Raw genomic sequence first — 72,089 nt, forward strand, 5'->3', positions numbered from 1 at the left:
AGATGCAATTCAAGTCAGCAACAAAAGAAGCTCACATCAAGAATGGAAGTCAACAATCCGAGATGATCAATGGAAGTTAGTCACAATCCAGAATAAAAAAAAAGAAAGGCAAGAAGTGAATCCAAATGCAGAAGTTGATGAAAGATGTGAGCTTCTCAAGACATGACTGAAGTCACAAGCATGGTATGTCCGCTTTTGATCCGAAAAGCTGAAGAAGAATAAACTAGCATCTGCAACTAGCAAGCGTCAAGGTTCAAATCCAAAGTCTGCATGAAGGACCATTCAAGACTCAAGATCAAGCTTCCGAAGACTTATAGATAGGAATCTTGTAACTCATAGTTGACAAGCTTAGTTAGTCTTTATCATTTTTTGATTTTGATGTAATACAGGACCGCGGACCGGAACCTCGACATAACGGCACCTCGACCAGCTCTCCACCTCGGTATACTCTATCATCTCACTCACTTCTGAATTACACGTGGCCAGATTCCTTTATAGCCAAGGATATATAGGTAGCTCAGATGCCAAGGCTCAGTCACATCCTCCTTTCTTTTAGTTTTTGGTCTCTCTAAATAAGGGTCGGGTCGAAAACCCTGCCTAGTCGTTCTTTGTCTGAAATACTTCGTGTTTCCAGTCAAAGAGGGGCAGCTGTAGACATGTGATTTTTTACCCTCCCCAAGATTTTACATATTTTGTTATTTAAATATTTAGTTTTAGGTCTAATATAGTTATTTTAACTAGTTTTGACCCTTTTACTTTATTTTATCACAAAATGAAAATTACAAAAAATATTTCTTGTTTTTAGTTGCTTTTAGTTTATATAACTTTCGTTAAAACTAAAAAAAATACAAAAATAGCACCTTATTTTTATTTTTATATAATCTTGAAAACACAAAAATAGTTTCATGTTTTAATAAAATTTAAGTTTAATTAATTAAAATTAGTTTTATATTTTATATCATAAATTGTATATTTAGAAGGAAGAGTTAGTTTTGGGTTGGTTTATTCCATTTTAATCTTGTAGTCCATTTTTTTAGTTTTTGGCCCAATTTTAAGGCCCAATAATACCAAACCCATACCCCTTAACCTAAAAACTCTTTCTATATAACCAAAAAAGAAGCCTAATTTCCGAGACTTTAAGACTCTAGACCTAACGCCTAAAACTATACGCACAAGGACAATCAGTCGTTTCCATGGAGACTTGACTAAACCTAAATCCCAAAAAATCAGCTAACCTAAAAAAGGAAGGAGCGCCGTTTTCAACCTAAAAAAACCCCTCCACTACCGTTCTACTTCTTCTTGAACCAAACCACAGACCCCCCCCCTATCGTAAAATCTCTCACGCTGCTATCCTCTATATAGCCGGCGAAATTCCATACCCTCACGCCAACCACACAAACCACCAGCCACCATCGACCTCGCCTGAACCAAAACAACAACAGAAAATTGGTGGGGGAATGGAGAAGGGAAATGCAAGAAGCTGGAAATGAGAGGATGGAGGGGAACGACAAAATAGGGGAAAGGGATTTCTGATTTGTCTTTGGATATCTACACACACACACAAGAACACACACACTTTGAGATTTCCCTGATGTAAAACTCACAAGGAAACTATAAAATAGAGCACATAAAATTTTTTGTTTCATCTCCCTAGTTTCAGAATTTTGGCTTCTCTAGAACGGAGTTTGTTTGAGTGGTTTGAGTTCACGACGAGGCCCGTTGTTGAGTTTTGTCGTGGTTCCGGCGAGTCTCGAGTTTTCCGATTGAGTCTAGACGACTGTTTCTATTGGTTTTTGGTCGAAGCTTGTTCGAGGTTGTCGCGTCGAGGTTTTTGTTCCCAAACATTTTCAGATTCAAGAGCTGTTTGCTCTCAAGGTGCACATCACAAATCTGTACCGTTCTTTGTTTTGCAAGAAATGTTGGTTATTTTGTCTAAATTCATTTAGCATGATTGACTGATTCTGTTTAATTGAAAGCTTGCTCACAAAGGTCCATTTCATTTCTCTTAAGCTCTAAATCTTTATTTTACATATGATTTTGTGTTGGATCATGATTCAATTAAATTAAATGTGATAATGTTGATTACTCTATGTATTGTATATTGATTTGTTTCTTGTTTAAATCACAGTATCTCTATATTTTTAAAAATAAATAATGAATCTCCTTTAAATTTGGTTACTCTTCCTTCCGTAGGATTTTACTTTATTTCAAGCTTAATTAGTTCAAAATTAAAGAGTGAAAACTGTTTGCTGTAAATCCAGTTGATGGGGAAGTCATGATAATTGAAATGAATCCTAGAGGTTTGAGGTCTTCAGCTTTAGCCTCAAAAGCTACTGGCTTTCCAATAGCTAAGATGGTTGCTAAGCTATCAGTTGGATACTCTCTGGATCAGATTCCTAACGATATCACAAAGAAGACTCCAGCTAGTTTTGAGCCATCCATAATTAAATCACCTATGGCCCTCGCATTAATATTATGACTTAGGTATCAAGAATGAATATTTGTAGCTTGCTTTAGGTGCGACTTAGTTTATTATTGTGATTATGTATATGTTAACGTAACATAATTATGATTTTTTTTTCTAAAAAATAAAAACAGAGTATGCGTTCGCACAACTTCGACTAAACATTCTTAATAATAATAAAGCGTTATTAAGTGTGGACACGTTCGCATGACATAATTTTTGATGCACCAAACAAATGGGTACACGTACGCGTGACTCGTGTTTTTAGTATAATTTCTTAATTAAAAGAGGTAAAAGCACATAGGTTCTAAAAAGGGTAATTAGAAAATTTGATTAAGCCAAGTATGATCAAAGCGACCGTGCTAGGACCATGGAGCCCAAGAATGCCCAACACCTTCTCCTGGGTTAACAGAATTCCTTACTCAGATTTTTGTATTTGCAGACCATAAATAGAGTCAAATTTCCTCGATTCGAGATTTTAAACCGGCGACTTGGGAAAACATAAATACCCAAGTGGCGACTTTGAATTTAAATAAATAATCCTGTTTCGATTGTCACTTAAATTAGAGAAAAATCCCTTACCCCTTCCGGAGGTAGAAAAAGGAGGTGTGACAACACACACTACCAGATCATCTCTGTTTTGTTCAGCTTCCCCTAGTTCTAAGGTCAAGGCATCCTTATCCTCCACAAGACTATGATAGACATCAATAAATATATTAGCTAAAGACATAAGTTTCTTAGGAGAGTAGGATTTCAGAATTTTCTGAACATCCCTGAATTTACCTCACTGTTGTCATCGTCTTCATCATCATCTGATTGGGCCATCAAAGCAAAAGTTGTATCATATTCATTTTCCTCACTTTCAACTGCCATCATGGAGCTATCACCAACATCAGTTTCATCTTCAACTCACTAGAGGAGTCTCCCCATGCTGCAAGAGCCTGTTTCACCACATTATCAGCAGATCTCTTCCTTTTAAAGTCCTTGTTAGGAATCAAGTTCAACTTAGATACTTTTTCAGGGTTGTACTTGGAGAAATCTTGCTTCAGGAGAGGACAGTCTTTGATGAAGTGCCCAGGCTTTCCACACTTATGATAGAGATCATAGTTCTTTGGTCTGCTAGAGCTGCCCCTTTTTAGTATTCCTCCATTTCTTCTGACCATCTTCTGAAATATTTTGGTTAAGTAATCCATGTCACTATCATCCTCACTTGAGTCATTGCTATCAACTTTGAGTACCGAGTTCTTTTCTTTCTTTGGTTCTCTTCTTTCACTGTCTATCTTCCTCTTCATCTCGCAGGTCTTCATATTTCCAACTAGCTCATCTATGGTCAGCTCCTGCAGGTCCTTTGCTTCAGTAATAACATTCACCTTGCTTTCCCAAGAACTAGGCAGAATACTAAGGATTTTCCTCACTAGCTTGTTCCTAGGAATGGTTTCACCAAGTGAGTATAACTCATTTATGATGGAAGTAAATCTTGTGTGCATATCTTGAATAGATTCATCATCCTTCATCCTAAAGAGTTCATACTCGGTAGTGAGCATATCAATCTTGCATTGTTTTACTTGAGTGGTTCCATCATGAGCTGTTTGCAAAGCTTCCCATATCTCCTTAGTAGTTTCAAAAGCAGAATCTTCTTGGCACGAAAATTATTCTCCACATCTTTCCTGTTTGCGTCGATGTATTCTTTTCTGGTTTTTGGCATTGAGAATGGAAGTTCTTCAAGTACCTTTGTTGGGATGTAAGGACCGTCACATATGACATCCCATAACACAGAATCCTCAGCCAAGATAAAATCATGCATTCTTGTCTTCTACCACCCATAGTATTGCCCACTGAACCTGGGTGGTTTGTATGTAGATTGACCTTCTTCAAAATTTGGTAGAGCAGCCATATGGATCCTTCCTAGGTGTTAGCCTAATAGGAGGAACCCACTCTGATACCAATTGTTAGTTTATATGAGTCCACCAAACTATAGAGTACCTAGTCCTTTATGAGTTTTTACTAAGAATTCTAATGAAACAGTAAGAAAATAAGACACGAGATTTTTACGTGAAAAAAATCCCAACTCAAGGGGACAAAAACCACGACCTACACTTATAGTCTTTCACTTCACTAACTTGTAAACACACTATTACAAGCCACTTTGTAATGACTCCATTACAAAGACTTCAACTCAACTAACTTATGATACTCTTACCACAAGCCACTTGTCACTCACTAGTTACAAAGACTTTAACTTATGACTAACTCTAGTCACAACATAAACTCAGAGAGTTTATGGTTTTTCAAAGGGGTTCCTATTCAACGCGTCTAGCTAAGCAATTTAGGAATTACAATAAGAACAATCATAAAGTTACAACTCAACTAAGGACAACAAAATGCTAGATTTAGGAATTGGTCCATAGTAGCGTTTAACTTTGTTCTTCAAGCTCTTGAGAATTAAGTTCACTATTTTGCAGAAGGCTTGAATGCTTGAAGTGAATCACCAAGTGTTCAAGTGATGTTTTGTTATAATGCTTTTGTTAATACACCTTGATGACATCACTTGAATGATGTAAGCATTTGGTTGGTCAAAGGACAAGTGACCGCTAGAAACAGTGCAGTGCAGGCAGAACAATGCAGGAAGTCGCATTGCTTTCCAGCTGTGCCCAATTGACTTCGTACTTTTGTGAGGAAACTACAAGGGTATCAGGTCCCTTTTTTGGGTCTCTATTTCCTGAAGCTATAGCAGTTTACATTTAGCTGGAGTTCGTTTATTTGCAATGTAGACCAAGTGTGTCAGGTTCCCTATCTAGTTCTTGAGAGTAAGTTTGTTAGATCATCAAAACATAAGACTAAAACATTGAAAATCCATAAATTTTGATGTTGTTCGATACGCCCAAAGGACATTAGGAAATATTTCTCTCCATTTTCCTTTAGTTTCGTTCAATTTTTTCTTTAGATTTTGGATGATGGTCTTGTTTAGTTATTCGGTCTGTCCGTTCCCACTAGGATGGTATGATGTTGATAGGATCCTTTTTTTTTGTGGTCTTCGAAAAACTTTGTCACTTTGTTGCAGACGAATTGCTTTCCATTATCGCATACGATCTCTATAGGCATTCTGAATCGGCATATAATGTGTTCCCAGATGAAGTCTATGACTTCTTTTTCTCTGACTTTCTCGAAGGCCTATACTTCAACCCACTTAGAGAAATAGTCAGTCATAAACAAAATGAATTTAGCTTTACCTGTGGCTGATGGTATAGGGCCGATGATATCCATCCCCTATTTCATAAACGACCATGGGGATAGGACTGAGTGGAGTTGCTCTCCGGGCTGGTGGATCATTGAGGCATACCTTTGACATTTGTCACACTTTCGAACAAATTCTTTAGTACCCTTTTCCATATCAGCCCAATAGTATCCTCCTCTGATAACTTTGTGAACCAATGACTCGGCACCGGAATGATCTCAGCAAGTACCCTCGTGAATTTTCCGTAGAACATAGTCGCTGTCTCCTGGTCCTAAACATTCCGCTTACTGTCTATCGAACATTCTCCTATAAAGTGTTCGATCCTTGGCCACTGTGAACCATACGACCTTCGTGCATAGGGTCTTCGATTCTTTAGGATTCGCTGGAAGCTTACGGTTCTTTAGGTAATCGATGTACTTATTCCTCCAATCCCAGGTTAAACTTGGGGAGTTTATTTCGGCATGTCCTTATTCAATTACTGACCTTGAAAGTTGTACGACAATCCCCAAGCTAAGTTCAACGTCTTCGATCGACAACCCCAAATTTAAAAGAGCATTGGCCTCGCTATTTTGTTCTCGAGGTACGTGTTGTAGTGCCCATTCTTTGAATCGATATAGAGACACTTGCAGTTTGTCTAAGTACCTCTGCATTCGATATTCTCGAACCTCGAAAGTTCTGTTGACTTGATTTACCACAAGCGGGAGTCATACTTGGCTTCGATAACCTTCACTCCCAAGCTCTTAGCTAGCTCGAGGCCTGCAATCATGGCCTCATAATCAGTGTCATTGTTAGTCAATTTCAATGTTTTGATAGATTATCTAATTGTATTACCCGTAGATGGCTTCAAAATGATGCCTAGCCCAGATCCCTTCATGTTCAAAGTGCCGTCTGTGAAGAGGGTCCACATCCCCGATGATGTACTCTATTTAATAATAGTTCCTTTTCAACCTCAGGTACGAGGGCTGGCATAAAGTCAGCCACAAAGTCTGCCAAGATTTAAGACTTGATGGTCGTTCGGGGTTGATACTCGATATTGTACCCGCTGATCTCGACTGCCCATTTGGCCAATCGACCCTAGAGTTCTGGCTTGTGCAAAATGTTGCGAAGGGGATAGGTGGATACACCACAAATTGGGTGACATTGAAAATAAGGTTTTAATTTCCTAGAGGCGCTTATTAAAGCAAGCGCTAATTTTTTTTAAAGTGTGGGTATCGGGTCTCGGTTTGCCTAGGGCCTGGCAAACATAGTAAACAGGAAATTGCGTACCTTTCTCTTCTCGAACTAAGACCCCACTTACCGCTATCTCCGAGACCTCTAAGTATAAGTAAAGTTTCTCTTCCGCTTTCGAGGTGTGAAGCAGTGGCGGGCTCAACAGGTATCGTTTGAGTTCCTCCAAGGCCTATTTACATTCCAGGGTCCTTGCGAAGTTGCTCTTCTTCTTAAGCAGTGAGAAGAACCGGTGGCTCCTATCTAAGGACATTGAAATAAATCAACCTAGGGCGGTTATGTGCCCTATCAACCTTTTTTACAGCATTGACATTATCAACAACTGTGATATCTTCGATTGACTTGATTTTATCTGGTTTGATTTCGATCCCCAGATTCGATACCATAAAACCGAGGAACTTGCCCGAACCAACCTCGAATGCACATTTCCCCAGGTTGAGCTCCATGCTGTACTTTCTTAGTATGTCGAATGTCTCATGCAAATATTTTAAATGGTCCCCTACTTGCAGGGAATTGACTAACATATCATCAATATAAACCTCTATTGATTTACCTATTTGTTCTTCGAGCATTCGATTCACTAGGCATTGATAAGTAGCACTGATATTTTTTTAGTCCAAACGCATTATGTTATAGAAATAGGTACCATATTTAGTAATATAGAGGTCTTTTCCTGATCCTATGGGTTCATTTGTATTTCATTGTACCCGGAGTAGGCATCGAGAAAACTAAGGATCTCGTGGCCGGCCGTGGCATCGATCATACGATTGATGTTCGGCAAAAGAAAAGAATCTTTAGGGCATGCCTTGTCTAAATCCTTATAGTCTACGTACATTCTAATTTTGTTTCCCTTTTAGGGACTACAACTACGTTTGCTAACCATTCAGGATATTTTACCTCCCGAATGGACCCTATATTGAGAAGTTTTGTTATCACGTCCTTGATGAATGCATGCTTAACTTCAAACTGGGGCCTTCTCTTTCGCTTTATTGGTCAGAACTTTAGGTCCAAGCTCAATCGATGGGTAGTGATCTCCGGTAGGATCCCTATCATATCTAGGTGGAACCAAGCAAAACAATCTATGTAATTTAAAAGGAATTTAACTGGTTTTTTCCTGAGCTCGGGGGTTAACCCCATGCCCAGTATACCTTTCGATTAGGCAGGTGCTCGATCAATACGATATGTTCCAGCTCTTTGACTGTTGACTTTGTTGCATTAGAATCATCGGGGATTATGAAGGTTCGAGGTATCATATAATCACCATCTTCAAAAATTTCCTGCTCCTCCGATCGGGCCGAGGTTAGTGACTGTGGTTGCTATTTGACCTTCTTGCTTTACCTTCGACTCCAATCCCTTTGCTGATGAAAGCGCCGACACTGGTTCTACCGCATCGATTGAAAACATTTCATTGGCAGCGGGTTGTTCACCCTACACCGTTTTGATTCCTTCTGGTGTTGTGAACTTTAGGACTTGATGAAGCATCGAGGGTCCAAGGCCTCCCAAGCAGTGTGTTGTATCTCATGTCGCCTTCAATCACATGGAACTTTATTTCTTGGATGGTCCCGACCATATTTACTGGCAAAATGATTTCTCCTTTGGTGGTTTCACTTGCCATGTTGAAACTGTTAAGTACCCGAGCTGCATACACGATTTGATCTTAGAGGCCGAGTTGCTCTACGACCCTTGATCAACTAATATTTGCGAAGCTACCTAGATCAGTCGACACATTTAACTTGAATTTTACTCATAAGGATAGATATTGCTAGTGTGTCGTTTTGAGATTGTTCGATCCCTTTTGCATCCTCGTTATTGAAAGACAAGGATTGTTTTGGTAAGTAGTCCTGAGTTCGCTTCTCCCTTATGATTGTCACCTTGGTGCGTTTAAATACCGATCCTTGTAGAATATTGACCCCACCAATAATCATGTGAATTACATGTTGTGTCTCTTCTGGATAGTTCTATCTGTTTGAATCTCTGTTTTTGAAGTGGTTCTTGGCTCGATCACTTAAGAATTCACGAAGGTGACCCTCGTTGAATAAATGATCTACCTCGTCCCTCGACTGTCTGCAATCTTTGGTTTTGTGACCATGGGTACCATGATATTTGCACATTTGATTAGGGTTCTTTTGAATTGGGCCGGTCTGTAGGGGCCTGGGCTATCTATTGTCACACCTCCTTTTTCCTACACCCGAAGGTATATAAGGGAGTTTTTCCAATTAAAGTGACATTATTCGAAATGAGATTCGTTTATTTAAAGATTCAGAGTCGCCACTTGGGATAATTTATGGTGTCCCAAGTCACCCGTTCGAATCCCAAATCGAGGAAAAGATTGACTCTGTATTGTAGCCTGCGAACCAGAAATCCAAGTAAGGAATTCTGTTAACTTGGGAGAAGGTGTTAGGAACTCCCGAATTCCGTGGTTCTAGCACGGTTGCTTAACCATTTATACTTGGCTTAAATTATTTAATTATGTGTTTAGAAACTACATGCATTTTTACCTTTACTGCTTTTAATTACGTGATTTACTCGTACTTAAAGAATTATCGAGTTACGCATACGTATAATCATGTGGTTTGGCGTGTCAAGAGTCATGTCACGCGTACGTGTACACAATTCACAACACTTAATTTATTAAGAAAAAAAAAACTTAGTCAAAGTCGCGCGGACGCGAACCTTAATTTATTTTTGAAAATTCGTAATTATGCCACGCGAACATGTCCACAATCACGATAATATTTTAAACGGCCCTAAAGGTTTCTCTAGGAATATTTATTATTTTACCTCTACATTATGAAAGTAACACAAGAGCCATTTGTTACTAAGTGTCTAACTATGGCTTGCCTCAAATTTCCATTTTTTAAGACCCTAATTATTTAACACTAAAGTACTTGAGAAGTCCCTTCCAAACAACAAGGCTTTATTAAACCATTTTATTAGCGGAAGGGCCTGAATATTTTGGCAACGCCGGCTGCAAGCAAGGACTTCAGGATCGAATCCCTGAAGCCATACCTACCAGTGATCTCTCATAATCTTTTTAACCGTTGAGGAGGGGAGAAAAACGAGTCGGGGCATGAATAAGAACTTTATATATATCAATCAACAATAATCCCCTTTTAAACTAAGGCATAAACTATATGGAAACATCAATTGGTTACAGTTAAGACCAGACAATCTATACATACATAGCCAAAATTTTAGCAGAAGCTATTGTTGTATACAATCTATACCTTGAGCATAGTTGGACAACTTAACACATGAATCATAACAAGAAAACAAAAGTATAAACAACAGAAGCTAATAGAATTTAACATTCAAACAAGACTCTTATTCAAATTCCAATTCGAACATCCAAATCTGTATACAAATTCAATCTGGTTCCAACTTGTGGCACTTCATTTGTTAGCAAAGGGTATGAAGGAATACCTGGAAATGAAAGTCAAAAGGGGGTGAGATCAGAAGTAAAAACAACAACAATCACCAGCAGCAACAAAACAGTCCCAGTTTTAATCCAGCTATTAACCCCAGATAGTTCAATGAAACAGTATATGGAAGATGGTTTCAGCCAATTCGAAATTGAAAACCAGAAAATAGAAATCAATGAAACAGTAAATTCCAGTTTTTTTCCAGTATTTTCAAAATGTTTTCTTGTCTCCCTCTCTCAGAATCTCTTCAAAGTTTTCTTAGCTCTCTGCCCCTGTATATCCAGTGTATCCAGAGTGTATATCGAGTGTATACCGCTCTCTCCGCCCCCCTCTTTTTTTCTTCTCTAATCTGATTTTCAGCTCCCTTAAATGGGCATTCAATTAGTACATTTTCCACTACCAATTTAACTTTTCATTTCTTTAATCATCCACTTAATTGTTCACTCAATTAGTGCTTTTATTTAATTTGATAATGCAAATACTACCCTAGCACTATTAGGAACTTCTCAATTAGTAAATTGGCCCAACCTAAATTGGCCCAACCAGATTTTCCTCTTCTTATTCTCTTTTCCTTTTCAATTTTCTTTTTCTTTTCAACAATTAAAACTTAAATCCTAATTAATTATAAAACACCAAATTAACTTAAAAATACTAATTAATTCTAACTAATAATTATCACAAATAATTAAATGCCAAATTAAAAGAAAATCACACAATTTGACTAAAATTACACAAATATGTTATTATTATTATTTTTTGAATTTTCATTTTTGTAAAACTCCTAATTATTAATTAATTCCAAAAAATATAAAATCAAATCTTAAATGCCAATGCTATATTTTTGTATTTTTAATGCATTAATAAAATTAAACATGCCCACAAATATATGCAAACAATCAGAACAATCACACAATAATTCCTTAAAATAACAAATAATTAAAGAAAAGACCTAATTTTGGGAATTCTTTTGGAGTAATTTGTGTGAGGCAAAAATCACGTGCTCACAGCTGCCCCTCTTTGTCCGAAAACATGAAGAGTTTTCGTGCAAAGATAAAGTGAGCGGATACGAGCGATTTTTGCCTGTTTGAATACTCCGTGGGGAAGCATTTTTGAAAGATTTGACCGAACCTCTGCTTCAAAGGTTTCCTACATATCCTTGGCTATAAAGGAATCAGGTCAATGTAGTTCGGGAAGTTTTGGTAGCTGGGACTACCATGAAGCTGCGGTTTTTCTGTTACTGCTGCTGCTGATACTGCCTACTGACCTCCTTATTACACCATGACAAAAATGAAGAAGCTAGACTAAGCTATAATTTATGCTTTACAAAGATTTATTTCCAAACTTGATCTTGTGACTGATGTTGCCTTGTCGATTTGTGCTTCCTCCACTGTTTCTTTACTTCTGGCTCGACTTGTGGTCTTCCTTCTGATTTCTGCTGGGGATTTTTGTTGTAACCCTCCGCTTTACTGACTTCAAACTTCAATGTATTCCTCTGTTATATGGGCGGGCTCCCAACTTCAAAACTTGAAAAATGTAAAGACTGAAATGTATTCCCTGCTCTCCAGGCGGGCTCCTGACTGCTAAACTTGAACTGCTTCTCCCTGTTCTCCAAGCGGGTACCTGATTGCTAGACTTGAAATGTATTCCTTGCTCTCCAGGCGGGCTCCTGACTACTAATTTGAAATGTATTCCCTGCTCTTCAGGCGAGCTCCTGAATTCAACCAAAATAGACGAAAACAAAGGAAATTTTTCTGCCCTAGTTTGGGTATCTGGGAACATATGTAAGTGTAAAATGAATCACATTACTAAATATCAATAAGAACTTGAAAATTAAAACTTGAATTGTACTCCCTTGTTCTCCAAGCGGGCTCCTGACTGCTGAACTTGAATGTATTCCCTGCTCTCCAGGCGGGCTCCTGACTGCTAACTTGAACTGTTACTCCTTGTTCTCCAGGTGGATGCCTGATTGCCAAAACTTGAATTGTATTCCCTTGCTCTCCAGGTAGACGCCTGATTGCTGAAAATTGACTTGCTTCTCCCTGTTCTCCAAGCGGGTCCCTGATTTCAACAAAAATAGACAAAACAAAGAAAATTTTCTGCCCCAGTTTGGTAGCTGGGCACATATGTGAGTGTTAAACTGAATCATATTACCAAATATTACTAAGAATTTTAAAGCTATGTCCCATTATCGAGGGGGTCCGGACAACTCTTAACTAAACGACAATTTTAAATCTAAGCTATATCTTTTAAAGGTATGACTTCCGCTAAATCTTGTTATCTAAGAGGGTCTTAAACTACTCCCCATTATCCAGGAGGGTCCTGACAACTCCTAATTACATCATATCTTAGACATGCAAACTTTGAAACCAACTTATATTCCCTAGGGTATATTCATGCTACTTATGATTGTTTTGATTTTTTTTTAAAACTAGGTCCCACTTTATAGGAGGGTCCTGAAAATTTCCGACTAAATTTGGAAAAGGCGGAAAAAGATGGCGTTTCTGCTTGGGGAAAATGTTGAGGAAACAGAAAATCATAATCATTAATCTGGGAAAGAAGAGAAGTCAGAATCTTTGTTCTCATGGGGTAATGTCCAAAGTGTATCTCAAACATACAAACTTCAAAGTTCCACTTATAATCTTCTAGGGTGCACTCATGCCAAATTCCGCTACTCATGATTATTTTGAATTTTAAACTAAGTCCTATTTTCCAGGAGGGTCCTGAGAATTTCCGCGATCAATTATGCCTGGTACTTACTCTTCCTACGAATGATTTCCCAAAACAAATGCCATTTTTGCCCCTGTTTCAAATCAAAGAAAATTTCGTCAGTTTAAAACGTGGTGGTTCATCGTGGCATTCTTGCTAGAGGTGGTTTTCTCTTTGCCATTCTTTGCTTCGTCCAACTGCCTTGAACTGATCGAAAAGATTGTTTTGACCTTCTGACTGATCCTTAACTGCAAGATCCCCAACTGCTATTTTCCCCTCCTGACCTTTCTGCCTGAAACCGTACATCTCCCACGACATTACTGAACCATTCCACAGTTTTAACTTTTGCTTACGCCATAGGTCCCATTTTTCATCATATCATCTTTGGCATGTTCTAGCTGCATTTTGCTTTGTGCAATTCTGAAATTGGTAGTAAGCTTTGAAATTCCTTCTTACAAGGCTAAACTTGGTAGAGCTTTAGAGAAGTAAAGTTAACAGCAATGAAATGCAAGGATTTTGAGAATAAAGAAAAGAATCCAAATTTGGATGACTATTGGAGACATGAAAAGAGACTTATCTGAGCGGAATCACCGACACCAATGATCATGGTATGCATTTGGATTAATCAGCCCAGTCTATTTAACTAATCTCCTTTCCAATTGTTTTACTTTGTTCTCCAAAATTTCCACAACCCAATTTTACTTTCTGCCAACTTACGGACCTCGTTCGACTTGCAGTGCCCTGAAGGGTTTTCACCGACAAACCTCTCTCATTTGTTGATTCCTCAATTACTTGTCGCCTGATGGTGCCCGGGAAGGTTTTCACCAATAAGACTCTCTCATTTTTATTTTCTCTCAGCTTTCGTCGCCTCATGGTGCCTATGAGGGTTTTCACCAGTAAGACTCTCTCATTTTTTGATTTTTCTTACTTAAACTGGAGTGTTGCCCCTGATATGAATTCTCTGTACATTGCTCGACTTGGCATCTCTCAGAGACTGATCGGAAGGTCTTTCTTTGGACCGTAATATGGGCTTTTGGATGGGGTTAGAAAGAAAGGGTATCAAAGGCTCAAAGCAATTTCGACACGGGTTTAAAATTACAACTCTTGGAATCACATTTCTTATTACAAGTACAACTTCTGCCCCAGTTTCTTGCTTGGGGATCTTTGGATATTTTATTTTACTATGACCGAGCCGGGAAGCTGCCTACGTATCCTTAACAGGAATCAGGTCAAACGTAGTTCACACGTGAATTTCCTTGTTGTTATACTTTTCACTTCTTTTCTCTTCTCTTTTTTCTTTTATTTCTTTTTCTCTCTTTCTCGTTACTGATTCCAAAAGAGGGGTATGAAAGAAATAAATAAGGATCAAAAAGGGGGAACAAAGGGTGAAGTGTTTAGATAGCAGAACAAATTGCCTTCGTCATTCCAATATTCGAAATAATGCCAAATACAAACAATCAACAGTTATAACAAAGAAATCATACATAATATCTTTTTACTGCATCAGAATTGATAGCCATGTCTATGCATTTTCCTTCGATATCTGTTAAACATAGAGCGCCATTGGATAATACTCGGTCACAATGAATGGCCCTTGCCAATTCGGGGCGAACTTGTCTTTTGATTCAACCTGATGTGGAATAATACGTTTCAGCACCTGCTGGCCCGTTTCAAACTTCCTGGGACATACCTTTTTGTTGTATGCTCTTACCATTCTCTTTTGATACAACTGGCCATGACACACTGCTGCTAATCTTTTTTTATCAATCAAATTCAACTGCTCCAAAAGGGTCTTGACCCACTCATTATCATCGATTTCAGCCTCAGCGACAATCCGAAGGGACAGGATTTCAACTTCCGCAGGTATCACTGCTTCAGTTTCATATACCAACAAATAAGGAGTCTCACCTACTGAAGTATGGACAGTAGTGCGATAGCCTAGCAACGCAAACGGTAATTTTTCATGCCATTTCCTGAAACTTTCTACCATTTTCCGAAGTATCTTCTTTATGTTTTTGTTGGCGGCCTCAACTGCTCCATTCGCCTTGGGACGATATGGGGTAGAATTGCAATGTGTAATTTTAAACTGTTGGCATACCTCTTCCATCAATTTACTGTTAAGATTAGCACCATTATCCGTGATGATCACCTTCGGGATGCTGAATCGACAGATGATATTTGAGTGGACAAAATCGACCACTACTTTCTTGGTCACTGATTTGAAAGTTTTGGCCTCAACTCACTTGGTGAAATAATCAATGGCTACCAGAATGAATCTATGCCCATTGGATGTTGCTGGCTCAATTTCTCCAATGATATCCATGCCCCAAGCAACGAAAGGCCATGGTGCCGACATCGTGTGCAATTCTGATGGTGGAGAATGAATCAAATCTCCGTGTATCTGGCATTGATGACATTTGTGCACAAAACTGATACAATCTCGCTCCATGGTGAGCCAATAATAACCTGCTCAGAGAATTTTCTTTGCCAGCACATACCCGCTCATATGTGGTCCGCAAACTCCTGAATGTACTTCGGACATGACAGCCATAGCTTGTCTAGCATCTATGCATCTTAACAATCCAAGGTCTGGTGTTCTTTTATACAAAACTCCTCCACTTAAGAAGAATCCACTTGTCAGCCGTCGAATTGTTCTCTTCTGATCCCCCGTGGCTTGCATTGGTTATGTCCCCATTTTGATGTACTCCTGGATATCATGAAACCCCGGTTCGCCATCAAGTTCTTCTTCAATCATGTTGTAGTAAGCATGCTGATCTCGTACTTGAATATGCAGAGGATCGACATAAGCTTTGTCTGGATGGTGCAACATTGACGCCAGGGTAGCCAAAGCATCGGTGACCTCATTATGGACCCTCGGAATATGCCTGAACTCCACTGATCGGAACCATTGACAAAGATCATGTAAACATTATCGGTACGGTATGAGCTTCAAATCTCGTGTTTCCCATTCTCCTTGAATTTGGTGTACTAGAAGATCCAAGTCTCCCAAGACCAAGACTTCCTGAACATCCATGTCTGCAACTAGCCTTAAACCCAAAATGTATGCTTCATACTCAGCCATATTGTTGGTACAATAGAAATGAAGTTGAGCTGTAACAGGATAGTGATGCCCTGCTTCAGAAATAAGCACGGCTCCTATCCCCACTCCTTTCATGTTAGTAGACCCATCAAAGAAAAGTTTCCAACCTGGTTTTTCGGCCTGTTCTAGTTCATCGACATGCATCACTTCTTCATCAGGAAAATAAGTTCTCAATGGCTCGTAATCTTCATAGACCGGGTTTTCGGCCAAATGATCAGCCAATGCTTGGGCTTTCATCGTGGTCCGAGTCACATAGATGATGTCAAACTCTATGAGCAATATCTGCCACTTCGCAAGTCTCCCTGTCGGCATAGGCTTCAGAAAGATATACTTCAATGGATCCAAGCGCGAAATGAGGTAAGTAGTGTAGGATGACAAATAATGTTTCAATTTCTGTGCCACCCAAGTTAGGGCGCAACATGTCCTTTCTAGGTGAGTGTACTTAACCTCATAAGTCGTGAACTTCTTGCTAAGATAGTAGATGGCCTGTTCTTTCCTGCCGGTGATGTCATGCTGCCCCAGTACACAGCCAAATGAATTTTCCAGGACAGTCAAGTGAAGAATCAAAAGTCTCCCTGGTTCTGGCGGTACCAGCACAAGCGGGTTAGACAAGTATCCCTTTATCTCATTGAATGCTTCTTGACACTTATCAGTCCACTTGATCGCAGCGTCCTTCTTCAGCAACTTGAAAATAGGCTCACAAGTTGTCGTGAGCCAAGCAATAAATCTGCTGATATAGTTCAACCTTCCTAACAAACTCATCACTTCAGTCTTGTTCCTCGGAGGGGGAAATTCTTGTATGGCTTTAATCTTCGATGGGTCCAATTCGATGCTTCGCCGACTGACTATGAATCCCAACAGTTTTCCGGATGGAACACCAAATGCACACTTGGCGGGGTTAAGCTTGAGGTTGTACCTGCGAAGCCTCTGAAAGAATTTCCTCAAATCCTTGACGTGGTCGGCCTGATGCTTTGATTTTATGATCACATCATCTACGTATACCTCAATCTCCTTGTGTATCATATCGTGAAACACAGTAGTCATTGCCCTCATATAAGTTGCCCCAGCATTCTTCAAACCAAATGGCATTACCCGGTAGCAATAAGTTCCCAAGGGTGTGATGAATGCCATTTTTTCTGCATCTTCTTCATCCATTAGAATCTGATGATACCCGGCATAACAATCCACAAAAGATCCAATCTCACGCTTGGCACAATTATCAATAAAAATGTGGATATTGGGTAGTGGGAAGTTATCTTTCGGACTTGCTTTGTTGAGATTGCGGTAATCGATGCATACTCTGATCTTGCTATCTTTCTTCGGTACAGGCACGACATTAGCCAACCAAACAGGATATCGAGTGACCCGAATAACCTTTGCATCCAACTGCTTGGTAACTTCTTCTTTAATCTTCACACTCATATCAGTTTTGAATTTCCTCAACTTTTGTTTGACGGGGGGGAATGCTGGATCAGTGGGCAATTTGTGGACCACTAAATCGGTGCTTAAACCCGGCATGTCGTCATATGACTACGTAAAAACATCTTTGTACTCGATGAGTGTTTTGATTAACTCCTCTCGGATTTTCGGCTCTAGGTGGACACTTATTTTAGTTTCTTGGACATTGTCTGTGTCCCCTAAATTGACGGCTTCTATGTCATTCAGGTTGGGTTTGGATTTTTCTTCGAAGTGAATTAACTCCTTACTAATTTCTTCGAAGGCTTCATCCTCATCATCGTATTCTGATTCGTAATCACAATCTACTTCTTGAACTAACATTTCAGAATTAGATTGATTTTTAAGACTGGGCTGAGGATTCCTTATGCATACCACGTCATTAGAACCAGCGTAAAAAGAACTGTATAGAAAAGAAAGCAAAATAAAAAGGAAAACCATCAGGAATGATGAAGAAAGGGAAATTGTATTTTATTGAATGATAAAAGATAACAAGATTTGCACACTCAAACAGACTAAAAAAAATGAAATTCGGATTACAACCCTGGAATAATCCGTACAAACTTAAAGGAAAATCAAAGCAAACTACCAAGACTCCTTCCGAGTAGGGAGAGGAGTAGCCTTCCAATTATTAAGCTTTGTTGTTGGCCCGACAAATTGCACTTCCGCATTTCTAGAACCTTCTCCAATTTCCACCATGTTCACACTATCGAACAACTTCTCAAATCTTTCCATTAACTCCTTGTCTGGATCAATAAAAGAACTAGGAATTGCTGTCACTGTGCGACTCCTCGTACCGGACTTGACAAATGATCTGGAAAGACGTGGGACCGGCTTTGGAAGGACCCATGTCCTCTATTTCAATTTCCTAGCTCTTTTTATGTCTACGGCTGTGGGCTTGAATCCCAGACCAAATGTTCCCAAGTTTTCAGGAAGAGACACGGGCTGTATGATGCCTTGCAGATCTGACCCCAAACCCTTTCCTGGTACAAAACCATTCTTCAGCATTTCATACGCTACCATGACTGATGCGGCGGTTATCTTCGGATTTGGGATACACTTCCCCTCTGGAACTTTCTCGACTGACATTGTGTCAGAAACTTGGTAGACCCATGGTCCCTTGTCATCTTCCACCTCAATGAATGGCACAATGGTGTTCTTGTGAGCGCACAAATTATCTCCCCCGTGCACAACTATTTCCTGTCTGTCCCATTCGAACTTGACCATCTGATAGAGTGTTGATGGTACTGCTTTAGCGGCGTGGATCCATGGTCGTCCTAATAGCAAATTATAGGAAACAGCTATATCCAGCACTTGGAATTCCATTGTGAATTCTACTGGACCTATAGTCAGCTCCAACATTATGTCCCCGACTGAGTCTTTGCCTCCGCCGTCAAATCCTCGCACACAAATACTGTTCTTATGGATCCTCTCATCTTCTACTTTCAGCTTGCTTAGAGTGGAGAGTGGACAGATGTTCGCACTTGAACCATTGTCAACCAATACCCGGGTAACCACGGAATCCTCGCATTTTACTGTCAGGTAAAGGGCTTTGTTGTGCTCAGTACCCTCTATGGGCAATTCATCATCGAAAAAAGTGACTCTATTTACTTCAAAAATTTTGCTGTCTATCTTTTCCAGATGGTTCACCAAGATCTTGTCGGGAACATGGGCCTCATTCAGGATTTTCATCAATGATCGGCGGTGCTCATCTGAATGGATTAGCAATGAGAGAAATGAGATCTAAGCGGGCGTTTTCCTCAACTGCTCTACAACAGAATAGTCATGCACTTTCATTTTCCTCAAAAATTCCTCTGCCTCTTCTTTAGTTACAGCTTTCTTCACCAGCGTTGGATCATCCTTAGTTCTTCTTAACTCCTCGGGAGTAAAACACCTTCCTGGGCGAGTCAAACCTTGTGCTTCACAAACTTCTTCCTTGATTTCTTTTCCTTTGTAAATCACCGTCACCCATTCATAATTCCAAGGAACAACTTTGTTGTTGATCACTGGAAGCTGAGTTACTGGTTTTATAATAACAGGTTCTGTGCGAGCCCCCTTCACGACCACAACAGGTTCACTTGCAACCCCTGGTACTACCACTTTAGCTTTCTCGAGTTTCACTGCAACAATGCATGGCGACCCTTTCTCGGCTACCACAACTGGCTTATTGTCTACCCCTTTCAACTGGACCATTGATTTCCCATTAGTTACCTTTTCCTTTGAGCTGGTTTCACTAGAACGGACCATCATTACCGTCTGCGAGGGCTTCTTAGGATCCCCTCATTTGTGTATCAACTCAATCATATGGGTCTCATGGTGAGCTGGCAGTGGATTCTGATTGATATTTGGTGTTTCTAGGGCCTGAACCTCGATCTGATGAGTATCAATAAGCTCTTGCACAACTTTTTTAGTTTCCAACATTTCTCTGTATCATGCCTCGGGGCTCCTGAACAGTACTCACAACTCACCGAGTGGTCAAGATTTCTAGGAGGAGGATTTGGAATTTTAGGCTCAATTGGATTCAGCATGCCCAACTGCCTCAACTTGTGGAAAAGATTGGTATATGGACGGAAAAATGGGGATCTGGCGGTGGGTAGTAATGTTGTGGAGGGATATATGGAGTGTGGGTGTAATTTTTGTGGTAGGGTCGTGGTTGGCTATAGTAGGGTGATGGGCCTCTAGATCCGAACCAGGCACCGGATTCAACAGTCGTGACATCTTCTTTCTTCTTCTTCCCGAGTACACCCCTAGTGCCGCTTTGAATGGCCTGAGTGGTTGCATTGATCGCTGAATAACTCATGATTTTGTTGGACTTAAGCCCCTCCTCGACCATGTCTCCAATTTTTACAACCTCATTAAAAGACTTTCCAATTGCGGACACCAAATGACCAAAGTAAGTTGGCTCCAAAGCCTGCAAAAAGTAATCAACCATCTCGTTCTCTTTCATTGGGGGATCTACCCTTGCTGCTTTCTCCCTCCACTGGAAACCATATTCTCTAAAGCTTTCACTGTGCTTCTTCTCTAGTTTAGTCAAAGATAGTCAGTCTGGAATGATCTCAAGATTATACTGAAAGTAACAAGCGAATGCTTGTGCCAGATCATCCCATGTGTACCATCTTCTGTGATCTTGGCGGGTGTACCACTCCAATGCTGCTCCGCTCAAACTCTGACTAAAGTAAGCCATTAGCAATTCATCCTTTCCGCCGGCTCCCCTCATCTTACTGCAAAAACCTCTCAAATGAGCCACCGGATCACCGTGTCCGTTGTACAAATCGAATTTGGGCATTTTGAACCCTGCCGGTAGTTGTACATTTGGGAATAAACACAGGTCTTTGTAAGCCACGCTTACTTGACCCCCTAGCTTTCTCATATCCCTGAAGGATTGTTCTATGCTTTTCATTTTTCTGAACATCTCCTCATGTTCGGGATTTTTTGCTGGTCTCTTAGCTTCTCTCGGGAAATCAGAACGTGGATCGTAGGGGTAGGTTTCGGGAGATTTGAAGGTGGGTTCCGGGGAATAATACTAGTTGTCCTGAGCTTAGAACACAGGTTCACTCAGGGATCTATGGAGTACAGCTGGTGGAGATGCCACAAAGACAGGGGTGATTGGCGGAGGAGGGCATGGAATTGATTTTGGTGATGGAGCTTGCGGCATATGAGAAGTAGTGCCATGGTAGTGTTGATAAATGGGAAAACCTGGATTGGTGGCTGGATGATCCTGAGACTGAGCTAATGGTGGGGTAAAAGCCGGGTTGGCTGGGTAAGACGGTGGTGATTGCCCTTGGGACCAGGCCTGGTACATTTCGACCATCTGTTGCTTAAGCTTGAACATCTCCTCTTTCATTTTATTGACGTCCAACTCCTCTACCTCAACACTAGTGTCGACCTCTGGGATAGACATGATTTCTAGTATTGGTCCCTTTGATCTGGTTTGGTAATGATAATGTGCCAGTATCTTCTAAATAAACAAACTGCTTGAACTCTATGGAAAACAACAAACTTGTTAGTTCTTAGAGTTTAACACATACGTAATTACACGTTGGGATGCAATGCACCTAGGCAATTAACCATTTTCTATCGTGCATTTGCTTCGGTTGCGTGCGTCATCCCGGCCTCTCATAATTGTGCCCCTTCTTTTATTCTATCCTTCTTTATTTCCCATTTTTCTTTTTAGTGGTGGTCGAATCCTATAGAGATTGCCTAAGTATCATGTCCCCGCATAAATCAGACCGTGCGTAGTTCAATTGAAATAAGTGCGAAAAGCAAAGAGACAATTTTTGGAAATTTTTTATTTTTCATTAATAAACATTCTATTACAAACTAGACGCTTTCGGAAAGGAAAATAACAGACTCGAAACCAAACCAAGTACAAACTCAAGAACTTCTGACAGACTTTGATGCGAAAGGAAAAACAGACTCTAACAGATAACAGACTCTAAGGAAAAAGAAAATGCAGACTCGAACTACGAATACATTAAAGTTTTAAATTTGGGTGCCCGCGGGGCGTCATTCGGCCTTGCCGCAGGCTAAGGTGTAAGGCCCCTTTCCAGCTGTTCCAATTCATACATGATTTGCTTCACAAGTATCATCACTGCTGAGAAGAAAGTAGTGCGGGTCATGTTTTCACACACCCGACATTTCCTGGTAATAGCATGAGCAATAGTCAAAATCTTGTCCCTGGTTCGGTCTTTCTCTAGGAGTAGGCGTTCTATCTGATCCCCTCTAGCCTTCAAAACCCGAGAATCATACAGATGTTGTTTCTGTAACTGCTGTATTTCATCTTCCATCAAGGCCATTAGATCATAGCAGTGTTCACTTTCGGTTTCAAAAACCTTGGCTTGTTTAGCCGCCTCGTTCTCTAGGGTGGTCACCTTCCTTTTTAGACTGGCAATGGTCTTTTCATAATCCTTCCTGGCCTGCTGTAAGTACTGTGTGCGCTCTTTTGTTCTTTTTGCCCATTGTGCCTGGAGTTGTGCTATGGTACCCTCAGATTTCTTCAAATCATCCCGGCACTCACTGATTTCCTTTTGCAATCCTTCTATTAACCGCTCATCCGACCGACTCCTTTGTTGGTTGTCAGGATCTATCCTCATTTGTCAGATTTGGGCTTTTAGCGCCTCATTTTGTTGGGCCAATTTGTTTTTTTCTCCCTGATCGGCATCAACTTGCAGACTATTTTCAAATTCCAGGTCTCTAATCTGTTGCTTCAGCTTGCCTATTTCTGCCCTATAACTCTCTTCTTTTGCTAACCAACCCCATTGCTCTTGTGAATCATTAGTAAACTGTTGGACATGGGCTCTTTTGGCGGGCCTTTGGAGAATCTGGAACCTTTTCCCAAACCACGCATTATAGTTCGGGTCCACCTCACCTTTAGCCAGATCTCGGACCATAGTCTTAGGCTCGAGGAACCGGCATTCGTTCCACAATTTGCGAATTTTATCTTCCGGTAATGTGGCTCTCGGCCTTAACTCAATGACGTGCTTGCTCAAGTCTTCATCTTTGGGGATGACTTGAAACCTTCCCAGTTAGCGTAGTACCCGATGGGGAGCATACGGTTGGATACTCCGAACACCCATTAAAAGAGTATGACACTCTCCTGCTGACATATATAGCACCTCGGTAACGGGCAACCACCCAAATGCCCATTCAATTTGATCGACAGTCAATGACCTCAGTCGTATGATCCAAGCTTCGGTACCCTCAGGAAATGCAATACCCCTTACCCGTTTTTCAAATTCTTCGATACAGCTTAACCCAGTCAGCCCATAGTTCATGTACCCCGCCCAGTGGCACAGATGTTCTTGCATCCACAACTGAAGTAATAAATTGCAACCTTGGAAAAAATGTCCTCCCTCCCTGCAAACAGTCAATGCTCGGTAAATTTCTGACAAAATTAGGGGAAATATAGTGCTATCTGCCCTTTTAATTGCAACATCAACCATCCCTACGAGACCTGTCTCTATTTTCTTATCTACTCGTGGACAAATCACGATTCCCAAGAATGTCGTTATGAACGCCAAGGTTCGTCTTGCTTCCCATTTACTTCTGTTCCCAGCATGGGTTAGTCCCAGATTTGGTTCTTCGAAACCCCGAGGATTACCATAACGCTAATACAGGAACTGAAGAGTGCAACATCCTCCCGACAAATCATCATTCTGAACACTCCAGCTGATGTTTAGCAAATCCAAAAATTTGTGCGGAGATACCGGTCTTGGTGACAGCAAATATTGACCCCTCATATTTCCATTTAGACCCGCATAACCCGCGACTTCCTCCAGCGTGGGCGTAAGCTCAAAATCCCCAAAGCGAAACACATTGCGGGTCGGGTCCCAAAATGGTATTAAGGCGTCGATGACATCCGACTTTGGCTTGATATTTAGTAGACCGACAAGACCTCCCAAGATTCTAGCCACTATTTCTTTGTTGCCTTCTCCTAGATCATTCCACCACATGTAGAGCTGGAGGGGGACCTCATTAAGTATGGTGAAAGATTCATTTGCATTTGTGCTCATCCTGCACATTTATTAAGGTGATTAAGAAAAAGGTAAATTTATTTGATGCAAAACAAAACTACTATTTTTTTTTATTTTTTTTCCAAACTAAAACGGAAGACCCGGTTTTTCAAACACGGCCTTTCAGCACTTCGGAGACGAAGATTTTAAGGTTGTGTGGATTAACCGATCGAAATCTTAAAAATGACCAAAGGTGGCTATTTATGCAAAATCGGCCTTCCGGCGTCCCTTTTGGGGACAATCGGCTATTTTTGACAAAAACGACATCACCCGACTTATTTATGACGAAAATTAAAATTTGACATTTTTGGCTATTTTTGCAAAAGGGGAAGTTGGACCCGATGAGGGTTGCCTACGTATCTTACATCCGGTGAGAATCAAACTTGCGTAGTTCGGGCAGAGAAACTAGCTATTTTTGAAAAACAAGATTCTTTTTCCTTTATTCCTTTTATAACAAACAAACAAACTAATTTTCTTCTCCGTTTTTTGGAAACAAGACAAACTAAAATAAAAGACTCTTTTTCACGCATTTTTGCTTTTTGAGTAAAACAAACAATTTTAAAAACATAAAATATTTTCTTTTTATTTTCTCAAAATTTTGGCAGAGTTTCAACAGTATTTGGGCATTGGTTTTATTCTAAAAATAGGCAATTAACTCTCTACACTGCTATTTCCTCTCTCTCCTTTTTCTTTTTCTCAAATTTCTGATATTCCCGAGATTCAGAAGCCGGTCAGCATGCAAGTCCTAACAAATAAATGCACAGAAAACAAGTAGGATGCATCAGGATGGTCTTTTTCATTTCAGGTTGCTTGTCCTAGACGGACCCAACCCCTGTGTTGAGTCCCCTAAGTCAAATGCACATGATGCAAATAAGCATTCCTACTAGGGATCCAACATGAAGTTGAGTTATTCTAGGTTCATAACCTGGGTGTTTGTTCTAGACCTGGCTTACCCGAGCGGACAGCTCGAGCCGAGGGGCAGCGTACCGGGAATACAGAAGCTTCGCCGGCTTTGCAACTTGTCCGAACCTCGTTCTAAATTTGGGATATGACTCTAACAGAAGAGAAGTTACACGAAGTGCACACTTCTTCATGATTTAGAAGACTCAGAGAGAAGAGGGATTTCGCAACAGTTTATATACAGTTCACGGAATATCAAAGCGGTAAAAGCAATCAATTAGCACATTAGGCCCAAATCATTTAACAAAATCAGATAATGGATAAAGCCAACTATAATAATTATTCTAAGCTCGAATTCTTGAACCCTTAACCAGAGATTCTGGGTTTGCTTCCCCAGCAGAGTCGCCAGAGCTGTCACACCTCCTTTTTCCTAAACCCGAAGGTATATAAGGGAGTTTTTCCAATTAAAGTGACATTATTGGAAATGAGATTCATTTATTTAAAGATTCAGAGTTGCCACTTGGGATAATTTATGGTGTCCCAAGTCACCGGTTCGAATCCCAAATCGAGGAAAAGATTGACTCTGTATTGTAGCTTGCGAACCAGAAATCCGGGTAAGGAATTCTGTTAACCCGGGAGAAGGTGTTAGGCACTCCCGAATTCCGTGGTTCTAGCACGGTCGCTTAACCATTTATACTTGGCTTAAATTATTTAATTATGTGTTTAGAAACTACATGCATTTTTACCTTTACCGCTTTTAATTACGTGATTTACTCGTACTTAAAGAATTATCGAGTTACGCATACGTATAATCGTGTGGTTTGGCGTGTCAAGAGTCATGTCATGCGTACGTGTACACAATTCACAACACTTAATTTATTTAAGAAAAAAAACTTAGTCAAAGTCGCGCAGACGCGAACCTTAATTTATTTTTGAAAATTCGTATTTATGTCACGCGAACATGTCCACAGTCACGATAATATTTTAAACGGCCCTAAAGGTTTCTCTAGGAATATTTATTATTTTACCTCTACATTATGAAATTAACACAAGAGCCATTTGTTACTAAGTGTCTAACTATGGCTTGCCTCAAATTTCCATTTTTTAAGACCCTAATTATTTAACACTAAAGTACTTGAGAAGTCCCTTCCAAACAACAAGGCTTTATTAAACCATTTTATTAGCGGAAGGGCCTGAATATTTTGGCAACGCCGGCTGCAAGCAAGGACTTCAGGATCGAATCCCTGAAGCCATACCTACCAGTGATCTCTCATAATCTTTTTAACCGTTGAGGAGGGGAGAAAAACGAGTCGAGGCATGAATAAGAACTTTATATATATCAATCAACAATAATCCCCTTTTAAACTAAGGCATAAATTATATGGAAACATCAATTGGTTACAGTTAAGACCAGACAATCTATACATACATAGCCAAAATTTCAGCAGAAGCTATTGTTGTATACAATCTATACCTTGAGCACAGTTGGACAACTTAACACATGAATCATAACAAGAAAACAAAAGTATAAACAACAGAAGCTAATAGAATTTAACATTCAAACAAGACTCTTATTCAAATTCCAATTCGAACATCCAAATCTGTATACAAATTCAATCTGGTTCCAACTTGTGGCACTTCATTTGTTAGCAAAGGGTATGAAGGAATACCTGGAAATGAAAGTCAAAAGGGGGTGAGATCAGAAGTAAAAACAACAGCAATCACCAGCAGCAACAAAACAGTCCCAGTTTTAATCCAGCTATTAACCCCAGATAGTTCAATGAAACAGTATATGGAAGATGGTTTCAGCCAATTCGAAATTGAAAACAAGAAAATAGAAATCAATGAAATAGTAAATTCCAGTTTTTTCCAGTATTTTCAGAATGTTTACTTGTCTCCCTCTTTCAGAATCTCTTCCAAGTTTTCTTAGCTCTCTGCCCCTGTATATCCAGTGTATATCGAGTGTATACTGCTCTCTCCGCCCCCCTCTTTTTTTCTTCTCTAATCTGATTTTCAGCTCCCTTAAATGGGCATTCAATTAGTGCATTTTCCACTACCAATTCAACTTTTCATTTCTTTAATCATCCACTTAATTGTCCATTCAATTAGTGCTTTTAGTTAATTTGATAATGCAAATACTACCCTACCACTATTAGGAGCTTCTCAATTAGTAAATTGGCCTAACCAGATTTTCCTCTTCTTATTCTCAATAGGTTTGGCTGAGTTTTGGTTTTGGGCCTGGCTAAATTGGCCCAACCAGATTTTCCTCTTCTTATTTTCAATGGGTTTGGCTGAGTTTTGGTTTTGAGCCTGGCTAAATTGGCCCAACCAGATTTTCCTCTTCTTATTCTCTTTTCCTTTTCAATTTTCTTTTCCTTTTTCTTTTCAACAATTAAAATTAAAATCCTAATTAATTATAAAACACCAAATTAACTTAAAAATACTAATTAATTCTAACTAATAATTATCACAAATAATTAAATGCCAAATTAAAAGAAAATCACACAATTTGACTAAAATTACAAAAATATGTTATTATTATTTTTTTTGAATTTTTATTTTTGTAAAACACCTAATTATTAATTAATTCCAAAAAATGTAAAATCAAATCTTAAATGCCAATGCTATATTTTTGTATTTTTAATGCATTAATAAAATTAAACATGCCCATAAATATATGCAAACAATCAGAAAAATCACGCAATAATTCCTTAAAATAACAAATAATTAAAGAAAAGACCTAATTTTGAGAATTCTTTTGGAGTAATTTGTGTGAGGCAAAAATCACGTGCTCACATCTATTATCCTTGATCCATCCAATGGCTGATACAATACTTGACGCATCGATGTTGAAGTTGTATTCTGATAGTCACGGGTGCTTCCATGGGCTCGACATATTTATCGAAGCCATTTTTACTCATGAGCCCTTGGGAGCTCTATCCTCGATCATTCCTTCGATCATTTCGAGCGAGATTATATCTTGGGCCGTTGTTTTTACGATATGCATTGTATGGTTGGTAACGATCTCTATTAGATCTGGGTTCTCTGTCGATGTCCCTTTGAATTCTGCCGACATGCCTATTTGAGTAAACAAAACCGGAAGGGGTTCCCAATTGATCATCCTCGACCATGATCTTTGACTGATATTGATTATGAATATTGGCCCAGGTCATAGCTAGATATTCAATTAAATGTTGCTTTAGTTGTCGTGATGCAATCAAACTTCGCTCATTCAAACCTTGAGTGAAATCTTGAACAACTCAATCTCTATGACAGGGGGTAGGTCCTTGCGCTCCATCTGGAACCGAGATACGAATTCCCTTAACATCTCATTGTCCTTTTGCCTCACTTTGAAGAGGTCTGACTTCCTAGTTGCAACATTTATTGCTCTGTCATGTGCCTTTACGAACGAATCTGCAAGTATGGCGAAGGAATCGATGGAATTGGGCGACAAATTGTGGTACCATATCATCACCCCTTTCGATAAAGTCTCTCCAAACTTTTTCAATACAACAAATTCAATCTCTTCGTCTTCTAAGTCATTCCCCTTTATTGTACATGTATAAAAAGTAGCATTTAGGGTCGATGGTCCCATTGTATTTGGGGATTTTTGGCATACGGAATTTCTTTGGGATGGGCTTCGGAGCTACATTTGGAGGGAAAGGCTTCTGCACGAACTTCTTTGAATCCAAACCCTTTAGGATCGAGGGTGTCTCGGGTATTTGGTCAACCCATGAGTTGTACGTTTCTACCTTTTTGTCATTAGCCTCGATTTTCTTTTCATGTGATTCGATCCGTTTAGTGAGCCCCTCAAGCATCTTCATAATGGCGGGGTCAGTTCCCGATTCATTGGCGTTCGATTTCTCCGGTACAGGTTTGACTCTATGAATTACCTCTTGTGATGTTTCGAGCTTTAATTCTGCTTGGTGCTCGATTCTGATTTTGGAGTTTCGTTATTGCAGCTTATTGAGTCTGCAGAATTTCGAATATCATTCGAAGGCTAATTCTGCCTTATTCATCATTGTGTGCATTCTGATCGGCTACTTGGGCATCTCTGCGGACGCTATTTCCAGGGTCGACGCCCAAATTCCCATTAATGGTGATATGAGAGCTGACATCGACTGGGTTTACGACTGGTGGTCCATCGGAGTGGAGGTACTCTGTTTCTCGGGGCAATTATATTTTCATTCTCGCGATGAAGACCAAGGCCGTTATCTGTGTGAGTGGGTGCTACTTTAGAGTTTGACATGTTGATTCCTGAAATCAAAGACACTTACGAGAACAAGCGTAAAGCAGTGTGTGTTATGGGAATTAATACCACACAATCACTATTATCCTATCCCCACGGTGGGCGCCAAACTGTTTACCCTTAAAATTAAATAACAATTAAACTTATAATGTGATTTTAAGGACACGTGATTTCACCTAATACCAATTGATAAATGTAAAGATTAGTAATAGAAATTAACAATAAGATAAAGCGAACCAGTGTTTGAACGAAATTCAGCCCTCGAGCTTGAATACCCTGGAACTGATTGGTGCAAAAACAGTTAAAATATAAGCAAGTTGATGAACAAGAATGTAAATTAAGGAGAAAGTGTTATATTGCTTTGACATCTCGGAATGTAAAGTCTACAAAATGATTAGAACCCTCTGTATATAGTAGGGAAATCCTATCTATAGTACAATTCTAATTACGGAAGTAAATCCCATGATTAGCCTAAACAACCACCCTTGATTTGATCTATTTCGGGATTTCCGCCATGATTTTCGACCGGTCACGGATATCTCGCTTTTCTATTATTGCGCTTTGCTCGAAGTCTGTCCTATTTGGTTTCGATCGCTACTGGCCTCAATCTCGACAGGCACCTCGATTCTCGAACTCGATATATTACGAGGCCGACCTTCGATGCAACTCCCTGGTCTCGATCAAATAGTAAAATCGAGTAGGCCCGGTTTTAACCGTAAATATATAGATGTCTTTTCCCGTTCAAAGTGTAATTCTTTTTCATAGGCCAAGTGCGTGCAAATTCTTTACCATGATGGATAGGGATGAGACTCTATTGAACCTTAGACTCTTGCCCACACCAATAACATATTTGAATTTTATACGTGAGTATCTCATTTGAAAGGTTAAATTGTTAGAGAGATCACATTTTAATTTAATTAATTACGTATTTAGAGTTTAGGGTTTAGGAGAGGCTGGCGGTTATGTAAATTGGCAAGGGAAGAGAATTGACCGGTACATATTAAAATTTCTTTAACATGACATGTCTTTATTCGAAAGTTCTGAAGAAAGAAGAGAGATAGACAAAGGATAAATCAATATTTCCACTGTCAAAGCCACACAGATTACATCCAACAACCAAAAACAAAGAAAAACATCAAATATCAAGAATAGAAACAAAGTTCCTTAAACAAGCAGCATTAATAATGGGCAGCTTTTTAACAGTGTCTGGTGCAGAAACATCGGCGGCGGAAGCCCCGGCAGTGGCCACTGCGGAAGCCCTCTGACTCGCAAATAGTGGCACAGTTTCCCTTCCTAAAGCATAGCCCTTTGAAGCGCTGGCTCGGTGACTCGCATGTCCTTCCTTCCCTCTACCATCTTTGGTCCCATCTCTGCACGTATATGCATGCACGCATAAACAGATCTGTTAAATAAAGTAATACTACTATCCGAGTGTTATGTATTAAACTATAGTAAGCTGTAATACAAGAAAACGAGATGCTTTTCTAGCAATATGCAAGAACTGCGACGAGAAAGAAGACTTGCCAGTGGCAAAGACAAGTATCAGCATAAGGAACACAGTGGCGAACAATTTTATGTACCCTGCCATCTACTCCAGAATGGGAACTTTTTTCTTTCCTTTTCGTGTGAACTGTAGAGAAAGTGAAAGACAGAAATAAATGGTGATATAGGGCTTTGATGGAAGTCCTATATATATATATATATATATTTCCTGTGGGTGGAAGAAAGAATATTTCTTCAAGTTGATTTACTTTTGAATAATAAGAAAATTGAAATGGCAAAGATCAGACATATCTGTCATGATTAGCTAGCCATGACTACTCATTACGTACCCACTATTCTTTGCTTTTTCTTAAGAGAATGTCCTTTTCTTTTTGAATGATTCTAAAGCGTATAGAGCTCTCTTTATTATAATATATATATATATATATATATATATATGTAAAATTGTTGGGGAAAATGTGCACACAAGTATATGCAGTCGATAAGTAATAAAGTGATGAATAAAATATCGTTCTCATGAGTATTTGTGACTAACTATTAATTAAATTAAACTAAATTTTCAAGTGATTTTTCGAGAGATGATTGTGATCTTAATTAACTAAAACTACTATGAGAATTGACAAGCAAGCAAGGAGACAAGAATGCAAATAGAGCCCACGAACAACTTAGCATGAAGATCAATGAGATGGAAATATTCCAGGGTTATGGAGTTAATGTCATTCATGTTGAGTTTTTCCAGTTGATTCAACTACTAGATCTATTTGATTTGTTGATTGATAGGATTTTGTATTGCTCACGAGGTTCTTTCAACACTTTGCTCGCCTATTCAAGCCAACCTAATACTATATGTCTATATAATCAGAATCAACTAGCATGCATGTGTAATTCCAACAATAATAATCAACTACGGCAATCAACATGTGTCTATCAATTGCGAACCTATTCTCTAATCCCCGAATTAAAGAATTTATCTATTCATTCCTATATGCAATTTATAGTTCCCACTTTCGAGTTTAACTATAAATTCATAAATAGTATTGTACTGTTAGCTACGCAATAAAATAATTAAGATTAGAATTAAGTAAACAAATCAATATATGATATAATTAAGTGATCAAAATAATCGTATAACATCAACAATCAAGAACTACTTATAACCCCAGAACAAGGGAGGTTTTAGCCACTCATAGTCATATGAACAATCACAATAGTGTTTAAAGCATAAAACAATAAATACTAGAGAAAGGGATGAAGGATGCGATGATTTTGTGCTCCAAAATATGTTTTGTAGCCTTTGTTGCTTTCAAAATATGTCTAACCCCGTCCAAAATGAGTTTAGATAATATTTATAGGATAGAGCAAAGTGTAGGCCAAAATAACTACGTCCAAGATCAACAAGGACAACTTTTCTCAGACAGGACGACCCTTGCACAGGACGCCGCTTTTTCAGCACCTAGAGCCATCACTACTAGAAATCTGGAAAAAAAGCGACCAAAATTTAGCGACCAAAGTTGGTCTGTGGGAAAAAACGATCAAAGTTGATCGCTAAACTAGCGAAAATAATAAAATAAATAAAAGAAACAATAGCGACCAAGGTTGGTCGCTACTTGGTCGCTATATTAGTCTAAATGTTGACTGGACATGTCAGACTTTCTTAGTCAAACATTTACTGAGATTAGTGACCAATGTTGGTCGCTAAAGTGGGACCCACCTACAAAATTTTAATAATTATATTATTATTTTAAAAAAATTATAAAATATAAATATATATAATATAAAAATGGCGACCAACGTTGGTCGCTACTTAAAGGGCAGGCACATACCGACCAACTTTGATCGCTTAAATGGGACCCAGTTATACAATTTTAATAATTATATTATTAATTTAAATATTATATGAAATATAATTAAATCTGATTTAAATATAACGACCAACTTTGGTCGCTAAACTAAATTCTTGAATAAATAGCGACCAAAGTTGGTCTCTATTCAGGTCAACAATTGTCAAAATTAAAATCACTTGTGTATTTACTATCTAAATAATATAAATGTAAGTCGTTAATACTTTTGTAATACAAGAGATGAATAGTACTACGAATCGTGCGTGTCTCTCTCTCTCTCTCTGTATATATATATACATATATATATATATATATGTGTGTGTGTGTGTGTGTGTGTGTGTATTCAATCTGTAGCCTTTTCTTTTCAAAATTAATGTGTTGTCTTTTATTTAAAAGTAGCCTTGGGATTTACAAAAACTTCCTGAAGAAGTCTTGAAAGTACCTGTATGTGCTAGTACTATGCTAATTGACTGCAGGTACGTCCTGGACAGGTTATATATATATATATATATATATATATATATATATATATATATATATATATGTCTATTAGCTAATATTATATCGAATATAGCTTATATATATATATATATATATATATATATATATACTTACGCTATACTATGCACTGAGTATAAGTGTATTAGGTCATACTGTATCAAATATAGCTTATATATATAATATATATATATACTTACGCTATACTATGCACTAAGTATAAGTGTACTAGGTAGTATTATATCGAATATAGCTTATATATATATATATATAATTTTAAATTGAATTAAGAGTAATATAAAACTGATTTACCTACCAAAATAACGACCAACTGTGGTCGCTATTTTTAATTCCAGACTGTCAAAACCGGGATCCCCTCCCATTCTTTCTAAAAATTTCCCAAAATCTCTCTTTTCTCTCTCACACTCAACCTCCCCCCTTCCAACTCCCAGCACCAGAGGCCCCACCCACGCCACCAACAACCACCGCCCAGCTGTCGCCGCCCCGTCACCGTCGCCTCTGCCGCTGCTACGTCTCTCTCCTTCTCCACCTCCTAAAAATTCTAGGTTAGAATTACAATTTATATCTTTTGTGTAAGCTTATAATGTTTTGTTTATTAGCTATGAATTAGTTTCAAATGACTAGTGTTTCAATTGATTATTTAACATTGTATTTTATAGAAACCTAGGGTTTAGGTTGTATTTATCATTATTTAACATTTTATAAAAATCTAGGGTTTATAGAAATCTAGGATATAAATTGAAACTTTTAGGATATGAGTTGAATTTTTAGGATATGAATTGAAACTTTTAGGATATGAGTTGAATTTTTAGGATATAAATAGAAATTTTAGGATATGACTTGAACTTTTGTGGATATGAATTGAACCTTTAGGATATAAATTGAACTTTTAGTTTATGTTTAAACTCGTAGGATAAGAATTGATGAACTTTTAGTTTTTAGGTTTTGTTCTTGTGAATTGAACTTGTACGATATAAATTGAAGCTTTTATGTATGACTTGAACTTTTTACGATATGAGTTGAAACTTTTAGGATATGAGTTGAACTTTTAGGAAATAAATTGAACCTTTAGGATATGTATTGAACCTTTAGGATATGACTTGAAGTTTTAGTTTATGTTTAAACTCGTAAGATATGAATATAACTTTTAGTTTTTAGGTTTTGTTCTTGTGCCTTGTGCACGATATCTGCTCGTGATGGAGACGACATCTGCTTCGTCCTTGTTGCACGACATCGATGAAGCCGAGTAGTCAAGACAGCTTTGTGGTGGGAAGCACGTGAGCTCCACCTACATCCTTTTCCATGTGATCCCTTTGCTCAACAGCATGTGTTGTCTGCCATGCCTTCCACATTAAACCATGTGTGCACATTAAAATATTTTTAAGACTCCGAAAAAGCCACAATGCACAGTTAGATGTAGCTTCCTCCTTTGCGTGCTCGTTGTCCCTTAGCATTTTCCAGCTGCTGTGTTTAATATCCTTTGCGCGTGCATTCATTACTGCTGTTAGTGTCGATATCCGTATGCACCAATTCCCATTGTTGTTGTTTTTCCTGCTGTAATTTCCACTCCCAAAATCACAAAATCAGCAACTATTTGAATCAGCAAACTATCGTGCATGGTATCTTTTCCCCTTGCTGCATTCATTTTGCTTTATCGATTGAGCTGATGAAGATAGCTTTGTGGTGGGAAGCACGTGAGCCCCACCTACAGCTGCATCACAAAGAAATATATCCCATATTACCTTCATCCTAGAGTATTGCATGCTTTTATGTATCCTAGATAACTTTCCATGTGCATTCCACTTTTCCATTTGATTCCTTTGCTCACCAGCATGTTTTGTCTGCCAGGCCTTCCACATTAAACCTTGTGTGCACATTAAAAGATTATTAATTCGAAAGTGGGTTAAAACATGCGTTAATATAAGACATTGGCCTTTGTTGCCTGCTTTTCTCGAAAACATATTTGCTGCACATGCTAGTTGTGTTTCCAATGCCATTTGCTTCTTGTTGTGCTCGAAATGAGGAGTAATCAATTTTATATTCCCAGATCCTTTTTGTAACTGAACCATGCGTGTGATATTAAACACTTTTGCACCATGCTGGTTGAATATCCAATGAACTGAAAGCACGCTTTCACCCCATGCTGGTTGGGTTGCCAATGCCATTAGTCTTTGTTGTTGTGCTCGATTATTGATGTGTTTTTGTTCTTTTGCATCATTTATCTCGAAAGTTGCAGCATGGATTGCCATAAGCATCGTAGTGGCACCTGCATTAGAGAAAAGAAAGTTAGAAATACCAATCATTATATCCTCCTCCCTTAGGATTTGAATATATTGGTCGATTAAGTTATGCCTCCTGCTCTTCCTTTTCTCTTTGCTTCCTATCTCCTGTTCACCTTCACCCTTAGATTTGGACATTGCAGCTTATCTTCATTAACCAACCTCCTTCCCTGTGCATCTAGATGCCAGAATTGTTGGCATTCTATTTCTCCATGATCTAAAGCATAATTAGCCAAGTGGTCTGCCAGCTTGTTGCCCTCCCTATGAATATGAGTAATTGTGTAATTGCTCCCATTCATTAGTTGCATAATTTCCTCTACCTGCTCAGAAATGATCCATGGTGGTTTCCAGATCCCATCCATTATCTTTTTTAATAACATTGAGTCAGTTTGAAGCCATACATGTGAGTATTGATGAAATCTGCAGAACCTTAATGCTTCTACCATGGCCTTCGCTTCAGCTACTGTGTTTGTTATCTCCTCAATCTCTTTCCCTACTGACTTGATTATGTCACCATTTTCATTTCTTATACAAAAACCTATTGAGCTCCTGCCTGGATTTCCCCTCGATGCACCATCCGTATTAACTTTTAGCCATCCTGCACTTGGAAATTCCCACATGACTTTGGTAACCTTAAGTTTAGGAGTGAAGTTTTTCATCATAGCTAATAGATCTTGCCATTTGTGAGGTACCATGTCCATCCCAGGCTTTCTCACTTTCACCGATGCCTGTAGATTTGTTGAAACTTGATAAATCATCCTGCTAGTTGTCACCGCCTCCCCATACTTCATACTATTTCTTCTTTTCCAAAGTTCCCAGACTACGCATGAGGGGAGTTCTTGCATTACTGGTTTTAAACTTAAGCACACATTTGTAGTCCAATATTTTGTGATTGCTTGGTGCAATGTAAGTCCCTCCACATCTATTCCTGCCCTCGATAGAAAATACTTCCAAGTTGTCTTTGTAGTTTCTGATCTAAAAAACAAGTGCTGAAGAGATTCCTCGTCAGGCTGTACACAACACCAACATTTTGATGGCATGCAGTAACCTACCCTTTTCAATAAATCATCTAAAGGTAGCTTTGCTTTCCACACTTTCCATATGAAAAATGCTATTTTAATAGGCAGTCCCTTTACCCAAATCATTCTATAAGCTTTTCTTGGTTCGTCTCTTCTTCTCGTATACTCCCATGCTGACTTAACACTGAAATATCCTCTTGTTTCCAGCATCCAAAAAAGCCTGTCAAGAACCCGCATTGTTGAAGGTGGTTTGATTTTCTCCAGAATGTGTACTGCTAACTCTTCAGGAAGCAATTCAAATAGCCTGTCCACATCCCACTCACCATCTAAGGTAACATCATGTACATTATGTACATTTTCATCAATGCCAAAGTCCTGAGGAACTAAAAATATAGTGCCCCAAGACCTGTCCAGTTTTCATACCAAAATAGTGAGGATCCCATTTTTGTTTGCCAAAGGATTTGATGTTCAATCAGATCTCTGCATTCCAACTTTTTTCTCCAGATGTGAGACCCCCTTTTCCACGGAACAATTACAGGATTTAATTTTTTACAGTATTTCTGACATACGAAAGGGCTCCATAGGCTTGGTTTTGGTTTGAAATTCCACCACAACTTGCTGAATAATGCCTTTGTTACATCATGCAGTGACCTGAAACCTATTCCTCCTTTCTCAACTGGCATGCATAAGGTATTCCATGAAGCCCAATGCCTACTAGTTCCTCCTACAGTGCTGCTCCAGAAAAACTGAGCAAATAATTTGTGCAACCTATTTATCACATACTTTGAAGGGTTTAAAGCTGATAGTAGATGCATAGGCATGCTTTGCAATACATGGGATATGAGAACTGCCCTGCCCCTACTGATAATAACTTGCCCACCATGATTGCAGTTTGTCCATTACCTTAGTAATTAGGGGCTGATAGAATTCCAGCTTTCTCCTTGCATAAAATATCGGACAACCTAAATATATGATAGGGAAATCATTCCTATGAATGCCTGTGATCCTTTCCACCTTGCTGACCACTTCTATGTCTGTTAAATGATGCAGGTACACAGCTGATTTGGTCTTGTTAACAAGCTGCCCAGATGCATTTTCATATGCCTTCAGCACTTGCATAATCAGCAGCAGAGATGTTTCATCTGAGGATGAGAAAATAATCATGTCATTTGCATACGCCAAATGATTGATCTTTGGACTCCACTTTGGTATCCCAAAACCACAAAAATACATGTTAGTATGTAGTGCATTGAGACCCCTAGATAATGCTTCTGCTGCCAATATAAACAAAGTTGGAGATACAGGATCACCTTGTTTTATTCTCCTTGAGGACTTAAAGAACCCATGAGCTTGACCATTTATTAGAATAGAATACCAATTGTTTGAAACTAATCCAAAGACAATCCCTATCAACCTTTCTATGAATCCCATCTTTCTCAGTACCTTGGTTAGGAATAGCCAAGATATTCTATCATAAGCTTTGGTCATATCTAGTTTCAAGATGACATTAGGTCCAGCCTTAGTTCTAAGTCTAATGTCAGTCACTATCTCCTGAGTTAGAAGGATATTTTCTACTATATTCCTTCCCTTAACAAAACCTGCCTGTTCCTCTAATATCAGACTTGGGAGAAATTTCACTAGCCTTTCATGTACCACCCTTGATATAACCTTATTAGAAAAATTATTGAGGCTTATTGGTCTTAAATCAGAAAAGGTGGTAACTTCTTTTTTCTTTGGTAGAAGAACTAGATTTGTGTGTGTTACACACTTGGGTAGCTCATGACCATTGAAAAAAGCTCTCACCATGTCGTATAGGTCATCCCCTATTAAGTCCCAACAAGAATGATAAAATTTTCCTGTCATACCATCTGGCCCCCCAGCACTATCACCATTAAGTCCAAGTACTGCCACTTTAACCTCCTCTTTTATTGGTTGCTTAATCAATTCTGCATTCTGCTCAGTGTTAATCAGATTAGGAACATGCTCTACGATATCAAATGATGAAGGAGTAGCTGCTTCTGTGAACTATTCCTCGTAGAATTTGATAGCCTTTTCTGCAATTTCTTGTTCTTCTTCAATCCAGGGTCCTCCACTGTTTTGAATTCTGTTAAGTTGAAGTCTCTTCCTCCTACCTCTCACTTGTGCGTGGAAGAACTTAGTGTTCCTATACCCTTCCTTGAACCAAGTCATGCCTGCCTTTTATTGCTAATATTTCTCCTCTAGTGCCAGACATTTGATCAATTCTGCCTGAACCTTTTGTAGTCTTTCCCTGTTCATCCCTGTAGGATTTGCTTCAAATTCTGCTTCATGAACCATCACTACCTCTTCCATACTTGCTATCTTTTGGAAAATATCTCCAAATGTAGCCTTACTCCACAATGAAAGGGCCTTCTTTAATTTTTTTAACTTCTGATTAGAAAGAATAAAAGGATTTGCACTGAAATCAGCAGACCAATTCTCTTTCACCACATCTTTAAAAGTCGCATGTTCCACCCAAAAATTCAAGAACTTAAAAGGTTTTTTTATAGGTGGAGTCTCAATATCACACTTCAGATACATTGGACTATGATCAGAGCCAGTCTTTGACAAATGTTGCACCTCTATTCCTGGAAATGTTTGTTGGAACTCAACATTGGCCAAACATCTGTCTAGTCTTTTGAATATACAGTCTTCCTCTGCTCTCCCATTCCACCATGTAAATATGTTGCCTTTAAATCCAAGGTCGAATAGATTGCAAGTGTTGATGCAGTGTCGAAAATCATCAATTTTATTCAATGACACAGGCAACCCACCAAACTTCTCTTCTTCGTCCCATATTACATTGAAATCACCTCCTACAAGCCATGATGCATCCATATCCCTTGCCATTGCATATAATGAATCCCATAATTCTATCCTCTCAATTGCATCACATTTTGCGTATATCAATGTTAGGACAAACTCCACATGCGATTCAGTATGAAACAATCTTAGGGTTAATTGTTGCACCATATTGTACATAACAGTTACCTCAAATACCTCATCTATAAAAGCTCAGATCTTGCTGGAAACATTTGAAATTGCCTGTGCAAGTCCTATCTTGTTTCTGTACCTTTCCAGTTTTTTTGCTTGTTGCTTTGGCTCCATTAATCCTACAAAATCATAGTGATTTTGCCTATGCATTTTTGTCAACCTTTCAAAGGCCTACTGTGTTTTGACTGACCTTATATTCCAAATGAGAGCATTCATCACTGATTGTTGGATTTAGTTAGCGTTCTCCTTGTGTGCACCCCAGCTTTTGGTGCTGCAAAATTATCTTTTTGTTGCTTCTTCTTACCTTTTGCTGCTGATTTTGCCTTTTCCACTTGCGTAGGTGATAAGTCACCTTTCCTTGCAGCATTCATAAGGTGTTGGGTAGTTGATTCTTGATCCATGTCGTATCCTGTTTTACCAGGTTCTTCTCCTTCTTCATTGTCTTCCTTCCCTCCTGATGTAGCTCCAAAGGCATTCTTTTTAGAAACCAAGGCTTTATCTTCTCCTCTTTTTAACAGCTGCAACTGGTTTTTCTCCAATGTAACAGTAATATTTACTATTTCTGTTTTTTGTTTTGGTTGTTTCTCCTTCTCTGTTGTGTTGTGTCCTTATGGGTCTTCTTGTGATTTCTGAAGTTGATCATCTTTTGTTCCTCCAGGATTATTTACCTCTTGGCCTCTTCCTTCATAGTTACTAATTTCTGTGACTTCTGCTGTCTAAAAATTATTGATGTGCTCAACATTTTTTGATCCTTCCTTTATTAAATAATTACCAGTTGTATTGTTGTCATTGGCATGGATCTCTCCATTTACACTTTGCTCATCTTCTTCTTCTTTGTCATTCTCATTGGGTTCCTCATCAGCTTGTGCTCCTAGTGGTACTTCGTTCTCCTCTGAATCGTATTCCCTTTGTGCCTCCCATAGCCTGCCTCCACATTCTTGCACTCTTTCTTTAAATGTAGACAATTTTGACCCTTCTGCTTGAGAATTTGGATTTTTATTAAGTACCTTGTTCACTAATGTATCTTGTGATAGCATTTCCTGGCATGGTTTATTGATCTTCACTATTCCTTCTCCTATTTTATCCTTGAAGCTTCTTTCTACCCATTGTGCGGTATCGTTTTTTGCTTTTGATACCTCATTTCCATTGACTAGACCATTAGTCGAAATAATCCCTGATGAGTTAAGATGAAAAGCTTGTGATGCTGGATTTAACTTTCCCCAATTATTGACCATATTTTTTGGTTTTTGCTTTGTAGATGCTTGGTTATGAAGTGCTGAACTGTTTGTTGCTACATTAGCTGCCACCATTGCCAATTGATTAACAGGTTCTTCCTCTTCATCCATCCCTTGTAATATTGCAAACTTGTTAGCTACTTGAACATGATCATTATCTTCATTGTCTACTGCCACCAAATCCTTATCACTGTTGCTTTGTGCTTCTACTTGTCTCTCTACAATGCTTGTACCCTCCTTGTTCTTATTGTTTTCAAACTGCTTAGCTGGTTCCATTCCATTATTAGTGAGACTAGTATTTTGATTTACTACATTTCTAACTCTATTGTTCTTCACTTCCTTCCATTGCTCTTTTGCTGTAACATTCACATTACCCACGACCTTTCCACTAGATAACATCATTATAGGCTGTGAGTTCCCTATGTCCTGTTTCTTAGCTGTATCTGCTTGGTTGTCATTCTCCTTCTCCACATATAGTTCAGGGTATATCCTCCAACATTCAAATTGATCATGCCCTTGAAGTTTACAATGTCTGCAATATTTAGGCAGCATGTCATATTGAATTCTCACCCATTCAGTTCTTGTGGTTCCTTTAGCTTCGTTGACTATGTCCATCCTCACCTTTTTAGGCAGATCTGCAAGTAAGTCAACTAGTACCTTCACCCTAGTACAACTAGGTCTAGTTTTATTAATTGTTGCCATGTCTAGATGCATAGGTTTACCTACTGCTGAAGCTAGAGAAAATAGACATTCCTTTACAAAAAAGGTTGGCAATAGACCTGGGAATGAAATCCAAGCCATTGCCTTGGGTGTTTCTTCATCTGCTCTAAACTTTGAGTCATAAATCAATGGCCTAAGCTGATATTGATAGCCATCCCTGTCCTTTATGTAATGAGTTTTTGATAAGAAATGAAGATAGTCCCGCCTTAACGTCATTATAATTAAAATATGTCTATTCCTTAGAAAACCAATGTTACATTCACCTTTAATTCCGCATTGAATTGGTATTAACTTACGCAGTTGTTGAATTTCTGGGCTTCCATAAGAACATTTACCAACTATTGCATATTGTAATCCTTCGATGATATCCATCCTTTCTACTTCTGCTTCTGTGAACTGAATAACATGTTCTCCATTCAGTATTGTAGGTGGACGAATAGGAATTGGCTCAACTTCCTGTTGCTCCTGCATTGCAGCATTTAAAGTGCAAGGTTTCAGAAATTTGGAGTAATCCATCGGCTGTTTGTTGTTATTTGTGTTCCCTGATGTTTGTGCAATGTTTGGAGGAGGTTGTTTAGGCAGCGCAGCCTCTAAATGTGACTGGCCACCTGCCTGTGTGTCCATTACGGTTGTAATTCTTTAGCACTTTACTTACATGACACAGGTGCAACAGCTTTGCAAGAAAACGATGATACTGTAATTTGAACTAACTTCACTTTACTTACTGCGTATGGCTGTGAATCCAATTTCACAATCTGAAATGAAGCTTAGAAATCAAACCAATCTTAGAAGAGAAGAGAACACTTTCACGTTATCAAAACAAGCTATTGTGCTCAACAGTAGCGCTGGAATTAGCTGAATTGCTAGAATTGAATGAAGAACACTATCTGCTACAGTAACTCGTGAAAATGGAATTAAGATCTACAAAAATTGACTATAGATCTGAAGTTGAAACCAATTGGGTATTATTCGTAAGGAAATTATGTATCTTTTGACACCAAGTTTGGTTAGTTCCACCACCGGATTCCGGAGTTATGACCGGAAAATGATGACGAAATTACTATTCCTTCGATTTATAGAAATCTAGGGTTTAGGGTATGGGTTGAATTTTTAGGATATAATCATAACTTTTAGTTTATGTTTAAAGTCGTAAATACAAATTGAACTTTTAGGTATGAGTTGATGAACTTTTAGTTTTTAGTTTTTAGGTTTTGTTCTTGTGAATTGAACTTGTAGGATATAAATTGAAACTTTTAGGATATGAGTTGAACTTTTAGGAAATAAATTGAACATTTAGCATATGTATTGAACCTTTAGGATATGACTTGAACTTTTAGTTTATATTTAAACTCGTATGATATGAATATAACTTTTAGTTTTTAGGTTTTGTTCTTGTGAATTGAACTTGTAGGATATAAATTGAAATTTTAGGATATGAGTTGAATTTTTAGGATATAAATTGAAACTTTTAAGATATGAGTTGAACTTTTAGGAAATAAATTGAACCTTTAGCATATGTATTGAACCTTTAGGATATGACTTGAACTTTTAGGATATGTTTAAAATCGTAGGATATGAATATAACTTTTAGTTTTTAGGTTTTGTTCTTGTGAATTGAACTTGTACGATATCAATTGAAATTTTACGATATGACTTGAACTTTTTAGGATATGAGTTGAACCTTTAGGATATGACTTGAATTTTTGTGGATATGAATTGAAGGTTTAGGATATGAATTGAACTTTTAGTTTATGTTTTGGAATTTTAGATTGCCGGAGGATTATTAGAAGAGGTTGATGACGTTATTAGACATGCAATAGAACTTCCACCAAGAATAACTAAGACACAGTACCTGGCAAAGTGTGCCTTTAATTGTTCTTCTCATTAGCGACAATGATGGTGAGAAGGCAATGGCACGTGTTTCAAATAGTAATGGTGTAGGTAGGAATTTAGTATTTCCTAAGTAGATAAAAGAAGAGCTTATAGAGTAATTCTGTACTTCATTTTACATGAGGAAAAGAAGTTTAATTGAGAGTGACAAGGTTGATGAAGACGGAATGTGTTCCGTTGGTCATAGTAGTTCCCATAAAATGGGGATCATAAGAATCTATGATGACAGAGATTATAGGAAGTTTTGTTCTAAATTTTCTTTCAAGTCTGATCCGTACAAGCTTAATGTAATATTGGTGATATTTCTTCGGATTCGGATAATGATTTCACCAATATCACATTAAGCTTGTATGGATCAGACTTGGAAGAAAGTTTAGAACAAAACTTCCTATAATATTTGTCATCATAGAGTCTTATGATCCCCGCTTTATGGGAACTGCCACGACCAACAGAAAACATTCCGTCTTCATCAACGTTGTCACTATCAATCAAACTTCTTTTCCTCTTGGAAAGTGAAGTAGAGAATTCCTCTATAACCTCTTTTATCTACTTAGGAAATGTTAAATCCTACCTACACCATCACTATTTTGAAACACATGTCGTTGCCTTCTCATTATCATTGTAGCTATAGAGATCAACAATTGATCAAAGACACACCCTATCAGGTACTGTATCCAAGTTATTCTCTGTATCCAAGTTCATCCCGAGTAATAGTACCACGAGGATAATCACCAAAGCCACCAGACAGCTTTATGATGCCAATGAAGCAAGATGAGCTATTCAATGAAACTCGTATTGTAAAGAAGAAGAAAGAGACTGATTTAGAAAGGAGGGTCGAGCCTCGACTATATACATGTAAATTTTTTTACTTTTCATTAAGTATTTTGATTTACTTTTATATAAATTTTGAAATACTAATTCAATATATATAATTTTTTCATATAGGTTCGCTTCACATGCAGCTGACGTGGGGGAATTCATACGCAGTCAACCGCCTAATGAATCGGGCGAGGCAATCCAACTTTCGGACGAGGATGCTGAAAGAACACTCCTTGAGTACTTTATATACTTTGAACTAGACAAAAAAACTTAGTTCTATTGTGTTAGTTCTTTTTAGTTCGAATGGGCTTGTAATAAGCGTTAACTTAGTTTTGTTAGCTTAATGTGTTAGTTCTATTGATTGTTGCTTTTAATTGTTGTTGTTGTTGTTGCTGGCATAAAATGCCTGTTTAGGATGTTTGGTAAGCTGGCAGGTGGTGTAGCTGCCAAAACAGGCAGTTTCTGCCAAAAATATACCAAGAAAAGCGACCAACTTTGGTCTCTATTTGGTCGCATTTCACTATAAAAAAAATAATTTTCTGGGCAATAACGACCAACCTTGGTCGCTACCTGCCTAGATTTGTATTAAAAAAATACAATTTCTGGAAATATAGCGACCAATGTTGGTCGCTTATCTTTAAAAAAAAAATTAAATTCTTGAATTTAGCGACCAACTTTGGTCTCTATTGTCCAGATTTTAAAATATAATATTTGGATTAGAGACCAAAGTTGGTCGCTTTCTAATGATTAATGATAAATTAAAAATAACGTATTTCATATGTAGAGACCAACTTTGGTCGCCAAATTTATATTATTAAATTAATATAGCGACCAAAGTTGGTCACTAAAGTCAAAATCAGAATATTTGGCCCTTTTAGCTTAGAGACCAAAGTTGATCGCTAAATAGCGACCAACTTTAGTCCCTAAATAAAAGGGACCATCAATATAGCTACCAGGCGTGTTTGGTCGTTTTTTGGTCGCTTTTTGGGCCATAAGCGACCAACTTTGGTCGCTTTTTGTGGTCCCTTTTTCCCGGATTTCTAGTAGTGCATGTATGGCACCACGGGTGTGCTGGAGGCTGTCTCACGGTGCTCCTGGCTTTGAGTTGAGTTGGCCTCGCGCACAAGTGCTCCTCACGCTCCATTTGCTTCATTTTCTGTGCTAATTTGCACAACTTCCTCCCAATTCTTTTTCAAGTATTCCTAAACATAAAAACAATGTAATTAAGCTCAAATATGGCACAACTTATCATTATTCGAACAAGTTACAAGGTAAATAATATGACATAATATAGACTTATTGCCGAACATCACCACACCACACTTAACATTGCTCTCCCTCAAGTCATCCTACTAATTACTTTCTTTTCAAGCACCTCATGACTTAGCAAATTCAGATCACACTACATCTATGACTATAATTGATAGCAACAATTAAGGTCTAGCATATGTATTCAATTTATACTTCCCATAACTTATGCTAAACTTTAAAATATTCAAAACATTCCAACACATTTACAACATGCTCATAACAATTCTAGCCTCAAAAACAAATTCAATGTCAACACTCACCCCAACAGAGAAGTCTAATAACGTTACCTATTCGTTGTGAAACCATGTGCCCTCATAGCAAACCTAAAGAGAGTAAACAATCCACACATTTAAGTCAAACCGTCAAATGTAATCGAAGGATTCATATATACATGAAAGAACTCACTTACTCTAAAAAAGAAGTCACATGCATACAAAAGGTACCATAACCTTGCCCTTTATGGAAATCTCAACGAATGTAGGCTAGCTCGATCTAAAATCAATTAGGACTTTATCGTAATTGTAATGCAGATTGAAGGACGGGTAAGATATTTAGGAATAATGAACAATCCTTCTAAGCACTTTAACACATTATATAGTCAATTTTAAGCATAACTTTCTTCAACCCAATTTCAAACATCACAATCAAGATCACCCCTAAAAACGTTGCCTCTTTCTTTAAGCTCTGCTTTAACTCGCACTCACTAATAAGGACAAGATGTACTTATTTATTTTGATATATTTATTTTTCATTTCTTTCTTTTCTTGCAAATTTTTTTCTTTTTTATTTTTTCTTTCTAATATTTTATCTCTTGTACTTTGCCCACATTGCTAGCGGTGTTTTCCTTAATATACAAGTCCACAATTTTTTATTTCATTAGTCCCACTCAATCATTACCCAAGTTCCCTCCTTACTTCTTTTTAATGTTCATTTTTCACAACTCATGTGCTTAAAAGGTAAAGAGATTAAAACAATTCAATTAGGAATAAAAGGGTATATTCTTGTAATACGGTTGCTAAAGGAAATGTTTACATGCTCTAAAAAGTCTAACTAGGGATGGAGCAACAAAGCTTTAAAAAATCAAACATGGCCTAAAATCACTTTTCAAACCAAGCAACACTTAAGATTTTGCTTCAACTCATATGTCGGACAAGTTCTAGACTCAAACGCAAAAATATGGACTATACAAAAACCTCACCACACATGGAATATGACTCACTAAGAATGATCTCATTTCGACTCTCAAATCAAAGCAAGTGTTCATAGAGCCAAGAGATATTAAGCATAAATGAATATAAGTCAAGAAAACGAGCTATAGGTATCACAAAACATGCCATCCAATTCATCAAGGCATCATCAAAAAAATTTAAAATAGGAAAGGTAATACACATGTCAAGGACTAAATATGCTACTATCAAACAAGTCAAAAGAAACTAGGAATCATTCTTCATCCTTTAGTTCCTCAATCCTAATCTACTCTAAAAATAGAAAAAGTTCACCCTATTCAAGTTATATCTCCTGAAAAGAAATCAAGGCACAGAGAAAAATCACAGGGGATTATTACTACCTACGAAAAATAAAAAGACTTAATTTTGTATTTTTAATTTTTTTAAATTTTTTAAACTTTCATTTAGACTTTAATCCCTCAATAAAACTGTTTAGAAAATTCATCAACGGGAGAAGTCCAATTTTTTCTATTATGCTTCTAAACTATTAGTAAAATACTACTAACTATAAAAGCACACTAGAATTAAGAAGCTAGCCAAAATTTAAAATAAGAAGTTAACATTACCACTAATATAATATTAATAATAATCCGAAGAGAGTCACCCACCCCATTCTTAGAAAGTGCAGTGTCTTGGATGCACAAATAAAGCAAAAATAATAAGGACGGATAAGAAACTCCCTCCTCAATAAACAATGTCATCTACCTTATCGAAGAAGGTTCTATCCGCCTCCTCCCAGTTATTAGCCTTATATCCGAGGTCCTCTCCAGTGGCGATAATCATCATCGGATACCTACTCCTCCTCCTCGTACATAGAATGCTCAGGAGTGTTGATGTCCTCATTAGAAGGTATACCCCGACCAACACCAATCCATTGTCACGACTCAAGTTTTCCCTCCGTGAACCGTCGTAACGGCACCTAGTCTTTACGACTATGTAAGCCTAACATTTTCGCAGAAAAGAAACAAAAACATGAAAAATAACAATTTAACAGGTAAATTGAATTAAAAAGTTTAGATGTCGCTCGTCATATATAATAAACACTCTCGAACTGAACATAAATTCTCCCAAAAATCGAAATATCATGAGTCACGAGCTACAGAAGTAAATAGTGCTTCTAAACTCCAGAAAACTATCAACGAAGAAAATACAAGAAAGTCTTTAACTTAAGGAAGAGTAGAGAGGGACTTCTAGGTCCTTTGACACATATCATACTTCTTTACGAAAGTGTATGCATCTTTGAACAATATAGGCCAATAGGGGCCCGACTACATCACCTTTACATCTGTCTTATCACCACCATGATGCCCACCATAAGCGATGCGTGGCAATAATATAAAATAGCTTATATCTTTTCGTCAGGTATACAATATGTCACCAATTGATCTGCACACTGCTTAAAAGAAAACGGCTCATCCCAAAAATAGAAGTGAATATCATGAATGAATCTTCTCTTACTATTACGACATAATCAGGCGGCGTCACCCCACTTACAATGAAATTCACATAGTATGCACACCATGGGAATTATCTGTGATAGATAAATCAGGCAGTTTGAGGTGCCACTTTTTCAGCGCCTAGTGTCGTGTATGGTGCCACTGTTGGCGCGCTAGAGGCTACCTCGCGGTGCTCCTGGCACTGGGTTGAGGAGGCCCCATGCCCAAGTGCTCCATCACGCTCTGTTTTCTTCGTTTTTTGTGTTAATTTGCTCAACTTCCTCCCAATTCTTTTTCAAGTATCCCTACACATAAAAACAATATAATTAAGCTCAAATGTCACACAACTTATTACTATTCCATCAAACTGCAAGGTAACTAATGTAATAAAATATAGATTTATCATCAAACATCAAAAATCTCAATATAATACCAACAACAGCAGACCTCTGTGGAGGGCAGTGTGTACGTAGATATTACTCCTACTATGAAAGAGTAGAGAGTTTGTTTCCGATAGACCCTCGACACAAGAAGATGGAACGAGACAGTGTAGCAGTAAGAATAAAAGAATCCAGAAAAATACCACCAGCAACGTAATAACCAGGAAATAGAGAGAACAGTAATAATATTACGTAGTAACAATGGCACAGTACTAAAGACGCAAAATAATATGGACACGACAAGAGTCACTAACATACTACAGCCTAACCTACAACCCTACTGAAGTACAAATGACAAAACTGGAGCCACTTGCAGCCTAAAACAAAATACTATCATACTAGCCTCCTATCTCATAACCTACGACCCTAATGCTCGACCTCCACAACTTTCTATCAAGGGCCATGTACTCGAAAATATGCATCCGCACCATGTCCTGCCTAATCACCTCTCCTCAATATTTCTTAGGCTTCCCTCTACCTCTTCTCATACTTGTCAAGGCCAGTCGTTTACACCTCCTTACCGGGGTATCCATGCTTCTCCTCCACAAGTGCCCGAACCATCTAAGCCTAGCTTCCCCCATCTTATCTTTCATGGGACCACACCCACCTTCACCCGAATATCTTCATTCCTGATCTTATCCAGCCTAGTCTGTCTGCACATCTATCTCACCGTCCTTATCTCTGCAACTTTCATCTTTTAGAAATGAAAATTCTTGATTGGCCAACACTTTACACCATATAACATGGGCGACCTAACCACCAGCCCATAGAACTTTCCTTTAAGTTCCGGAGGCCCATTTTTGTCACACCAGACACTAGCCTCCATTTCATCCACCCCATCCATATACGGTGCGTGACGTCCTCACCAATCTCCTCACCCCCTAGATAACTAACCCCAGGTACTTGAATCTCCCTTTCTTGGGGATGACTTGTGAGGCAAGCCTCACTTCCATGTCCGCTTCTCCCGACGTGCTGCTGAACTTGCACTCCATGTATTCTGTCTTAGTCTTTTTCAGCTTGAAACCTTTAGACTCAAGGGTCCGTCTCCAAACCTCCAATCTCTCGTTCACACCGCCTCAATCAGAACTATATCATCAGCGAATAACACACACTATGGCACCTCTCCTTGAATATGGTGTGTCAATGCGTCCATCACGAGCAAATAAGAACAAGCTGAGCGTTGTTCTTAATATACTACCATCAAACAAAAATCTTAAGAGATTATCCTTGAATTTTTCCATGTTAGTTCCGAGCAGCTTAATTAAATAAGCCTTGTTTAAAAAATTAAATAGAATTTTTTTACAATATTTGGTAAATTTCAAGAAAAAATAAACAAAACTATTAGGTATATCTCCCATTAAATGTTTGCAATTGGCCATAAGCTGTGAAATACAGTTTGAGAAAAAAAGAAAGTAAATGCTATTAGAATTTGATGAGTGACTGTTATACAATTCAAAGACTAACCAACTTGGGAGGTCACAAGTTAGCAATTGTTTCTTTTTAGTGACTGTCCTTAGAAACGTTTTTGCCATTTTTGAAGAAATCTGATGCCATGAAAGCCCCTTTTGGAGAAATTTATAGCTGGAAAGTTTAACGGATTAAAAATCATAATATTCAAAAATCCAAGGAAGTTTTCCATATTTTTGGCGGATTTATGTGTATTTCACCAAACTATATCAGTTGAACCACTGAAATCCCGCTTTTTAATTCGATGCTTTGGATCGAGCGGGGGAAAAAGGATTACTAATGAAAGAGATGCAAATAATTTAATCATACCGACACTGGAAAAGTAGACAACTATAAACCACATGAAGTTGTACGACCTTTCCAGTGCAAACATGGACAAAAGTGATTTTATATACTGCCTGTTAATTGATACAAACATTTAAATTAATAAAAAATAATAATCCATTAAAAGGTATGTGATAAGATGCACGAATTCTTAAAATAAAAAATACAAGGTTAAACTTAATTGTTGAACAAAAATGATTAGCTAAATTTATTCAGATAGATACGATGTGTACATAAGCACAAACCAACATAAACTTATGTAGTACTTTGACTCGTCCAATGTACATAACGCGTCAAAAATATTTTAAAAAAGTGCTTTATAGGAGATACAAATACAAAGTTTTGAAGATAATTTTGCTTCATATATGTAGGACGTGAATATACAATGCGTCGAACACCTAATCTAACTTTTAAGTATACTATAGGAAAAAATTTATTTCTCCTGAAGTTTAATTTCAGAAGAAAAACGCTATTTTAAAGAGGATTCAGAATGTTAAAAAATATAGCTACATGAAATGCCTAAAGTTTGTCTATAATTAAAATATGCACCTTTAACAATTATTTGGAGGCCAGAAAATAAAAAAGGTTAATAAAGAGAAGAAAAGAAACCTAATAAGAAGAAAAGGAGACTGATAAGTGGGGATCTTGACTATTTATTAGTGCCTTTTAGCTTTCGTTTTAGTGTAACGACACGGCCGGTTGTTTTGAGAATTAACTCCCCGATCCTCTATTAACTGCTTCCCCCGTATCTATTTCTGCTATTGTGGCTTGCCGGGATGACTCATTTTGAGTTTCGGAGTATTTTGGGACATTTAGTCCCTAAATGAGAGTTTAAGTTTTAGAATTTGGACCGTAGTTAGAACAGTGTGAAGACGGCTCCGGAATGGAATTCCGTCGATTCGTTAGCTCCGTTGGGTGATTTTGGGCTTGGGGGCGTGTCCGGATGATGTTTTGGAGGTACGTAGCTCATTTAGGCTTGAAATGGCGAAAGTTGAATTTTTGAAATTTCGGGCCGGTAGTGAAATTTTTGATATTGGGGTCGGAAGGGGTCGGAATCCGATTCCGAAAGTTGGAGTAGGTCCATGTTGAGTATCACTTGTGTGCAAAATTTGGGGTCAATCGGACATAGTTTGATAGGTTTCGGCATCGATGTAGAAATTTGAAGTTTCAAGTTCTATAAGTTTGAATTGGAGGATGATTCGTGATTTTTGCGCTGTTTGATGTGATTTGAGGGCTCGACTAAGTTCGTATGGTGTTTTAGGGTTGGTTGGTAAGTTTGGTTGAGGTCCCAGGAGTCAGGAGTGTTTCGAGTGCTTAACGGATTGGTTTGAGACTTATGTAAATTGCTGAAGTTGCTGCACCTAGTGTTTTCGCAACTGTACATTTTGGACCGCAGGTGCGGAGCCGCAGAAGCGGTTAAGGAACCACAGAAGCGGAATTTGCCCTGGACCAGCTGGGTTCGTAGATGCGGTAAGGAATTCGCAGAAGCGGTTGGGGACCGCAAGAGCGGGCTCGTAGATACGATCCCAGCCCAGTTAAGTGAATTGCGCACCTGCGATGGAATTCCTGCAGGTGCGGCGCCGTAGGTGCGAAGAAGGGTCCGCAGGTGCGGTTTGTCTGGCAGAAAAAGAGAGAATTCGAGGGTTTGGTGTGCATTCCATAAAATTCGATTTTGAGCTCGGAGGAAGGCGATTTTTCGAGAGTTTTTTTAGAGGAAATTATTGGGTAATGATTCCTAATCTTATTTTGATCATATTTCATTAATCCGTAGTTGTTTTCTTCATTTAATTAATGAATTTGAGTGAGGAAGTTGAGAAATTGGGGAAAAAGTTTCCCAACTAAAAATCTGAGATTTGAGTGGGATTTTGGCATCGGATTTGAATAATTTTGGTACGAGTGAACTCGTGAGTGAATGAATGAACATAATTTGTGACTTTTACCCGATTTCGAGACGTGGGCCCTGGTATGATTTTTGGTGTTTTTTTTATTTTCTTTCCTTATCTTTGATTTCAATAGCTAAATTAGTTATTTGCAGTTATATTTACGTTACGTAATTGATTTGGCTAGATTGGAGCCATCCGGAGCTGGATATTCATGGAAAGAGCATTATTTCGGATTGATTTGAGCTTGGTTCGAGGTAAGTGACTTTCCTAACCTTGTGTGAGGGAACTCCCCTTAGGATTTAGTGTTGTTTGATATATGAGTGCCGTGTACATGAGGTGACAAGTGCATGCACGAGCTATTTGTTGAAAGCTCCCTTTTCATTAAGCAAATATCCATTTTTCCTTTAAATTGAGCAACACTAGTATATGTAACTATCCTGTTTAGATTAGGAAAGCATGCCTACACGCCTTAACTATCTTAACTGCCTATCTGAACTCTGTGCAACATGTTTTAGTGAAATTTTCTGTTCTTCCTTGACTCGGACTTAGTCTAAATTGTGTTATCTTGCTGTAACTGTTATCTTTGTTTGGTTGAGCTGTATATTTACTTTGGGACTATGAGAAAGTATCTCGGTAGATCCCCCTGCACATTTACGTTTGGGTATACGGAACGGTAATCCGAGAGATCCCGTGCACATTTACATTTGAATCTACGAGACGGTATCCCGGGAGATAACCTGTTGCTATCTCTGTGTACTGAGTTGTTATTTTTCTATGATTTCATTCTCGTTAAATATTAGTACTTATATTTACTGTGATTTTCCGGAATATTAGGCTTACCTAGTCATAGAGACTAGGTGCCTTCACGACGGTTCACGAAGGGAGAACTAGGGTCGTGACAAGTTGGTATCAGAGCTCTTGGTTCATAGGGGTCGTGAGTCACAAGCTGGTTTAGTAGAGTCTCTCGGATTAGTACGGAGACGTTTGTACTTATCTTCGGGAGGCTATGGAACTCTTAGGAAAATTCCACTTCATTTGATTCCTTGTCATGCACGATTATGGATTTCTAAATTCTAAACTTCTGTCTTCTATTCTCTCATAGATGGTGAGGACATGTGCTACCCGAGATGATCAGGCACCCACGCCCCCTGCTGGAGTCGCCCGAGGCCGGGGCCAGGGTAGAGGCTGAGGATGTGCACGTGATGCAGCTAGAGAACCTGCACGAGCTGTTGCAGAGGAACCACCAGTGGCTCCAGTAGGAGCACAGGCACCTGATATGCCTACTACTACTACTCCATCTTTTCAGGAGACCCTTGCACAGTTCATGAGCATGTACAACACTCTAGCTCAGGCAGGGTTGATTTCCCTTGCTGCAACCACATCTTAGGCCAGGGGAAGAGCATAGACTCTCGCCGCCCGCACCCTAGAGCAGTGGGTTCAGGTCGATCAGATCCCGGAGGTTATACGGTACCACATGTATCCCCAGCTCAGCTTGAGGGTAGGGCAACGATTTTAGAGGAGGATCAATGGAGACTTGAGAGGTACATGAAGTACGACCCTCCTACATTCAGTGGTCTAGCATCAGAGGATGCTCAGGGATTTCTGGAGGAGCGCCACCATATCCTCCGCACTATGGGCATAGTAGAGTCGAGTGTGGTTTTTTTCACTACCTTCCAGCTTCGAGGGGTAGCCTATCCGTAGTGGCGTACTTTTGAGTTGGACAATCCAACTGAGGTAGTTTCCTTCACATGGACTCAGTTATCCGGTATGTTTTTGAGGGAGTATGTCCCTCAAAGCCTTAGGGACGCATGGCATGCAGAGTTTGAGTAGTTGCGCTAGGGTACTATGACGGTCTAAGAGTATGCCATCCGTTTTAGTAACTTGGCAAGGCATGCACCGGTCTTGGTTTCTACAGTTCGAGAGAGGGTTCGCCGGTTTATTGAGGGGCTCATTCCCAGCATCAGGTCTAGTATGGCCCAGGAGTTAGAGATTGATATCGCGTATCAGCAGATGGTGAGTATTGCTAGGAGAGTAGAGGGTGCTTGCTCAAGATAGGGAGGAGAGAGAGGCCAGGAGGTCTTGAGAGTCGAGCCATTATTTTGGTACCCGTTCCCCAGCTGTAGTTCGTCATGGTAGGGGTTATGTGAGTCTCCCCATTCATTCAGCTCTTCTAGCTGCCAGTGATATTTCAGCTCCTCCTAGACTTAAGGAGCCTTATTATGCACCTCCAGTATCTAGGGTGCCTCCTGCACGGGTGCTTTCAGTGGTCAGTCCAACCGACCTGGCCCGAGCCAATCACAGCCACCACGCCCTCCTAGAGTTTATTTTGAGTGTGGAGACACTCACCATATGGTGAGGGATTGTCCCAGGCTTAGGAGAGGTGCACCTCTATAGACTTCTCAGCCACAACATGCTCCACAGGGTTCCCAGGGTATGATTACAGCACCAGCTGCCACTCCACCTGCTCAGCCAGCTAGAGGTAGAGGTCGGGGAGGTAGAGGTCACCCTAGAGGGGGAGACCATGCCATATACTATGCCCTTCCTGCTCGTATAGAGGTTGTTACTTCCGATTCTATCATTACAGGTATTGTCCCGGTCTGTCATAGGGATGCATCGGTTCTATTCGATCCAGGCTCCACTTATTCTTATGTGTCATCTTATTTTGCCCCGCATTTGGGCGTATCTCGGGTTTCTTTAAGTTCCCCTGTTTATGTGTCTATCTTGTGGGAGATTTTCTTGTTGTAGACCACGTGTATCGGTCGTGTCTGATCATTCTTAGTGTTTTTAAGACCAGAGTCGATTTATTATTTCTCAGAATGGTATATTTTGATCTTATCTTGGGCATGGGCTGGTTGTCGCCCAATTATGCTATTCTTGATTATCACGCTAAGACTGTGATGATGGTTATGCTAGGATTACTGTGATAAGAGTGGAGGGGTACTTTATATTACACTCCCAACATAGTTATTTCACTTCTTAAAGCTCAAGGAATAGTTGAGAAGGGGTGTGACGCGTATCTAGCCTTGTGAGAGATGTCAATATTGATACCCCCATAGTTGATTTAGTTCCAGTAGTGAGAGAATTCCCCAATGTGTTTCCAGCTGATCTTCCGGGCATGACGCCCGATAGAGACATTGATTTTGGCATTGATTTGTTGCGGGCACTCAGCCCATCTCTATTTCCTCCTTATCGTGTGGCCCCTCCTAAGTTGAAAGAGTTGAAGGAACAATTACAGGAATTGCTTGGTAAGGGCTTTATTCGGCCTAGTGTGTCACCTTGGTATGAAGAAAAAGGATGGTTCTATGCATATATGCATTGATTATCGCTAGTTAAACAAAGTTACAGTGCAGAACCGGTATCGTTTGCCTCATATCGATGACCTGTTTGATCAGTTACAGGGTGCCTGAGTGTTTTCCAATATTGATTTGTGTTCAGGTTATCATTAGTTGAAGATTTGGGAGCCAGATATCCCGAAGACTGCTTTCAGGACTCGGTATGGTCACTACGAGTTCCTTGTTATGTCATTTGGGCTGTCAACATCCCAGCAGCATTTATGCATTCGATGCATAATGTATTTCGGCCATATCTTGGCTCGTTCATCATTGTTTTTATTGATGACATTCTGGTGTACTCCCGGAGTCGGGATGATCATGAGCAACACCTGAGGACACTGCTTCAGACCTTGAGAGAAAAGAAATTATATGTGAAGTTCTCAACATATGAGTTCTAGTTGGAATCCATGGAATTTTTGGGTCACGTTGTGTCGAGTGAAGGAATCAAGGTGGATCCGAAGATGGTGGAAGCAGTGCAGAGTTGGCCAAGGTCATCCTCAGCTATAAAGATTCGGAGTTTTTTGGTTTGGCGGGTTATTACCATCGATTTATTGAGAGATTCTCATCTATTGCAGCACATATGACCAAGCTGACTTAGAAGGGTGATCCGTTTAGACGGAGGAGTGTGAGGAGAGCTTTCAAAAGCTTAAGACAATTTTAACTATAGCCTCAGTATTGATATTGCCTACAGGTTCGGGGTTTTATACAGTCTATTGTGATACGTCGTGAGTAGGCCTTGGTGCGGTGTTGATGTAGGACCGTAGGGTAATTGCTTACGCGTCCAGGTAGTTGAAGGTGCATGAAAAGAACTATCATGTCCACGACCTTGAGTTAGCTGCTATTGTTCATGCCTTCAAGATTTGGAGGCACTATTTGTATACTGTCCCTTGTGAGATCTACACTGATCACCGGAGTTTACAACATCTATTCAAGAAGAAGGATCTTAATTCGCGTCAGAGAAGGTGGTTGGAACTTCTTAAGGATTATGATATCACGATTTTGTACCACCCGGGGAAGTCCAATATGGTGGCCGATGCTTTGAGTCGTCGAGCAGAGAGTTTGGGGGGTTTAACTTATCTACTAGTAGCAGAGAGGCCCATGGCATTGGATGTTCAGGACTTAGCCAGCCAGTTTGTGATATTGGATATTTCTGAGCCTAGTCGAGTATTGGCTTGTGTGGTTTCTCGGTCTTCTCTTTATAATTGTATCAAGGAGAGTCAGTATGATGACCCGCATCTGCTTGTCCTTAAGGACATGGTCCAGCACGGTGATGCTTAGGAGGTCACTATTGGGGATGATAGTGCTTTGATGATGCAGGGAAGGTTATGCGTGCCTAATGTAGACGGTTTGCGTGAGTTGATTCTTTAGGAGGCTCATAGCTCGTGGTACTCTATTCATCCCGGCGCCACGAAGATGTATTAGGACTTGAGACAGAATTATTGGTGGCGTAGAATGAAGAAGGACATAGTGGAATATGTTGCTCGGTGTCTAAATTGCCAGCAGGTGAAGTATGAGCATCACCAATGTGGTGGATTGCTTCATAAGTTAGAGATTCCGGAGCCGAAATGGGAGCGGATCACTATGGATTTCGTTATTGGACTCACTGGAAGTTTGATACGTTTTGGGTGAATGTAGATAGGCTGACGAAGTTAGCTCATTTCCTTCCTTTGATGACTACCTATTCTTTCGAGCACCTGGCTCGAGTTTATATCCGTGAGATTGTTAGACTTCATGGCGTACCAGTATCTATCATCTCTGACTGGGGCACGTAGTTTACATCACGGTTCTAGAGAGCCGTACAACATGAATTGGGTACTCGAGTGGAGTTGAGCATGGCATTTCACCTTTAGACGGACGGACAATCCGAGCGCACTATTAAAATTCTTGAGGATATGCTTCGTGCGTATGTGATGGAGTTTGGAGGTTCTTGGATCAGTTGTTGCCACTTGCGGAGTTTGCCTACAAAAATAAATTATCGGTCTAGCATTTAGATGGCACCGTATGAGGCTCTGTATGGTAGGTAGTGTCGGTCCCCAGTCGGGTTGGTTCGAGCCAGGCGAGGCTAGATTATTGGGCACAAACCTAGTTAAGGACGCTTTGGAGAAGGTTAAGGTGATTCAGGATAAACGTCACACAGCCCAATCCAGACAAAAGAGTTATACGGACCAGAAGGTTCGCGATGTTTCATTATGGTTGGAGAGCGGGTCTTGCTTCGGGTTTCGCCTATGAAGGGCATTATGAGATTCGGAAATAGGGGCAAGTTGAGCCCAAGGTTTATTGGTCCTTTTGAGGTGTTGCGGCGTGTTGGGGAGGTTGCTTATGAGCTTGCCTTACCTCCCATCTTGGAAGGGATTCATCCGGTATTTCATGTTTCGATGCTTCGAATTTATCACGGTGATCCGTCTCACGTGTTGGATTTCAGCTCAGTCCAATTGGACAAGGATTTATCTTATGTTGAAGAGCCAGTGGCTATATTGGACAGGCAAGTTCGGAAGCTGAGGTCAAAGAACATTGCATCAGTAAAAGCTCAGTGGCGAGGTCAATCGGTCGAGGAGGCGACTTCGGAGACCGAGTAGGATATGCGCAGCCGTTATCCTCATCTTTTCATCTCTTCAGGTATGTCTCTATACTCGTTTGAGGACGAACAAATGTTTTAAGAAGGGGGAGGATGTAACGACCCGTCCGGTCATTTTGAGAATTAATGCCCCGATCCCCTATTAACTGCTTCTCCCGTATGTATTTCGGCTATTGTGGCTTGCCGGGATGATTTACTTTGAATTCGGAGTATTTTGGGACACTTAGTCCCTAAATGAGAGCTTATGTTTTAAGAATTTAGACCATAGTTGGAATATTGTGAAGACTCCGGAATGGAATTCCATCGATTCCGTTAGCTCTGTTGGGTTATTTTGGGCTTAGGGGCATGTCCGGATGGTGTTTTGGAGGTCCGTAGCTCATTTAGGCTTGAAATGGCAAAAGTTGAATTATTGGGGTTTCGGGCTGGTAGTGAAAGTTTTGATATTGGGGTTGGAATCCGATTCCGAAAGTTGGAGAAGGTCTGTAGTGATGAATATGACTTGTGTGCAAAATTTGGGGTCAATCGGATGTGGTTTGATAGGTTTCGGCATCGATGTAGAAATTTGAAGTTTCAAGTTTTTTAAGTTTGATTTGGAGGGTGATTTGTGATTTTTCCGTTGTTTGATGTGTGTCACACCTCCTTTTTACTACACCCCGTAGAGGGTATAAATATAAGGGGATTTTTCCAATTAAAGGACAATCGAAACAGGATTGTTTATTTATTAAAAATCAGAGTCGCCACTTGGGATAATTTATGGTGTCCCAAGTCACCGGTTAAAATCTTGAATCGAGGAAGGTTGACTCTGTTTAACAGTCTGCGAACCAAAAATCCGGGTAAGGAATTCTGTTAACCCGAGAGAAGGTGTTAGGCATTCCCAAGTTCCGTGGTTCTAGCACGATCGCTATGATCATACTTGGCTTATTGAAATTATTTAATTACTGACTTTAGACCCTATGTGCATTTATCCTTTACCGCTTTTAAATCACTTGATTATTCGTAGTTAAATGATCGAGTTACGCGTACGTATACTCTTTCCCTTTGGCGCGTCAAAAATCATGTCACGCGAACGTGTCCACAATTAATAACACTTTATTATTATATATGAAAAGATTTGGCCAAAGTTGCGCGTATCTAAAGCAAACTCTAAACACTTGTCATTTTGTATGATTAAATGGTATACGACGCACCTCAGACTATATGAGCTAATTTAATTAATACCCTACGAAACCCCGTTTTACTATTAAGAAGGTTTGCTCGAAGTTGCGCGAACGCATACTCCGAATTAGTTTTTAGAATTGTAATCATGTCACGCGAACGTGTCCACAATCACAATGATAATATCAAATATTAAATAATAGATGGAGTAAAAGAAAATGCATTAAAATATAAGAAAAGCCGATTAAGACTTATGCAATTCTACGATGCACTACCTTGATAAGAACTTATAAAATCCACCTAAACCAAGTCAAATACTCCTGAGACTATCCAAAAGAAAATTCCGATGCACAGAATGATAAATTCTCTTCAACATTGTAAATGAGCACATGTACTCGTGAAATGGATAATGCTAAATGCCCATGACACAACTAATTCGAAACATATAACAATATTAATTTTCCAATAAAGTGGTAATTTAATAATCCAAAAGAAAGAAGCTTAGCACAGACGTGTAGTTCGAATCACACTTCAACAAAATTTACACCCCTGCTCCGTACAACTCAAGCCATCGTATGTGAATCACAATTCCAGATGCATACCCTTTACATAAAACTAAAGTGATAGGTGAGAACAACTACTTCATGAAGGGATTAATTAAGCCTGTTTAGCTTTCCGTGAAAACGAGTCCCAGCTAATATCTCTTCCATTAACAGTGATTTCAAACAAAATTTTTATCAAATATGAGTGTCTCATAAATTGCTTGAATTAGCTCACATGTAACTATTGACTCAACAGAGATCACCATGGACCTAACCAAAACATCAAAAATGATTATTTTATTTTTTATGAACTATTCAAAAAGAAAAAAAGAAATCATAAACTAAGGAGGAGAGTAGCGAGATGGAACTGGAAATGTTTCACAATTAATTTGTTGAAAGTGATTACAAGATAATCCAGCAACAGACTCGAACACAAGACCGAAATGGCAATAGGAGAACTCTGTCGTGAACCTCGAACTTGGATGACAACTCCAACTGATTTTACACTTCAGATGCTTGGGACGTTTTGAAGCTCACAAACAACAGGAACGCAACTAGAACCTCGGCAGACGACGGGCTGGTCGAGCTGCATCGGAGAAAACTCAAATCGCGCAGACGAACCCGAACTCTACATCGACCCAGAGAAACCGAAACTGAAAGAGCTGACTGGAATTGAAACTTGGTGTCTTTTGGGGTCTACAGCTGAGCTGATTTTAAAGCTGGTTTCATGAGTTTTTACATGGTATTTTGGAGGTGCTCTAATGGAGGTTTAGAGGGGGTGGTCGGCTGGTTTGTGTCCGTTTTTTGGTGCTTGTATGTGTGTGTGTTTCTTGCTGGGATGAGGGTACTCGTCTGTGTTTTCTGGCGAGTCGCCGCTAGCGGGGATGGGGAGTGGAGGGTTGTTTTGGTGTGGGGTTTTGCTGGTCGAAGAAGAAGAGAACGTTAGGGGGGGGGTCGTGTTCTCTCCGAATGTTTGAAGTGGTGTGGGTCTGGTTTGGTGGTTTGGGTTGGGGGGAAGATGATGATCTTCAAGGGTGGGGGTCGTTCTGGTTCGCTGGGAAAATGAAGAAAGATGGGGAGGGATTGAAGCAGATGACGTGCGGGGGGGGGGGGGAGGGGGGGATCTCGTTTTTGCGCAACTGCTCGTTCTTTTCTTTTCAACGTTATTTCCTCCCTTTTAAGCTATGATGATCAGCCCTTTAAAGGGCACTAATTAGTGTTATTTCCACAACCAAATTATCCTTTCCATTCTTTAATTGTCCATTAACTTAGTGCTTTTATCTAAATAGCTAGTGCACCACTATTATTTGTTAGCAGCCCATATTCAATCATTAATGTTCAATTCCCAAATTACCCTAAAAATACTAACTAACTCTAAGTAGTAATTATCACAAATAATTAAATACCAAATTAAAAGAAAATCACAAAATTTTGACATTAAACACTAAAATGCAAAAATACGTTATTTTTTGTGATTTTTCATTTTGTAAAACAACAATTTACTAAATTAACCCGAAAAATATAAAAAATCAAATCCTAAGTGCAGATGATATATTTTTGTATTTTTTTAATGCATTAATAAAATTAAACATGCACATAAAAACATGCAAACAATCAGGAAAATCGCACAGTAATTCCTAGAATAACACATAATTAAAGAAAAGACCTAATTTTGGGAATTATTTTGGAGTAATTCGTGTAAGGCAAAAATCACGTGCTCACAACTGCCCCTCTTTGTCCGGAAACACGAAGAGTTTTCGTGCAAAGATAAAGTGAGCGGATACGAGCGATTTTTGCCTGTTTGAACACTCTGTGGGAAGCATTTTTTTGAAAGATTTGACCGAACCTCTGCTTCAAAGGTTTCTTATATATCCTTGGCTATAAAGGAATCAGGTCAATGTAGTTCGGGAAGTTTGGTAGCTGGGACTACCATGAAGCTGCGGTTTTGCTGTTACTGCTGCTGATACTGCCTACTGACCTCCTTATTCCCCCGTGACAAAAATGAAGAAGCTAGACTAAGTTATAATCTATGCTTTACAAAGATGTATTTTCAAACTTGATCTTGTGACTGATGTTGCCTCGCTGACTTGTATTTTCCTCAGAAGTTCCTTTGTGGCTGACTTGAATGGCATTCTTTTAAATGCTTTCCCTTCTTCTCCAGGCGGACACCTGATTGCTGACCCTTTAAATGTCTTCCTTTGACTATTGTTTCCTTCTCCAGGCGGGCTCCTGATTATTTGAAATTTGAATTGTATTCCCTTGTTCTCCAGGTAGGCTCCTGATTGTTGAGACTCGAAATGTATTCCCTTATTCTCCAGGTGGGCTCCTGATTGCTGAAACTTGAATTGTATTCCCTTGTTCTCCAGGTGGAATCCTAATTGCTTAAACTTGAATTGTATTCCCTTGTTCTCCAGGTGGGCTCCTGATTTCAACAAAATAGACAAAAGCAAAGAAAAAGTTCTGCCCCAGTTTAGTAGATGGGCATATATAATCATGTTACCAAATATCAGCAAGAACTTGAAAGTGGAAACTTGAATTGTACTCCCTTGTTCTCTAGGTGGGCGCCTGATTGCTGAAACTTGAATTGTTGTTCCTTGTTCTCCAGGTGGACTCCTGATTGCTGATACTTTAACTGTTGTTCCTTGTTCTCCAGGTGGACGCCTGATTGCTGATACTTTAACTGTTGTTCCTTGTTCTCTAGGTGGACGCCTGATTGCTGATACTTTAACTGTTGTTCCTTGTTCTCCAGGTGGACGCCTGATTGCTGATACTTCAACTGTTGTTCTTTGTTCTCCAGGTGGACGCCTGACTTCAAAAAAAATAGACAAAATAAAAGAAAATTTTCTGCCCCAGTTTGGTAGCTGGGCGCATCTGTGAGTGTTAAACTGAATCATATTACCAAATATTAATAAGAATTTGAAAGCTAGGTCCCATTATCTAGGGGGTCCTGACAACTCCTAACTAAACGACAATTTTAAATCTAAGCTATATCTTTTAAAGGTATGACTTCTACTAAATCTTGTTATCTAAGCCATTTTTAAACTATGTTCCATTATCCAGGAGGGTCCTGAAAACTCTTATGCGAACTTTGAAACCAACTTATATTCCTGTTGGTGCATATTTGTCCTATATTTACTACTTATGATTGTTTTAGGGTTTAACCTAGGTCCCATTTTCCAGGAGGGTCCTGAAAACTTCAAATTAAGTCTTGTCTTAAAAAAGAAAAATGAAAAATTCAAAGCAACTTATATTTTCACGAAGTAGAGCTTATGCTAGATCTTGTACTAATGAATGTTTTGAATTAAAGCTAAGTCCCATTTTTTAGGAGGGCCCTGAGAATTTATATGATCAAACCTGCATGGTACTTGCTTTCCTTACAGGGTGCTTCCTGAACTAAATGCCATCTTTGCCCCTATTTCAAATCAAAGAAAATCTTGTCAGTTTAAAAAGTAGTGGTTAGTTGTGGCATTCTTGCTGGGGATGGTTTTCTCTTTGCCATGCTTTGCTTCAACAGACTGCCTTGAACTGGTCGAAAGGACTGTTTTGACTCATGACTGATCCTTAACTGCAGGATCCCCAACTGTTGTTTTTCACTTTTGACCCTTTTATCCGTAACCATACATCTCTCATGACATTACTGAACCATTCCACTGATTTAACCTTTGCTTACACCCTAGGTCCCACTTTTTATCATACTATCTCCAGCATGTCCTAGCCGTATTTTGCTTTGTGCAATTTTGAATCTGGTAGTACACTTTGACATTCATTCTTATTTGTTGGAACAAGGCTAACCTTGGAAGAGCTTTAGAGGAGTAAAAATTAACAGCAATGAAATGCGACGATTTTGAGAATTAAGAATAAAGAAGAAAATCCAAATTTGGATGACTGTTGGAGATAGGAAAAAAGAACTTATCTGAGTGGAGTCACTGACACCAATGATCATGGTATGCATTTTGGATTAATCAGCCCAGTCTATTTAACCAATCTCCTTTCCAATTATTTTACTTTGTTCTTCAAGATTTCCACAACCCAATTATACTTTCCGCCAACTTATGGACCTTGTTCGACTTGTAGTGCCTTGAAGGGTTTTCACCGACAAACCTATCTTATTCGTTTGTTCCTCAATTACTTGTTGCCTTATGGTACCCGCGAAGGTTTTCCCCAATAAGACTCTTATTTTTACTTTCTCTCGGCTTTCATCGCCTCATGGTGCCCGTGAAGGTTTTCACCGGTAAGACTCTCTCATTTTTACTTTTCTTGCTTGGACCAGAGTGTTATCTTGATATGGATCACCTCTATTTGCTCAACTTGGCATCTCTCGAAGACTGATCGGAAGGTCTTTCTTTGGACCGTAATGTGGGCTTTTGGATGGGGTTAGAAAGAAAGGGTATCAAAGGGTCAAAACAATTTGACATGGGTTTAAAATTACAACTCTTGGAATCACATTTCTTATAACAAACACAATTTCTGCCCCAGTTTTTTGCTTGGGGATCTTTTGATATTTTATTTTAATATGACCGAGCCGTGAGGATGCCTACGTATCCTTAATAGGAATCAAGTCAAACGTAGTTCACACCTGAATTTCCTTGTTGTTATACTTTCTCTTTTCACTTCTTTTCTTTTCTCTTTTTCTTTCTTTTCCTTTTCTTTTTGTTATTGATTCCAGGGGGTATGAAAGAAACAAATACGGCTCAAAAAGGGGAACAAAGGGTAAAGTGTTTAGATAGCAGAACAAATTGCCTTCGTCATTCCAATTTTTGAAACAATGCCAAGTACAAACAATCAACAATTATAACACAGAAATCATACATAATATCTCTTGACCGCGTCGGAATTGATGGCCATGTCTATGCATTTTCCTTCGATATCTGTTAAACATAGAGCGTCATTGGATAATACTCTGGTAACAATGAATGGCCCTTTCCAATTCGGGGCGAACTTGCCTTTTGCTTCAACCTGATGTGGAAGAATACATTTCAGAACTTGCTGACCCACTTCAAACTTTTGGGGACGCACCCTTTTGTTGTATGCTCTTGCCATTCTTTTTTGATATAACTGGCCATGACATACTGCTACCAATCGTTTTTCATCAATCAAGTTCAACTGCTCCAAACAGGTTTTGACCCACTCATCATCATCAATCTTAGCCTCAGCGACAATCCGAAGGGAAGGGATTTCAACTTCTGCAGGTATTACTGCTTCAGTGCCATATACCAACAAATAAGGAGTTGCGCCTACCGAAGTACGAACAGTAGTGCGATATTCCAACAATGCAAATGGTAATTTTTCGTGCCATTGGCTCGAACCTTCTACCATTTTTTGAAGTATCTTCTTTATATTTTTGTTGGCTGCCTCGACTACTCCATTCGCCTTGGGACAATATGGGGTATAATTGCGATGTGTAATCTTAAACTGTTGACATACTTCTTGCATCAAGTTACTATTAAGATAGCACCATTATCTGTGATGATCACCTTTGGGATTCCGAATCGACAGATGATATTTGAGTGAACAAAATCGACCACTGCTTTCTTGGTTACTGATTTGAAAGTTTTGGCCTCAACCCATTTGGTGAAATAATCAATGGCTACTAGAATGAACCTGTGCCCGTTGGATGCTTCTGGCTCAATTGGTCCAATGACATCCATGCCCAAGTAACGAAGGGCCATGGTGCCGACATCGTGTGCAATTCCGATGGTGGAGAATGAATCAAATCTCCGTGTATCTGGCACTGATGACATTTGCGCACAAAGTTGATACAATCTCGCTCCATGGTAAGCCAATAATAACCTGCTCGGAGAAATTTCTTTGCCAACACATATCCGCTCATATGTGGTCCGCAGACTCCTGAATGTACTTCAGACATGACAGCCATAGCTTGTCTATCATCTATGCATCTTAATAATCCCAGCTTTGGTGTTCTCTTATACAAAACTCCTCCACTTAAGAAGAATCCATTTGCCAACCGTCGAATTGTTCTCTTTTGATCCCCCGTGGCTTGCACTGGATATATCCCCATTCTGATGTACTCCTTGATATCGTGGAACCATGGTTCGCCATTAAGTTCTTCTTCAATCATGTTACAGTAAGCATGCTGATCTCGGACTTGAATATGCAGAGGATAGATATAAGCTTTGTCCGGATGGTGCAACATTGATGCCAGGGTAGCCAAAACATCGGCGACCTCATTATGGACCCTTGGAATATGCCTGAACTCCACTGATCGAAACCGTTGACAAAAATCATGTAAACATTGTCGGTACGGTCGCATTTCCCATTCTCCCTGAATTTGATGTACCAGAAGATCCGAGTCTCCCAAGACCAAGATTTCCTGGATATCCATGTCTGCAGCTAGTCTTAGACCCAAAATACAGGCTTCATACTCAGCCATATTGTTGGTGCAATAAAACTGAAGATGTGCCGTAACAGGATAGTGATGCCCTGTTTCAGAAATAAGCACAGCTCCTACCCCAACTCCCTTCATGTTGGCAGTCCCATCAAAGAAAAGTTTCCAGCCTGGTTTTTCAATTTGCTCCAGTTCATCGATATACATCACTTCTTCATCGGGAAAATAAGTTCTTAATGGTTCGTAAATTTCATCGACCGGATTTTCGGCCAAATGATCGCCCAATGCTTGGGCTTTCATCGTAGTCCAAGTCACATAGATGATGTCGAACTCTGTGAGCAAGATTTGCCACTTCGCAAGTCTTCATGTCGGCATAGGCTTTTGAAAGATATACTTCAACGGATCCAAGCGCGAAATGAGGTAAGTAGTGTAGGATGACAAATAATGTTTCAATTTCTGAGCCACCCAAGTTAGGGCACAACATATCATTTCCAGATGAGTGTACTTAACCTCATAAGCCGTGAACTTCTTGCTAAGATAATAGATGGCCTTTTCCTTTCTGCCGGTGATGTCATGCTGCCCCAGTACACAACCAAATGAATTTTCCAAGTCTGTCAAGTAAAGAATCAAAGGTCTTCCTGGTTCTGGCGGAACCAGCACGGGTGGGTTTGACAAGTATCCTTTTATCTTATCAAATGCTTCTTGACACTCATCAGTCCACTTGACAGCAACATCCTTCTTCAGTAATTTGAAAATAGGCTCACAAGTTGTCGTGAGCTGAGCAATAAACCTGCTAATGTAGTTCAACCTCCCTAACAGACTCATCACTTCAGTCTTGTTCCTCGGAGGTGGCAATTCTTGGATGGCTTTGATCTTTGATGGGTCCAACTCGATGCCTCGCTGGCTGACTATGAATCCCAACAGCTTTCCGGATGGAACACCAAATGCACACTTGGCAGGGTTAAGCTTGAGGTTGTACCTGCGAAGTCTTTAGAAGAATTTCCTCAAATCCCCAACGTGGTTGGCCTGATGCTTTGATTTTATGATCACATCATCCACGTATACCTCAATCTCCTTATGTATCATGTCATGAAACACTGTAGTCATTGCTCTCATGTAAGTTGCCCCGGCATTCTTCAAACCAAATGGCATCACCTGGTAGCAATAAGTTCTCCACGGCGTGATGAATGCCGTCTTTTCTGCATTTTCTTCATCCATTAGAATCTGATGATACTCGGCATAGCAATCCACAAAAGATCCTATCTCATGCTTGGAACAATTATCGATCAAAATATGGATATTTGGTAGTGGGAAGTTGTCTTTTGGACTAGCTTTGTTGAGATTGCGGTAACCGACGCATACTCTGATCTTGCCGTCCTTCTTTGGCACATGTACGACATTAGCCAACCAAACAGGATATCGAGTAACCGAATGACCTTTGCATCCAGATGCTTGGTGATTTCTTCTTTAATTTTCACACTCACATCAGTTTTGAATTTCCTCAACTTTTGGTTGACGGGAGGAAACACTGGATCGGTGGGCAATTTGTGGACCACTAAATCAGTGCTCAAGCCCGGCATGTCGTCATATGACCATGCAAAAATATCTTTGAATTCGATGAGTGCTTTGATTAACTCTTCCCGGATCTTTGGCTCGAGATGAACACTTATTTTAGTCTCTCGGATATTATCTGTGTCTCCTAAATTGACGGCTTCTGTGTCATTCAGGTTGGGTTTGGGTTTTTCCTCGAAGTGAATTAAATCCTTACTAATCTCTTCGAAGGCCTCATCCTCATCGTATTCTGATTCATAATCACAACCTACTTCTTGAACTATTATTTCGGAATCAGATTGATTTTTAAGACTGGGCTGAGGATTCCTTATGCATGCCATATCACTAGAGCCAGCGTAAAAAGAACTGTACAGAAAAGAAAAGAAAAACAAAAGAAAAACTATCAGGAATGATAAAGAAGGGAAAACTGCATTTCATTGAATGAAACAAGGTTTGCATACTTCAAACAGACTGAAAGATAAAAATCTGGATTACAACCCTGGAATGATCCAGACAAACTGAAGGAAAATCAAAATAAACTACCAAGACTCCTTTCGAATGGGGAGAGGAGTGGCTTTCCAATTATTAAGCTTTGTTTCTGGACCAACAAATTGAATTTCTGTGTTGCTAGGACCTTCACCACTTTCCACCATGTTCACACCATCAAACAACTTTTCAAATCTTTCAATTAACTCCTTGTCAGGATTAATCATAGAACTGGGAATTGTTGTTACCGGGCGACTTCTGGTACTGGACTTGACAAATGATTTGGAAAGGCGTGGGACTGAAGGACCCATGCCTTCGGTTTTAGCTTTCTGGCCTTTCTTATGTCTGTGGCAGTGGGCTTGAATCCCAAACCAAATATTCCCAAGTTTTCGGGAAGAGACACCGGTTGTATGATGCCTTGCAAAAATGAGCCCAAACCTTTACCGAGTACAAAACCATTCTTCAACATCTCATAGGCTACCATGACTGATGTGGCGGTTATCTTTGGATTTGGAATGTATTTCCCCTCCGGAACTTTCTCTACCAACATCGTGTCAGAAACCTGGTAGACCCATGGTCCCTGGTCATCTTCCACCTCAATGACTGGTACGATGGCATTGCTGCGAGCACATAAACTGTCTTCCTCATGCACAACTATTTCTTGTCTATCCCATTCAAATTTGACTACCTGGTGTAGTGTTGATGGGACTGCTTTAGCGGTATGGATCCAGGATCGACCCAACAGTAAGTTATAGGAAACAACTATATCCAGCACCTGAAACTGCATTGTGAACTCAACTGGCCCTATCGTCAGCTCCAGCACTATGTCCCCAACTGAATCTTTACCTCCGCCGTCAAATCCTCGCACGCAAATACTGTTCTTATGGATCCTCTCATCTTTTATTTTCAACTTTCTTAGAGTGGAGAGAGGACAGATGTTTGCGCTTGATCCGTTGTCAACCAATACCCGGGTCACCATAGAGTTTTCACATTTTAATGTGAGGTAAAGATCTTTGTTGTGCTCAGTACCTTCTACAGGCAATTCATCATCGGAAAATGTGAATTTGTTTACTTCGAAGATTTTGTTGGCTATTTTTTCCAAGTGGTTCACGTAGATCTTATCGGGAATGTGTGCCTCATTCAAGTCTTCATTAAGGCTTGACGGTGCTCGTCCGAATGGATCAATAATGACAATAGGGAAATTTGAGCAGGTGTCTTTCTTAATTGCTCCACAATAGAGTAGTCATGCAGCTTCATTTTCCTCAAGAATTCTTCTGCTTCTTCTTTAGTTACGGCTTTTTTTATTAGTGATGGATTATTTTTAGCTCTTCTTAACTCCTCGGGAGTAAAACACCTTCCCGAGCGAGTCAAATCTTGTACTTCACAGATTTCTTCCTTGACTTCCTTCCCTTTGTACATCACTGTTACCCGTTCATAATTCTATGGAATAGCCTTGTTGTTGATTATTGGTAACTAGGTTACTGGCTTGATAATAACCCGATCTGCGCAGGCTCCTTCCACGATCATGATGAGTTTGCTGGCCGCTCCCGGTACAATCACCTTTACCCCTTCCTGTTTCGTTGTAACTCTGCTTAAAGACCCCTTCTCTACTGCCACAAATGACTCAACACTCTTTTTGGTCTGCTTGAGCACCAACTTCTCATTTGCTGATTGTTCATCTGTCTTGACTCCACTAGACCGAATCATCATGATGGTATGTGACGGCTTCTTGGGTTCCCCTTCCGCATGCACTATTTCGATCATATTTTCCTCCTGATGGGCTGACATCGGATTCTTGTTGATATTGGGTGCTTCGGGAGCTTGAACTTCAATTCTATTGGTATCAATCAGCTCCTGTATCGCACTTTTCAAGTGCTAGCACCTTTTTGTATCATGACCTGGACTACCAGAACAATACTCACAGCTGACAGTATAGTCAAGATTCTTTGGAGGAGGATTTGGTAGTTTGGACTGTATCGGCCTTAGCATATCTTGCTGTTTTAGCCTGTGGAACAGACTGGTGTATGATTCTCCCAATGGAGTAAAGGTTTTCTTTTTCTGCAACCTTTCACCCTTGAGTGCTAGACTAGGCCTGAAACTTGGTCCGGGAGTGTTTTGGTAGGCTCGTGGATGTGGATAAGTATTTGGTAGGACAGGAGCACGCCATTGAGCGTGGGCAGGAGGTTGGTTGTATGCTTGTGCATGATGGACGGAAAAATGAGGTTCTGGTGTGGGATAGTAGTGTTGGGGTGGATTGTGGTGATAAGTTTGTTGGTGGGGTCGAGGTTGATTGTAGTGGTAAAGTGAACCTCTGGATCCGGACCAAGTTCCTAAATCAACCATTGCTACTTCCTCTCTCTTATTCTTCCCAATCCCTCCTATGCCGCCCTGAATAGCCTGAGTAGTCGCTTTGATAGCCAAATAGCTCATGATTTTATTCAACTTGAGGCCCTCTTCTACCATGCCCCCCATCTTTACTACTTCGTTGAATGACTTTCCCACAGCTGAGACCAAATGGCCATAGTAAGTAGCTTCCAGAGCCTGTAGGAAGTAATTTACCATCTCACTTTCCATCATTGGGGGATCTACTCTTGCTGCTTGCTCCCTCCATCTAAAACCATATTCTCTGAAGCTTTCACTGTACTTCTTCTCAAGCTTAGTCAAGGACAGTCGATCTGGAATGATCTCAAGATTGTATTGGAAGTGACAAGCAAATGTTTGCGCCAGATTATCCTATGTGTACCATCTCCCATGGTCTTGGCGGGTATACCATTCCAATGCTGATCCACTCATACTCTGACTGAAGTAAGCCATTAACAATTCGTCTTTTCCTCCAGCTCCCCTCATCTTGCTGCAAAAACCCCTCAAGTGGGATACTGGATCGCCGTGCCCGTTGTATAGATCGAACTTGGGCATCTTGAAACCTACCGGTAATTGCACATTTGGGAACAGACATAGGTCCTTGTAGGCCACGCTGACTTGCCCTCCTGACCCCCGCATGTCTCTGAACGATTGTTCTAAGCTTTTAACTTTCCTGAACATCTCCTCTTGTTCGGTATTTTTGATTGGTTTATCAGCTTCTATCGGGAGGTCGAAGTGAGGAGTATATGAATGGGTTTCTGGAGCTTTGAAAGTGGGCTCTGAGGGGTAGTATTGGTTGTCCTGGGCCTGGAACATAGGCTCGCTAGGAGATTTGTGGAGTGTAGCTGGTGGAGGTGCTACGAAGACAGGAATTACTGGTGGAGGAGGGTATGGAATTGGTTTAGGGGTGGAGATTGTGGTGTATGAGAAGTGGTGCCCCGGTAGTGCTGGTAAATGGGAAAGCTAGCTTGGATCGATGGCAGGATGATCCTGAGCCTGAGCCGGTGGTGGGGTGGAAGCAGGGTTAGCAGGGTAAGCTGGGGGTGATTGTCCTTTAGACCAGGCCTGATACATCTCGGCCATCTGTTGCTTAAGTTTGAGCATCTCCTCTTTCATTTTACTGACGTCCAACTCCTCTACCTCAACACTTGTGTCGACATCCAAGATAGACATGATTTTTGGCATTGGTCCTTTTGATCTGGTTTGGTAATGATAATGTGCCAGTATACTCTAGATAAACTAACTGCTTGAATTCTCTGGAAAACAACAAACTTGTTAGTTTTTAGAGTTTAACACATATGCAATTACACGTTGGAATGCAATGCACCTAGGCAATTAATCATTTTCTATCATGTATTTGCTCGGTTGCTTGTGTCATCCCAGCTTTTCTTAACCTTTCCTTTTATTGTCACTCATGCCTATCTTTATTTCCCTCCGCTTTTTTCATTTTATTCTTTTTTTTGGTTGTGGTCGAACCTTATGAAGATTGCCTACGTATCATGACCCTGCATGAATCAGACCTTTGCGTAGTTCTTGCGGAAACAATT

General features: G+C 39.4%; 2 protein-coding genes and 1 long non-coding RNA gene across 3 annotated transcripts; all 3 read right to left on the minus strand.

Moving 5' to 3' along the window:
* Positions 1–30,328: 30,328 nt before the first annotated feature.
* Positions 30,329–30,936, minus strand: LOC104225752 (uncharacterized). The gene is made up of 2 exons (XR_710665.2): positions 30,795–30,936; positions 30,329–30,640 (listed from the first exon to the last, which is right to left on the minus strand). It is a non-coding gene; the product is annotated as an uncharacterized lncRNA (long non-coding RNA).
* A 3,804-nt stretch (positions 30,937–34,740) lies between these two features.
* LOC138881282 (uncharacterized) lies at positions 34,741–38,621 on the minus strand. The gene is made up of 5 exons (XM_070161498.1): positions 38,564–38,621; positions 37,335–38,416; positions 37,083–37,177; positions 35,549–36,837; positions 34,741–35,399 (listed from the first exon to the last, which is right to left on the minus strand). Exons 1-5 carry the CDS (start codon positions 38,619–38,621, stop codon positions 34,741–34,743), a joined length of 3,183 nt encoding a protein of 1,060 aa, XP_070017599.1.
* A 15-nt stretch (positions 38,622–38,636) lies between these two features.
* On the minus strand, positions 38,637–39,422 carry LOC138881283 (uncharacterized). The gene has a single exon (XM_070161499.1). It carries the CDS (start codon positions 39,420–39,422, stop codon positions 38,637–38,639), a length of 786 nt encoding a protein of 261 aa, XP_070017600.1.
* Positions 39,423–72,089: the final 32,667 nt, after the last annotated feature.

Source organism: Nicotiana sylvestris, chromosome 11, assembly GCF_000393655.2.
Source record: "Nicotiana sylvestris chromosome 11, ASM39365v2, whole genome shotgun sequence".
NCBI classification, from domain to species: Eukaryota; Viridiplantae; Streptophyta; class Magnoliopsida; order Solanales; family Solanaceae; genus Nicotiana; species Nicotiana sylvestris.

Coding starts and splice junctions, on each gene's coding strand:
- LOC138881282 (XM_070161498.1), bottom strand. CDS start 38,621: ATGACTTGGTTCAAGGAAGGGTATAGGAACACTAAGTTCTTCCACGCA. Junction 37,178..37,334: donor ATCAGCCCCTAATTACTAAG/GTAATGGACAAA, acceptor TTATTTGCTCAG/TTTTTCTGGAGCAGCACTGT. Junction 35,400..35,548: donor TAATGAAGATAAGCTGCAAT/GTCCAAATCTAA, acceptor TCTCTAATGCAG/GTGCCACTACGATGCTTATG.
- LOC138881283 (XM_070161499.1), bottom strand. CDS start 39,422: ATGGTGCAACAATTAACCCTAAGATTGTTTCATACTGAATCGCATGTG.